This window comes from Malus domestica, chromosome 07, assembly GCF_042453785.1.
Source record: "Malus domestica chromosome 07, GDT2T_hap1".
Classification (NCBI taxonomy): domain Eukaryota; kingdom Viridiplantae; phylum Streptophyta; class Magnoliopsida; order Rosales; family Rosaceae; genus Malus; species Malus domestica.
The window spans coordinates 4,692,331-4,761,222 of NC_091667.1; the positions used below are offsets into that span (position 1 = coordinate 4,692,331).

The 68,892-nt window shown below is 37.1% G+C and overlaps 10 protein-coding genes and 1 long non-coding RNA gene across 13 annotated transcripts in view; 7 read left to right on the forward strand and 4 right to left on the reverse strand.

Annotated features, from left to right (window-relative positions):
- Positions 1-2,811: 2,811 nt before the first annotated feature.
- On the forward strand, positions 2,812-5,350 carry LOC103438640 (MATH domain and coiled-coil domain-containing protein At3g58270-like). Of its 2 annotated transcripts, XM_008377174.4 has the most exons (4): positions 2,812-3,003; positions 3,108-3,259; positions 3,380-3,537; positions 4,257-5,350. In XM_008377174.4, the coding sequence occupies exons 2-4, from the start codon at positions 3,132-3,134 to the stop codon at positions 5,156-5,158; spliced, it is 1,188 nt and encodes a 395-aa protein (XP_008375396.1). In that variant the 5' UTR covers positions 2,812-3,003; positions 3,108-3,131; the 3' UTR covers positions 5,159-5,350. The 2 variants fall into 2 exon arrangements, with proteins under 2 accessions (XP_008375396.1, XP_017188937.1); XM_017333448.3 differs by lacking the exon at positions 2,812-3,003 and having other exon boundaries at positions 3,010-3,259.
- Positions 5,351-8,444: 3,094 nt separating this feature from the next.
- LOC103438737 (receptor-like protein EIX2) lies at positions 8,445-11,635 on the reverse strand. The gene has a single exon (XM_008377281.4). It carries the CDS (start codon positions 11,523-11,525, stop codon positions 8,616-8,618), a length of 2,910 nt encoding a protein of 969 aa, XP_008375503.2. The 5' UTR covers positions 11,526-11,635; the 3' UTR covers positions 8,445-8,615.
- A 4,901-nt stretch (positions 11,636-16,536) lies between these two features.
- LOC103438738 (MATH domain and coiled-coil domain-containing protein At3g58250-like) lies at positions 16,537-19,082 on the forward strand. The gene is made up of 4 exons (XM_008377282.3): positions 16,537-16,559; positions 16,673-16,798; positions 16,893-17,050; positions 18,421-19,082. The coding sequence occupies exons 1-4, from the start codon at positions 16,537-16,539 to the stop codon at positions 19,080-19,082; spliced, it is 969 nt and encodes a 322-aa protein (XP_008375504.3).
- Positions 19,083-20,412: 1,330 nt separating this feature from the next.
- LOC103438641 (oligoribonuclease-like) lies at positions 20,413-25,461 on the reverse strand. 2 transcript variants are annotated; one of them, XM_008377176.4, is made up of 8 exons: positions 25,241-25,461; positions 24,456-24,587; positions 23,627-23,703; positions 22,566-22,647; positions 22,354-22,409; positions 21,754-21,840; positions 21,030-21,120; positions 20,413-20,665 (listed from the first exon to the last, which is right to left on the reverse strand). In XM_008377176.4, the coding sequence occupies exons 1-8, from the start codon at positions 25,407-25,409 to the stop codon at positions 20,550-20,552; spliced, it is 810 nt and encodes a 269-aa protein (XP_008375398.3). In that variant the 5' UTR covers positions 25,410-25,461; the 3' UTR covers positions 20,413-20,549. The 2 variants fall into 2 exon arrangements, with proteins under 2 accessions (XP_008375398.3, XP_008375397.3); XM_008377175.4 differs by having other exon boundaries at positions 20,413-20,902; positions 25,241-25,440.
- Positions 25,462-27,757: 2,296 nt separating this feature from the next.
- Positions 27,758-28,582, forward strand: LOC103438739 (uncharacterized). Its single transcript, XM_029104782.2, has one exon. The coding sequence runs from the start codon at positions 27,758-27,760 to the stop codon at positions 28,580-28,582; it is 825 nt and encodes a 274-aa protein (XP_028960615.2).
- A 147-nt stretch (positions 28,583-28,729) lies between these two features.
- LOC139197317 (uncharacterized) lies at positions 28,730-31,029 on the forward strand. Its single transcript, XR_011582600.1, has 4 exons — positions 28,730-28,934; positions 29,018-29,139; positions 29,903-29,961; positions 30,842-31,029. It is a non-coding gene; the product is annotated as an uncharacterized lncRNA (long non-coding RNA).
- Positions 31,030-36,114: 5,085 nt separating this feature from the next.
- Positions 36,115-39,714, forward strand: LOC103438741 (MATH domain and coiled-coil domain-containing protein At3g58210-like). Its single transcript, XM_008377284.4, has 4 exons — positions 36,115-36,300; positions 36,413-36,540; positions 37,444-37,631; positions 38,570-39,714. Exons 2-4 carry the CDS (start codon positions 36,413-36,415, stop codon positions 39,448-39,450), a joined length of 1,197 nt encoding a protein of 398 aa, XP_008375506.2. The 5' UTR covers positions 36,115-36,300; the 3' UTR covers positions 39,451-39,714.
- Positions 39,715-40,862: 1,148 nt separating this feature from the next.
- Positions 40,863-45,168, forward strand: LOC103438645 (MATH domain and coiled-coil domain-containing protein At2g01790-like). Its single transcript, XM_017333387.3, has 4 exons — positions 40,863-40,942; positions 41,131-41,258; positions 42,719-42,894; positions 43,883-45,168. The coding sequence occupies exons 2-4, from the start codon at positions 41,131-41,133 to the stop codon at positions 44,995-44,997; spliced, it is 1,419 nt and encodes a 472-aa protein (XP_017188876.2). The 5' UTR covers positions 40,863-40,942; the 3' UTR covers positions 44,998-45,168.
- Positions 45,169-46,961: 1,793 nt separating this feature from the next.
- On the forward strand, positions 46,962-50,038 carry LOC103438644 (histone-lysine N-methyltransferase, H3 lysine-9 specific SUVH1-like). The gene is made up of 3 exons (XM_029105221.2): positions 46,962-47,130; positions 47,334-49,621; positions 49,720-50,038. Exon 2 carries the CDS (start codon positions 47,508-47,510, stop codon positions 49,572-49,574), a length of 2,067 nt encoding a protein of 688 aa, XP_028961054.1. The 5' UTR covers positions 46,962-47,130; positions 47,334-47,507; the 3' UTR covers positions 49,575-49,621; positions 49,720-50,038.
- Positions 50,039-51,400: 1,362 nt separating this feature from the next.
- On the reverse strand, positions 51,401-59,827 carry LOC103438643 (AP-4 complex subunit epsilon). Its single transcript, XM_008377177.4, has 10 exons — positions 58,775-59,827; positions 58,425-58,640; positions 58,207-58,317; positions 57,923-58,120; positions 57,686-57,817; positions 56,753-56,809; positions 56,545-56,661; positions 54,960-55,037; positions 54,289-54,432; positions 51,401-52,963 (listed from the first exon to the last, which is right to left on the reverse strand). Exons 1-10 carry the CDS (start codon positions 59,561-59,563, stop codon positions 51,878-51,880), a joined length of 2,928 nt encoding a protein of 975 aa, XP_008375399.2. The 5' UTR covers positions 59,564-59,827; the 3' UTR covers positions 51,401-51,877.
- A 4,903-nt stretch (positions 59,828-64,730) lies between these two features.
- The window catches only part of LOC103428417 (protein ZINC INDUCED FACILITATOR 1-like), a 5,330-nt gene continuing 1,168 nt past the window's right edge, over positions 64,731-68,892 (reverse strand). Inside the window, exons 4-18 of the mRNA XM_008366522.4 lie at positions 68,866-68,892; positions 68,669-68,771; positions 68,458-68,560; positions 68,299-68,352; positions 68,150-68,212; positions 67,605-67,654; positions 67,421-67,496; positions 66,754-66,960; positions 66,544-66,631; positions 66,303-66,388; positions 66,048-66,155; positions 65,715-65,759; positions 65,535-65,623; positions 65,193-65,236; positions 64,731-65,106 (exon numbers count right to left, since the gene is read on the reverse strand). The exon at positions 68,866-68,892 is cut by the window's right edge and continues 34 nt beyond it. Of these exons, the coding sequence (XP_008364744.1) occupies positions 65,018-65,106; positions 65,193-65,236; positions 65,535-65,623; positions 65,715-65,759; positions 66,048-66,155; positions 66,303-66,388; positions 66,544-66,631; positions 66,754-66,960; positions 67,421-67,496; positions 67,605-67,654; positions 68,150-68,212; positions 68,299-68,352; positions 68,458-68,560; positions 68,669-68,771; positions 68,866-68,892 (1,232 nt within the window). The 3' untranslated portion in view covers positions 64,731-65,017. The remainder of the gene's footprint in view (positions 65,107-65,192; positions 65,237-65,534; positions 65,624-65,714; positions 65,760-66,047; positions 66,156-66,302; positions 66,389-66,543; positions 66,632-66,753; positions 66,961-67,420; positions 67,497-67,604; positions 67,655-68,149; positions 68,213-68,298; positions 68,353-68,457; positions 68,561-68,668; positions 68,772-68,865) is intronic.

Consider the following 68,892-nt stretch of genomic DNA (forward strand, 5'->3'; position numbering starts at 1 on the left):
AAAATAGGTTAACGGTCCAGTACTAGCCCTCACATTTCATCACATCAATCCAATCATACAATACAAACCATATTTCCAAAGCACAAGTCAAATCATACTTAATGAAAATAGATCGATGGCCAGAAATAAAAATAACGCTTCAATAGAATTCACATTCAATAAACATAGGTCTATGGTATGTCTATGTGTGTGTGTATATATATATATATAATTCACATTTCAATAAAATTTCATTTATAACGCATATCATATTCACAGATGATATTAATATAAGCAATTAAGGTAATAGCTATATCACATATATTCAAGTCACTCTCAAACCAATGTGGTCCCACTAGACTTCACTTAGTACCCCGTGGTACTAGATTTAGTATTTAGAACGTTTCGAGACATGTTGACCAAAAGTTAATTCTCGATCAACAGTACGATCCACAACGTTGCATGATTTGATCCAGTAGATCTGCACATCGGATTCTGGATCTGTAACTTCCTAAGGTCCACATTATGCTTAGAGAACAACATATTAAAATCTCATCGTGATCCAACGGTCGGATATCCGCCAATTACTAGAATTAGGTGGCGGTTAACAATTAATTTTACCAACTTAAAAATCCAATTCAGGAAGATCCGTACTTCGGATTCCCGATACATCAGTTCTAGCTATCCTCAAATATTACATTCTATAATGCATTAAAGTTTGGTGACAATCCAACGGTCATATCGTTAATTCAAATTTTGATCAAGTGATGTATCATAATGAACCTAAGTTCAAACAATCAAACCACTTCATACGGATATCAATTATGAATTTAGGGCATCTAATTAGACTTAGAAAGATATCGTCGGTCCACTGGCCAGGCCGTCGCTGCACGCGCCGCCGCGGGTAGCGGTCGGCCGTCCCGACTTGCCGAAAAATTCAACTATTTTTAAAAATTACCAAAAATTACAGAAATGAAGATCTCAAAGAGTAGAGCAAACTTTATACCTATGGCCAAGTCCAATTTGGCCAAGAAACACCCCTACAACTTATTGGGTCTTGTTCTTGGGTCGAAGGGGAGTTGATTAAGGGTGGTGGTGGGTGGTGAGACTTGCCGGAACGGTGGAATCGCCGTCAAAACTCCATGGGTAACCCACATGGTTTGACACGGTTTTTTGACCTAAAAACCCTCAATTTTGGGTGGGAATGGAAGATGGGAGATGGTAGAAGAAGTTGCAGGTGAGAGATCGTTGAACTTTGCCTGAAAAAATGGTAGAAGTGGCTGGAAACTACTCCGGGTTGGCGTGGGTAAAGGTCCACAGTTGGACCTTCCTTTTTTCCTTTTGTCTCGCCACCCCCTGGCTTTCTTTTTCCCCTTTTTTCTTTCAGCCACTCCCGTGGCTTTCATTCTTTTTTTTTTTATTATTATTTTTTTGTAACAATTTCAAATGTCTGTAACTATACCGTTATAATCCGGACTCGCAAACGGCTCTCGCCTATGCATTCGTGATCTCAATATCCATTCAACAATATAAATTGTGACCTCGAATGGTCTACGGATTTTAAATAATTAATTTCTCAAAAAAATAATAAAAAATATCTATAATACCAATACGTAGATTATAATAATGAAATCCAAGAACCAGATTTCACATCTCTATTGCTTTTTCAGTGGTGCTTGGAGAGAAGGGCCGACATGGCGGAGTTGTCGACGACGCAGACGGTGATGGTGGTGCGGTCATGATGTCGGTAGCAAGGTGGGTCAGGGTGAGGTAGTGGTTGAAGGTCGAGAACTGGGGATTTTGGGTTTTGGATCTGAGGATTTTGGGGGGTTTGGGGTTCGAGCATGAGGAGGAAGGTGCCGGCGGTGGTGGCTCGACGGAGCTGTATTGTGTGGGTTTTGGATCTGGGGATTTTGGGGTTCGAGAGAGAAAGTGAGGAGAGTGGAGGAGGGTGCGGGAATGGGATTATGGGTTTTAGTTTTTTATTTTATTATTATTATTGTTTTTAAATAAGGTAAATTATTATAATATTTTAAATGCATAAAAAATTATTTTTTTGCCACATGGCATAAATTTGGCAACCAAGTCAACTCTTAACGGAAAATGTAACGGATGTATTATATTGAAATAAAATAGTACATGAGATATGAAAGTGAAATTTTTTGAAGATGTTGTATGATGTTGCAATAGACCTCAAATCTGAGGTAGTAAAGTGTAATTTACCCTAAAATGTTTTAGGTTTTAATTTTATAGATGAAGAGTTCGATACTAATTTACTCATTCTAAACAACTTACATGATAACTGTATATCGTCACGTCGCGTCTTGGGCCAATTAAATAAAGATATTAGAATAAAATACTTACATATATTTTTTTATTGGTATGAGCACTATTCTAAAATTCCCACCTTAGCACTATCTAGGCCTGGCCTAGACGTTAGGCGCCTAGCTACTATCCCGATTAATTCGTAGGCGCTTGAAAGTTAAGAAATTGCGCCTAGACGCGTCTGCCTAGACCGCCTAGGCGCCCGCCTAGCCCGCTTATACATGCCCAAATCGCGACTTTCAAGTAGACAAAAAATATACAACTTTCATTTTTTACGGTTTATGTATTCCATTGAAATTATGTATTTTTTAATTATAAACAGACACTTATTTATATAATTTATAATAAATTTACTTAAATTCGTATAATCTATCTAAATTCCCATCGTATACATTAAGCGGCAACCCACATGCCAACTAGTGACTAGCGTCTTTATAACCTTGGATATAACACGTTAGTGTAACAATGTACTTATAAGATACAACGCCTACAAGTCCTTCTACTGTCCCTACCTTTTATTATAAATATACGTTAAAATTAATTTTGCCACCGCATCTTTGAAATCCTCCCTTCAAAATATCTGCCGTCCAAAAAGTTTCCAGATATAAAGTTACCGACATCAATTGCTTCTGCTTGGCACTTGACTTGCATATAAGTCCTCCTCTCTCCCTCTGCGAACTCTGAATCGTCGATTGGAAGGTATGCGTGAGTTCTTGATCCTGTAAATTAGTCTCTGTTGTGTGATACTCGTTGCTAAGGATATCGATGGTGATTTTTGTTTCCTGTTTATGGCTTTGAGTTAGAGAGCGTAGCTTGGATCATCAACGATGGAGGATAAGCAGCAACTGGCAGGCGAGCTTGTCACTAAGTCATTCACATGGACAATCAAGAACGTCTCTAAGGTGAAAACCCAGAAGCATTATTCTGAGGTTTTCTTCGTCGGTGATTGGAAATGGTAATTTAATTTTGTGCATCCCCTCCTGCTAATATTCCAATCCGTTCGAGGTTGTGTGTGTTTTGAGATGAATTGTTGTTGGTTTAGGGATTGATTGATTTTATTGTTTGGTTTGATCAGGCGGATCCTTGTATATTTGAAAGGGAACAACGTAGAGCAGTTGTCCATGTATTTGGAGGTTGTGGATGCTTCGGACTTGCCATATCTGTGGACTAGGTATGCCCAATTCAGCTTGACTGTGGTCAATCAGCTGAGCAGCAACATGTCGATAACAAAGGGTATTTTCTCTATCGTTCATTTGGGTTGATTTCGCATTTACGCTTGCCTTTTTTGTCTGTTTTCGTTTCGTTTTGTTCTCAATTCAGCTTGGATGTGGTTAATTTATGAAACGGAAACTGTGATTCTTGCATCCGGTAATGGAGCCTTTGGTTTGATTCAGTCTCACACTTCCTCCTTAGAGTGGTTGTTTTTTATGATCGCAAATTGGAACCTGATTGTCATTTTTTTGTTTTTTTTTTTGTTCCAAAACAAATGGTTACAATTTAACTTTGTTTGCCAAAAGTAGTAAGCTCGTTTTAGGATATGGGGCTTCGGGTGTAGTTAAAAGTTTTACACTTGTTTGGAATCACGGACTTGAGGGAGGGAAAAACTAAACTAGAGGAAGTATGCAATTTTGGTTCTTTTCGTTATCGGAAAAGCATTAGTTAGAGAGAAAAATTGTGACTTTAACGTTCCAAGGATCTATGGAAGGGAGGTTTCTTTTGTAGAAAATAATGCAACTTTGAGATCCTTGGATTCATCCAAGAGTTAAGATCCGAAGGAAATTCTATGTTTCCTCTTACGTGCTTGAATACCTCTACATGTATATATGGACTTGGGTTTGGTTGTGTTAAAATTAGGAATAAGCTTCCTTTGTTGTTTTTTTTATTAGTTCTCGGTTTGTTATAAATACTTTATTAATTGTGTTTCTGTGATCCTTCATGTTTTGAATTTACAGAGACTAAACACAAGTTCAATGCAAGTGAGAGTGACTGGGGTTTCACGTCATTCATGCCTCTAAGCGATTTTTTTGATGGAGAACAGTTTGTTTGCAATGATAAATGTATTATTGAAGCCAAGGTTGCAGTCCGTAAGGTGGACATAAAGAATTTTGGAGACCAAGGAACTGACAGTTCTGCACCCAGAGAGTCGGAACCTTCAAGTGTGGATTCTGTGCAATTTCCACTCTCATTACCAGTTACAACGCCTACATCTGAACAGGTGCAAGCAAATGTGAAATCGGAACAGGTGCTTGCTTTCCAGGATGCACCAAGTTCCGGAGAAGTTTGCATTAAGCCTACTGATGTCCTTGTTAACCCTTCCATAGTCAAGGGACACGAGGAAGTGCCCCCCACACCAGCTGGTAAGCTCATGGATTTTAGGGGTTTAGGGAAAATAGAGAAAGCTTTTGTTCCACTGCTAGAGGAAGTTTGTTTGTTGCATCCGTCGTTGATTGAGTGCCAAAAGAAGAGAAGCCGTACGTATATTGAATGGGCATTCACAGCTTTAGGTCGAGTTTTGCATTTTCTGAAGACTACGAAGGTGAGGGACATGACCCCAGACACCTCTGAACACGTTCAACTTCTGTGGGAGGAGCTTGAGACTTTCAAATTTGACTTGGGTTGGCTGGAACCTTATGTGCAAGCTGCTCTGGATGTGAAGAAGCTTGTGGAAAGGGCTGGGATAGTTAAAAAGCAGAGAGAGGATGTGGATGCATTGGAGATTGAAGTGAAGAGGCTAAGGGCGAGGCTAGCGGTTGCAGAGGTGGATCTAGAAGTAGCAAAAAGAGTCTTGGCAAAGGTAGAAGAAGGCTTCGGTGACACCGATATGAACAGGGAGTTAGGTTATGGGACGCATTGACCTCCTTACTTGAGAAACATCTCATTGATAATACAAGTGGTATGCAATATTTGCAACTCATTGCAAAATATAATGTATAATGTACTTGCATTTTAGTTGTGTTTATCGGTATTTTACGATATTTCAAGAGCTCAATATCGGGAGGTTCAACAAACCAAATAAAGTCCAACTCAACTCATTTACTAGCGCTAATTTTACCAATCTATGAGCTATACGACATCAGCTGAGAACTGATTCCTGGTGAGAACTAAGCTGAATCCTTATCTTGCGGCCAAAGCTTCAGGTAAAGTGCTAAATTCTTTTTGACTCCCGGTCTTGGTTTGTCCCGCTAACCAATTACGATGTGACCACGTACGGGAGTAGTAACATGGGAGAGCCTGCGCGAAAAAGCAACCACAAACCCAAAATATTTCGAATCACAGCGGAGGACCTCCCATCTCAACCGTTGCATTGGAGGCTCGGTCTCTATTCAATTTTAAACAACCAAAAGCCGGTTTAGACCAACTTGTCTAATTTATAACGACAAAATATAGAGTAAAGTGAATAGTACCAATATTAACTTTTTATTGTAAAAATATGGTTTTCGTTAAAGAGAATAGTATCGGGAGCTTTTCGTTAAAATTCCCTAAAATAAAAGCATTTTTTTAGTACAAAACCACATTTGCTCTCTGTTTCTTTTTCATTGTTGCTTATGGTTTGGTGCTCGTATCATTGGTAAACTCAAACGCGATCATAAGGTGAAGATTTTGATAGATAAAGCTAAAATAAGAAGATGTTAAAGTTGTATATATCCTCCCATTAAAGTAAAATATTTATGTCATATTTTTAAAGTATAATATCGTTGTATCAAAAAAAAAAAAAAATTAAAATAAGGAGACTTCATAGATATTATTACTATTTATTCAAAGGGAATTTATTACAAAATAAGTTATAATGGGATCCCTTCTCCCTGTCCCTGCCCATCCCTCAATACATAAGGCAATTATTATGTTTCACAACAACAAAACTGGTACAATGGCGGATAACATTTCCCTCCCTTAAAACCAACTCTCATGCAAAAGGCATTGCAATCAGGAAGATCTTCACATTTTCCCTGGCACTGTACATCGGCGCTTACTAAAAAACAATTGAAAAATCGAAATAATTAACAGGAATTTAATTTGGTGCTTAAGAGAAGGAAAGTGCAAGAAATTTAGAGGTCAAACACATATATTGACTACATACCAAGTGAACAGAAGATGGCAATAACTACTGCAACGATTAAGTTCTTGGTAATGAGGGAGAGATAACCACAGGACATTTCTATTTACTTTCGATTTCAAATTATTGTAATGCTACATATGGCTCTGAGATGGTGATGATATTTATAGGATCAGGAGCAGACCTTAATCAAGAAACATAAAATTAGGTTCATTCATGCACACACAATATTAGGTTTTTGTTTCCATCCACAATTTTGCTTTCCATTCATAGTTTTGAATATTTAATGAGATTTGATAAATAAGGTTTTGAATCATTTGACATTAAAATCTTAGTAGAAAAGAATATTACTATACTGTGGTACTAAGTGGCAATTCTACTAAGATTTTAAATACAAATGATTCAAAACTTTATTTGTCAAATCTCGTTAATTATTCGAAGCTTTGGATTGGAAGGGAAATTAATTTTTAACCTAATATTATGTGTGCATGACCCCTAATATTATGTTTCTTAATTAATATCTGCTCCTAATCCTATAAATACTGTTGGAGCAGTTATGTTTTTATTTAAATATTTAAATATATTTATGTTTTGTTTTATTACCAACATTATATACATAACAACCAATTTATTTTGGCCTTATCAATTAGATAAGGAGTTATCTCCTCTTAAATACAAAACGTGGGGTTCCTTTTCTATATAGAGAAGAAGATCAGATTATTAAACATATTCAAACCGTTTTGTCTTTTCCATTCTGAATTTGCTTTACGTTTTGACTATTATTTATGCTAATCAATATTCAAACATTTTTTACTAATATTTATTAACATAACCTGTAAAGATGCCCCTATACATAGAAAAGTACAAATCATCAGATGTACTTTATATATATTCAAACCGTTTTGCTTTTTTCTAAGCGATTACTTACGTTTTGCCTTGTCCTTTCAAGCCCTCATTAATCTCTCAAACCGTGAACGTCTCTTTCTTTTATGGTATATATAGCAATCGTTGGAATCAATGAAAGATGTGGAAAAAATATATATTTTTTATGATATATAGTTTGGGGTGTGCTATCCACACACCATTTTTTACTTCTCACACACCCTTGTTAATTTCTATCCGTTGATCTTCTTCAATTCATTTGATCCGACGGCCGAAAACCAAAAATGTGTGAGAGAAGTAAAAAGGGGTGTGTGGATATCACACCCCTATAGTTTTGGTAAGCAACATATTGAGAGGATGTGAGTTCGAAGGTTCTTCCACTGTGCAAGGAAGAATTTTATCAGAAGAAGAAGGTTCTGAGCTGTTTTATCCTGGGGACGACGTAGTGTTTGTGAACTGTTTGCACACTTTGGGCAGAGCCACGAAACGTCTTAAAGAGAGCGACTTAATCCGCGACTCATCCCAAGAATCATTCACCACTCAAGGCTTCTACATTTTTCGGGTAATTTCGTTCATTTCTATTTCAGTTTACAACAAATACTATCACCATCTCAGAGCTATGTAGTATTACAACTAGTTGAAATAGAAGTTCCACCTCATAGATTATTGCTGCAAAACATTAGTCAAATCGAAAATATATGAGGCATCTAATTGAGTTCAAATAAATTGACAACACTATTTAAAAAAAAATTTGAAATTTCATCATGACAATTAAAATGGAAAATAGTTTCGGACTGAATTGAATTTTTGCAAGGATGATCTAGGAATCGAGACGCACAAAATGGATAGTTCAGATCATTGAAGTCCGATGTGAAGCGGGTTCCACAACTAATTCCATTTTAAAAAAATAAAAATAAAAATCTCTTCCCTTAAAGGACCTGAACATATATATATATATATGTTAGTGTTGAAGCATCTGATAATGAATTATAATATTAAGGTTGTTATTTAAAACAATCCTAAATATTAAACCGTAAACCCACTTCAATTAATATGAAACAATTAAACATGACACCCTTACGGGGTGTAACTTTCTTTTCAAGACCCTCGCCGAATTTTTTTTTTTTAAAGAAAAAAAAATGAATATAGAACTCTTTTGGTTGTTGCATTAGGTCGAAATCCTTGCAAAACAAACACTAGGATATACTCCATTCAGAATTTACTGATAACTTATTGTATACAAGAAACTCGACGTAGTGTTAAAACTTAAAATGTACTGATAACTTATTACATACATATTCAAATACCTTGATTTCAAGAACTACTTCTATTTTCTATTTCAATCAAAAGTTCCTTTGAAAACGAGTCACTTCAACTACAATCGCAACATTGCCTTATCCTTGATGGCATCAAACCATTGAAAATAAGCATGCCTCCATGACTTCTTCAAAAATAATGTGCCACAAACGCTCCAAAAGCCTACGATAAAGCCAAGTGTCATGCTAACAAAGAACCACAACTCATCATGTCCATCTTCATTGTCATTGTCTTTTGGATCCTTGGTTGTCGGATTGCCACCTTCCAAGCATGCAATAGAAGGAGGAAACCCGCAGAGTAACGGGTTGCCCTCGTAAATGGATTCGGGCAGTGTTTGCAGCTGGTTACCCAAAGGAATTCTACCACTCAAGTTGTTATACGACAGATTCAAGTAAGACAAGAAGGTCAAGTGTGAAAGGCTCTGAGGAATCTGTCCCGAAAGTTGGTTGAGCGAGAGATCAAGATTTTCGAGCTGCACCAACTTTCCAATCTCCAAGGGAATGTCTCCACTTAATTGATTCATTGATAAGTTCAAGTTGTGCAGCAGGACAAGGCTGCTTATTTCTTCAGGGATTTCACCTTCAAGGTTGTTTGCAGAAAGATCAATGCTTTTTACAAACATCAGAGATGTGTTATACTGGAGTTCTCTTCCTTTCATCACTGTTGTTTGTTGATCGTACTCCAGATATATGTTATAAGCACTGTAATAAGCAACCTTCAGAGCAGTGACATTATTCAGGCACTTGGGAATAGTCCCTGAAAATCTGTTGAGAGCAAGGTCTAAGATGTGGAGGTTCTCGAGATTACACAACTCTTGTGGGATATGTCCACTTAGAAAATTCGACCTCAGTCTTAGGATTGACACAAACGGCGCATTCAATCCTATCCATGAAGGTATTTTCCCAGTAAATTTATTGTCCCCAAGATCAATGTTCCTCAAAGAAGTGCAGTTTTCCAAGGAAAGAGGAATTTCACCTTCGAGATTATTGTTGTTCATCTTCAACAAGAAAAGAGAACCCAAGGCACCCATTGAACTAGGAAGCTTGCCTGAGAGATTGTTGTATGCAGCATCTAGAATCAGTATGTCAGGCAACAAACTCCATTCTCGTGGGAATTCTCCAGATAACTGATTGCTTCTTAGAGAAAGGACTAACAAGTTTCTCATGTTGCAAATGGAGGGCGGAATGGTACCGTTCAAATGATTTTCTGCAAGATACAGTGATTCCAATTTGGGAAACTTTTGGTCCAAATTCCATGGGATTGGCCCGGAAAATGAATTCATTTCAAGCTTAAATCGAACCACATTGTCACCCGACCAAAGTGGTAATGGCCCATGAAATTGGTTATGACTCAAATCCAAAATCAGTGCATATGAGAATTTCAATTGGAGTGGAAGTTTTCCATGGATTTGGTTGTAAGATAAATCCAAGTACTGAGCTTGGGAAGATATCTTCAAGAACCAGTCCTCAGGTATGGAATCCGAGATTCCAGTAGCACGAAGTTTGACAAAAAGGAGTTTAGTTTGAGACTGCAGCCATACCCCAAAGGCAGGACCTACTTTACAGTAGCCAATGTTAATTTTGTGAAGCATGAAAGGAGGAACCCAATCATAAGACACTTTAAAAGTGAGGGGAATAGGTAGAATTGGGTTTGGATCTACTCTGCCTACTGCAAAGTATTTCAATCTTGTGAGATTTATGAAATGGGATTCAGTTAAAAAGCCTTCCCACGGATTGAACGATAGATCGAGATGAACTAGCTGAGAGAGTTGCCCTAAACTTTCAGGAATTGATCCATTCATATTATTATTGTAGAGGGTAAGAAACTTCAAATTGCGTAGCATCCCTAAAGAAGCAGGCAATTGGCTATTCAACATATTAGAAGACAAATCGAGTGACTCTAAAACACTATTGGGACAACTTGATAAACCACCCAAAAGCTCTTGAATCCCCCCATCAAACTGGTTCTGTGCAAGATTTAAGATCTTTAGATTGCAAAAACTCCCACGAAGTTTCGGAACTTGACCCTTGAGGCTATTGAAAGATAAGTCAAGGTGTTCAAGTGATTTGAGGCTTTCAAATTCAATTGGAAAGGGACCACTCAAAGAATTTCCCCTTAAATCAAGTTTTCTGAGGTTAGTCAGATTGAAAAACCATTCAGGAAACGGAAACTTCAAATCGTTGAATGACACATCAAGGATCAAAAGTGATGCAAGGCTAATATTCCCTGGTGGTGGAAGGCTTTGAATTTGGCATGATGACAAATGTAACTCTACTAGGAAAGGAAGCATGTTGACAACATTTAGCCAATTTACCCCGGTGTTGCTGAGGTCCAGTCCTTTGAGGTTGAGGTACTTTAGGGAAGAGAGACGAGAAAGCCAATTCAGGTTTTCGGAAGGGAGTTCAAGCAAGGAGTATTCAGATTCTTCGCCAAGGTCAAGATAGTTCAAGTTTGGCAAATTACCAAGATGAGGTGGAATCTCTCCTCCAAATGAAGCAGATGAGAGATTGAGATACCTCAAACTTTTAATCTGACCAAAGAACTCGGGAATGGAAATCCCTCGAAAATCATTCCTGCTTAGGTCTAGGTAATTCAAATGTTTCAAGCTAAGCAAAGAAGGATTTACCTTACCACCCAAAGAAGAGTACTCCATCTCGTCCCACTCTCCATCAAAAGCAGAAAGCGTATACATATACGCATTCTGGAGATTCATCATTTCAACACGACCCGTGATGTTGTTGCATGAAATTCCCTTCCACTGACAGCAGTCAAGTCCAACCCACGAAGAAAGCCTCCCGGAAGGATCAGTAACGTCTTCTTTGAAGGTGAGAAGCGCACGTCTTTCTTCGTCGATGCATGAGTTCACACTAGTGTGTAGATATGAAGAGGCCAAAAACCAGAGGAGCAAATAGTGAGCCATTTTGAGGTGATAAGAAGGGTTGAATAAGTAAGTTGCAAAGCTAACCATTATCGTACAAAGTTCTCTTTGCTTTGGTGGAGATAGTTTCTTAGCACAATACTTGAATTTATGATTGAGATGATGCCTCCCAACTTCCAAATTTTCAAAGTCTTCAACCCATTTTACAAAGTCTTCAACCGAAGTGTGTACTAGATAGACTAATAGGCAGAACAATAGGACTAAAATCCTATACGTTTTGGGCACCAAAAGTCTTTGATTGGGACGTGGGTTTTGAAAAAAAAAAAGGTAGCAAAGGCATTGACTTAGAATTCACATGTCTTTGTTCAATGGTAATCAATAATTGTCGAATTGTAAATGGTTAATTTGTTGATAATTAGTTAATGAGAGAGATTTTTCAATGTGACCGGCACACGAGGTGGTACATCACGTGTCATTATACAAATGGTGGAATATGTGTGTTAAAAAGTTAATAACTTAAAAAATAAAATTTACTACCACTTACATAAAAACACGTGATGTATCATCCATGTTCCCATCACAATAAAAAATTTCTCAACTAATGATGTGTGAGGAGTGGCCGGCAGTCTGTTGCTAAATTAATATTATTATTATTAATTTATAATTTGTTTTGATTTTTTTGTTAGACAATTTAGTCTTCTTCTCTAGGCATTCTTTGAAGTTGATCTGCAAGTGCATTTTCCACTCATCTTTCTGTTGAACTTTCAACTAAGTTTCAAACTTAATCACAATATTCTTTGAAATTTATCCTCTTTCTTATGTCGTTATCCTTTTATTTCAACATTTCTCCCCACTAAACGTTCATGGTTCAAAGGCATTCTTCTAATATTAAAATTATTTATTTTAATAAAATTGTGTTGGAAAATTTAATAATATTATTATTATATTAAATTTATTAATTGAATAGAAATTAGAAGTGGAGCCTTTTGGTAGAAAGATGTGTCAACTCAAATGAAGAGTTGCAACTTTTGACTCTTCATGAATAGTCACATGCTTTCCAGAGAGGTATCTCACATTCTATAAATAGGGAAGCCCCCTATAATCATTGAATGACTTTTCATTGTTTACATATACATACATATAGTGCATTAAATATTAGAGAGTCTATTAGAATCCATATGGGAGAGTTTTCAACACAATCGCGGTTCATGGAGCCTTGTGATTTGGAGTGCTACTATTGCAAGGACATGGTCGTTGTATCTTGGGAGACATGCGCCGATCAACCATGAGTACCGTAGTGGGGCGTAAACTTGTCTTAAGGACAAAGTGTCCAACACTTGCCTCGACCGTATTTTCTAGGTTTTTCTAATCCATTATATCATGTTCATTTAACATTGATTACTCATGTGTATGCATTACTTTGATATATAATTGCATGAATTATTTCTTGATTTTTCATGTGACTTAATATAGCAATTAGACCATATTTTTCCAACAAATTGGTCCAAGGAATTGCTCCAATTTCTCCACACTAAATGTTCATGTTCAAAGGCATTGTTCCAATTTCTCCACACTAAATGTTCATGTTCAAAGGCATTGTTCCAATTTCTCCACGCTAAATGTAGTAGATGTTAAGAAGGTCAATGATAGGATTATAGTAATTAATATTGTGATAGGACAAGAATTCATCAATGAGATTAATGCATATGCACCTCAAGTTGAGTTGGATAGGAATCTGAAGGAGAAATTTTGAGAAGATCTGGAAGAATTGGTCAAATGAATCTCTTGGACGTAGAAGATACTCACATAAGAATATTTAAATGGACATGTGAGCAAGGAGACAGACAACTATAGAGCTTTCCATGGTTTTGAAGAGAGAAAAAAGGAATGGGAAACCATTTTGAATTTCACAATGGCATACGATCTCTTTCTAGCCAATACCTTCTTTAACAAGAGAGAAGAGTGGTCATCAGAAACACAAATAAATTTCTTTTCATGAGAAGGAGGATTGTATAAGTTGTAAGGATTGCAAAGTTAGCCTAATTAACGAACATCGCTTGTTGTTGCTGGATGTATGCCCCACACCCCCACTTTTCATGTATTTTGTTTTTCTTGCATTATGAGGGGTATGATTTATGTTTTCCCTGACTAGGTGTAATTTTTTTTCATATCAATAAATTTCCCTTGTACCGTCGAGATTCTCCAAAAAAAAAAAAAAAAAACAACAACAACGTCTTGTCCCACTAAGTGGGGTCAGTTGTATGAATCCTAAAACGCTATTGTGCTCGGTTTTATGCCAAGTCTCCTGTTAGGTCCAAGTACTCTATATTCTTTCTTAAGGTCTTCGTCTAAGTCTTTCTAGACCTTCCTCTACCCTTTCTGCCCTAAACTTTTGTCTCATACTCACATTTCTTATAAGAGTATCTATAAGTCTTCGTTTCACATGTCCAGACCACATTAACCGTTTTCTCTCACCTTATCTTTAATTACAGCTACTCCTACTTTACCTCGAATATCCTCATTATTAATCATGTCTTTTCTTATGTGCCCACACATTCAACAAAGCATTCTCATCTCCATTATACTCTTGGTTTTGCATGTGTTGATACTTGATTTCCTAACATTCTATGCCATAAAGCATCGATGACCTTATTATCATCCTATAAAAAAATTCTTGAGTTTTAGTGTAATATGACTGTCACACAATACACTCGATGCACTTTTCCACTTCATCCATCCAACTTGTATTTTATGGTTGAGATTTCCATCCAATTCTCCGTTCTTTTGCAAGATAGATCTAAGATAATGAAAGTGTTCACTCTTTGGTATTTCATGATCTCCAATCTTCACCCTTATCTCATCGAACCTTCATTTACACTGACTTGCACTCCATAGACTCTATCTTTGACCTACTTAGGCGAAGACTTTCATATTCCAACACTTCCTCTAAAGGTTAAGTTTCACATTTACTTCTTCATGTGTCTCATCTATCAACACTATATTATCTGCTAAAGTATCACAAGGGATATCATCTAAAATATGTCTCGTTAACTCGTACACTACCCCATGAAAAATGGTAAGAAATTAAAGTTGATCCTTGATGTAACCCTATACTAAAGGGATATCATCTTAATAAGTTCATACTGCAGTCCTTGCTCCATCATACATATCCTTTATTGCTTCGATATATGTTACTCATACTCTTTTCTTCTTTTAGAATCCTCTAAAGAATTTCTCTAGGGACCCTATCATACGCTTTTTTAAATCTATAAATACCATGTGCAATTCCTTTTACATGTCTCTATATCGTTCCATCAATCTCCGTAAGAAATAAATTGCCTCCATAGTCGAGCGCTCTGGCATGAACCTGAAGTAATTGTTAGATACTCGTGTCTCTTTCCTTAGTTTATACTCAACTACTATCTCCCACAACTTCATTGTATGACTCATTAACTTAATACCCCTATAGTTCATGCAATTTTGTATGTTGCCTTATACTTTTAGTTAGGCACCAAAGTGCTTTTTCACCATTAAATTGGCATCTTTATTTTCAAATTCTTATGGAAAAGGTTTATGAGTCATGTTATACTTGTCTCTCTTAAGATTTTCTACACTTCGAATACCGTCAAGACCCACTGTTTTTCATTGCTTCATTTTTTTCAAAAGCTGCAACACTTCACCTAAAGAAGTACTCATTTCGTGTCTTTCATTGAAAAGATTATGAAAATAAGCTTTCCCTTTTTCTTTAACCATGTTCTTCATATCTAAAATATTTCCTTTCTCATCCTTGATGCACCTCACTTAGTTCAAGTCTCTTGTCTTCTTTTCCCCTTACTCTAGCCAGTTTATAGATATCCAATCACTTATACATATTGTCAAAATCCATTAGCTTCGCTTTTCTCGTGACTTTCTTCTCCTTCTTCTTTGCTATTTTATACCTCTCACGGTTTTCATTGGTTATATCCTTGTATAAGGCTTTACAATATTCCTTCTTAGCCTTAACATTTTATTGTACCTCTTCCTTCCACCACCAAGATTCCTTTTGATGCGGAGCAAAACCCTTAGACTCTCCTAATACACTTTTTGTAACTTTTTGGATACAGTAGCCATGGAATCCACATTTGGTTAGCGTTCCCCTTTGTATCCTAAGTGCATAGGCAAGTACTTTCTCTTTGAAAGTGACTTGTTTTTTCCCTTTTGATTCTACCATCTAGTTCTTGGACACTTCAAGGTCTTGTTCTCTCTTCTATCTCTTTTGATATGTATATCCACCACCAATAGAGATATTGGTTAGCCAAATTCTCTCCCAGTATAACTTTGCAATCCTTACAAGTTATATGATCCCCTTTCCCCTTAAAAAGAAATCTATTTGTGTTTTTGACGACCCACTCTTCTAGGTGGCCACATGTTCTTCTAGAAAGAGATTGTATGCCATTGTAAAATCCAAAATGGTTTTCCCTTCCTTGTTTCTTTCCAAATGCAGCATGCCTATGTAGTTGTCTGTCTCCTTGCCCACATGTCCATTTAAATCTCCTCCTATGATCACCTTCTCCGTCTACGAGATTCCTTGGACCAATTCTCCAAGATCTTCCTAAAAATTCTCTTGTAGACTCCTATCCAACCCAACTTGAGGTGGATTGGTACTAATCACATTGATGAGTTCTTGTCCTATCACGATCTTGACTTCTATAACTCTATTTCTGACCCTTAAAAAAAAACCAGCAAGGGATGAGGTTTGATCTAAACAATTCAATAAGTTAATAGCCTAGGTGTAAAGATAAATTTACGTATTGAATTGGGTTTGTGAGGGTAGTTTAAGTAATAAATTTGGGTTTAAAAAGATATTGATATTTCAATTAAAAATAATATGAATGCAGTGAGTAAACTAGATATAAAGATAGGTTATATGGGTTCAAATAAAATTTCCCAAATCAAAATTTTGAGCCCACTGTGGACAGCCTAGGGTTTTATCATGACTTACAACAAAGACTTAGCGAAGTATATTAGGTGTGTCAAATTCTAATTTTTGTTTTTTCACCGCTTTTATCAAGACAATCTCTCTCCCTCTCCCTGTGTTAATATATCTCGAGAGTCGAGACTCATGACAGATTCGTTAGTTGCAAGGTAAGTATGTAGTCTCCGTTAACTAAGTATCGGCTTTAGTCTCCTTGTTTGTATTTATACATTATATCTATTTATTTATTTACTTATTTATTGGATGAGCTTGGTCTATATAGAATGATCAAGAAGGTGGAAGAGGAGGACCTTGTGTCTGGGACATTCACCTGGAGAGTAGACAACTTTTCTCAGTTGAAAAAGTACCAGCATTACTCTGAAGTTTTCGTCATTGGTGGTTATAAATGGTGCACTTGAGTATCTTGAATTTACAAGCTTAATTTTTTATGGTATAATATATAATTTGTAGGTGGGTTTAGGGTTAACTGGTTTGATCTGCAGGCGGATGCTTATATATGCAAGGGGAAACAACGTCGATTGCTTGTCTGTGTATTTGGATGTTGCAGAGGCTTCAACATTACCATATGGGTGGAACAGATATACAAAGTTCAAGCTCACCCTCGTTGATCAATTTGATACCAACAAGTCAATAACAAAGGGTATCTGTACTGATCATATTAGTCGCAATTCGAATTTTTACCTAATGGGCTTGCCATTTACTCAAGGAGAAGTTTGGTATATAGAATTTAGCGATTCTTTGCCTTCCCCATACTCTTAGTTTCTTTTGTACTTCTTACTATATAGCCTTGCCATTGTTTGTGTTGGATATGTGCTACACTTGGGAAGGGAAACCGTAAATGAGACCTAGGGTCACAACAAGAAAAAGGGACAACACCATTTTTTTTCACACATTTTTACACTCATTTTGTGGGGCTCACTTCATAATGTATTTCAATAATGCCCGTCTATATTCAATTCATCATTCATTGATCATCCTTGAAAAAAATTAGAGTAATCCAAACTTATTAAGGCATTCTTTTGTAGTTAATAAAATGGAAGGACATTGTTTTGCAAAGAAAAACTAGAATGACCAACATTAATCCAATGGTTATATGGTTTAGGATTTGAATGATTTTTGGTAGCCATGATTTTTGAACGGAGACCTAAAAGATTGACCGTTCGGAAAGTTGATATAAATTACGAAGTGGGCCCTACTAAACAAGTGCCAAAATATGTGAAAAAATGTGTTTCCCCTTATCTTAATGATATATATTATACATATGTATGTGTATGTACATGTAGTTGGGAAATTGTTTGCCAGTATAGGATTGTTTGTATTCACTCATTGCTGATCATCCGTATTGTCGTAGTGAAGTAGGCACACGAGCATCTCCAAGAGTTATTAAATTCATGTTTTGAACTACATATGTAGAGCCACATAGGATTTTCTTGCTCCAAGAGTATAGCTAAATTCATTCTTCAAATAAGAGTTTCTAACCAAGCCTTCAAACATTCATTTTAATATGGTAATGTGTTCTTTTCTCACCATCTCCATTAATTAATCCCATAACAACAAAATGTGGAACCAACTTGTTTCATATTAGATAGTACATAATATAATATTAAAATTTATAAGAGCCTGTTGGAGAACAAAATTGTAAAGTAGCAAAATTTACTCTTTCAAATTGCCGCATAAATTAACAAACTGGTATTTGAACGAACAGTTACATTTGTGTGGAGACTGTTGATGTTAAACATACCTTAAGTCTATGCCCCAGCTGAAGGTAGGTAGTTAGTGTTGGACAGTATGCTACGTACGGTCGATAGCTCAATTGACTTAAAGTTGGTTAATTGAACATTTGTTTCGTATCTGTTTGAACTGTGCTTTTCTTACCTATTCAGTCGATCCATTAGAACATACAATCCAAATGGCCTCTTCTATCTTTTATATGGATACATTAGTTATTCATATGCTTTGATTCTTGATTAATGTTTTTGATCGTTGATATATATACTTCTGATTTCACAGACTTGGAACATACGTTTACGGCAAGTACAGCTGACTGGGGCCTTACATCATTCATTCCTCTAAGTGAGCTTCATCGCCACGATAAAGGGTACCTGGTGAATGACGTATGTGTTGTTGAAGTTGAAGTTTCAGTTCGTAACGGTATTAAAATTTTAGAAGACCAAGAAACTGGTGAGCTTATGGATTTCAGGGGTTTAGTGCGAATAGGGAAAAATTTTGTTCCAATGTTGGAGGAAGTGTGTTCGTTGTATCCTTCTTTGATTGAGTGCCAGATGAAGAGGAGTCGTACGTTTGTTCAATGTGCATTCACAGCTCTGGGCCGAGTCTTGCATTTCCTGAAGACTACAAAAGCCAAGGATATGAACGCTGATGCTTGTCAACGTCTTCAACTGTTATGGGAGGAGCTTGAGGCCTTCAAATTTGACTTGGCTTGGCTGGAGCCACATGTTCAATCTGTTTTTGGCATGACGAAAAAGGTAGGAATAGTGAATAGACTGAAAGAAGATGTCGATGTTTTGGATAACGAATTAAAGACGCGACGGGCTATCTTAGCGGACGCAGAAGCCGAGCTTGAGGTAGCAAAAAGAAATTTGGCAGAGGCAGAAGAAGAGTACTTCAGCAACATAGATATGGATAGTGAGCTAGGTTATCCGTTAGCTTAATTTACGGTAGAATTTTCTCTCAGATATATAATAATGATCCCTCAGACAAATTTATGCAGTGCATGCAAATATGTAGTAGAACTTGGAGTGGTATGAAGTTTAAAACAAATCTAGCTCTGAATTTAAATTGTACCATATTTTCGTTTGTTTGTCTGGGGACTGTTTCATGTCATGTTCTTTTCAAACGTGAAATACTCGCAAAAAGATGATGAAAGGAAATGGTTGTTCGGGTTGTTCGCATAAAAGATCGATGGTGGTGTTTTAGAATAAAGAATAACCAGCAAGGGATGACAAACCAGTGTTCACAGTGATTGTTGAAGAAAGTTGAGGTTTCACCGTAAAATCAATTGGTAACATGGGAAGTAGTCCAACTTCTCATAAGCACTTGCATGGTTTGGTCCCTTGCCGATGTGGGACTTTGTCCTCACTTTCTCACGTGTGACGAATTTCCAAGCCTAGCTTATGAACAACACAAACAGGGTGACGTGCATCCATTGGGCTTCATGTGTGGGCCAACCTGCTCTGACCATGACGAAGGTTGGATTCCAGCATAAGATCAATTGGTTGTATGATGAGTAGATGAGTAGCCTTGCATGGTTTGGTCCCTCAACGATATGAGACATTGTCCTCACATTCTCACAATTGTACTGATTTATATTGGACGAGATGGTTAATTGTACATTTACAAAGAATTTGAATCCTCTACCAGGTTTTTTGGCTACCGGTTATACTAGAATTTAACTAAAAACCATTTAAGCACGTTTACTTATCGGTTGCTAGTTGCAGATATAGCTAAAGTCTCATGACCTCATGATATTCTAATGTAATCTTCCTTTTCTTTCAAGCTTATGCCCCGTTGTCAACAAAAATAAGTAAAAAGAAAGAAAAGAAATGAGTTCAATTCACGACTTCTCTCTCACAGTTACTTACACGTAATGTGAATCCCATTTCATTCTTTATTTTTATTTCTATGTTATTGAACTAACAAAGTCGAACAATTACAAAAGCAAACAGCATTGCAATTTAAGGCCCAAAACGCCCAGATGAAACCGAACCATTTGACCAAAAAATAAAGAAGTAATTTGGTTTGATTCCTTTTCCTCAGTGATTTGTGTTGTACCCAAACCGAACCAATGCATTCAGTTGTAATTGATTCTGCTGCAAATTGGAGGCAAAACCAATCCATTCCGAACCATAACCTGATACCCCTGCAAGATAGTTCTCAGAATCTGGAAAACTTGGAAGTCAGTTTCAGCAAGTAATTTTTGAAAAAATGTACAAGAATAAAACCAAGGTCTATTGAAATTTAAGATTAAAAACAACCAGCATCTAAGTTGGATATAAATATATAACTTGACGGGTTTGCATAACAACGATGGAATCCCAATACAAATCACTCTATTGTTTAATTATAATGCATAATTAGAATAGTAATACACAAACTGCTGGTAATGTAGCCTCCTTGAATCACTTTCTGAATCCTTTGAATATATTCTCCTTGTAGTATTTGAGTTCTTTGATGCTTTCTCTGATATCATCCAAGGCTCTGTGTTTATTTTCTTTACAAGGGGCTTTCTTATTATCTGCGCTAAACAACCACATTAGTCAATACTTGTCCCAAGTAAATTCACTCAGGAATACCTCCTATTTGAATGCTCACGATTAAACCACGTCAACAACTTGTGTTTCCGAGAGAGAGAGAGAGAGAGAGAGGAGACTGGAGGGGAGGGGAATGAAAGGGGAGAGAATCCTACTCCAATAAGAAACCACATAACCACCAAGACCTAACCACCATGCCGGGCCAATGGGAAGGGAAGTCACTGGCGTGGCCAACAACATAGACTAAGGTCACCGAGGGATGGATGTTTTAATTCATAATAAATAAATAGTGTGCCCTTAAGTGGTAGAGAAAAATTAGAGTATACCAGGTTATGTAAGTATTTTTACCTTGAGGATACCAGCGAATGCATAGAGCTTTAATACTGCTAACATCCACTAGTACATGGGAGAAAAGGCTAGCCAGATCTGGCATGTACTTCTGCCAGAAAAAAAGCCAGTTAAAAGAACTCCAACCAAGCTGATTATATTTATATCTAAGTACGGTAACAAAATGAGAAAAACAGAGGCGTGACATCTTTCTAAATAGACACAATTACACCCTTTCGTTTTTTTCCATTTCCTCCAAAAGCCCCATAAACCTTAATGCTCCAAACAAAAATCAACAAAACCACAATCCACATGGTCATCGAACTTTTTTAAATCAACTTCATAGAATCCTCCCTTCTTTTAGTTGTTTTAATCTCACCTCCTCCGCAACCTCGTTTGCAATTAAAACTATATCTACTGCCTGGTACCTATTTACTTTACTCCAAGCTCCGCTACACATGTTTTCCCTTAATAGAAGAATAGTTCACAATAACCATACAATAAGCTTATCTGCTTCCAACATAACAGAAAAACAACCAAATAAGTGAAAAACGGGCATTAATGCAAAAACAAAATTGATGTGTGGCACGGTGACAGTGGGGTCCACATGCTCATCAGCTTATGAAATAAATTGCAATGCATTACTAATAACCAAATACTAACAATTAAGTCAATCCCATATTAGAAATTTTTGCAATTGAAGTAAAATATAAACAAAAATCCAGAAAAAAATGATTCAAATTACCTTCAAAAACACAAAATCTACATAAACCGAATTTCCTGCTATGAGAGGTTGATATGTTCCAATGTTTCTCTTTACAAATTCTATGACCTGCAGTATTCAAGCACGTATTTACTTACCAAGAAATATAAAGAAAGCAGTATGTGACTATAATATATCATTAGGATTAAATTTGTTCAAACAGAACTAGAACATATAAAAAGGTCAGAATTGAAGGGAAAAGAGGATGATTACTTAATAAGTACTGTATATGTAACAATTAAATTATGTGGTTCATCAAAACTAGGTTGTGGAGTTATCTTATCCAAAACAAATAAGGAAAAGTACAATGAGTATCAAATTGGTCTTCTTTACATGAGGAACTGACTAAAGATTCCAGGTTGTTTGTTATTTTGACATCGAGAAACTCAGAGGTGGAATTCTTTAACAATAATTCAACTGAAAGAGTTTAATTCTTTTTATTCAATCCTATGATTAAACACGAGTTATTAAAATCACAACGAATATTGATTAAAAGAATCCCAGACATCCAATGACAGAATAATAATTAATTATACCAACCAAAATTAATATAGCTCATGTGTAACAAGAGTTCTTTCGCACCTGCTGTTCAGCTTCTCTTTCACTAATTGAACTTTCGAGCACTTTTGTTGCCAACCCTAATATTATTAAAGTTTGTCAGTCGTAAAATCTTGCACCATACGCTAAAATGATAATAGATTCTTGTGTATGATATGATGCTTGGCGATAAAGAGAACAGATGTTTAACCATATGTTACCAAGAAGTACGATGTCGGATTACCCTGCTTACTTACCACTAGCTGCATGATGTGTTTGACACCATTCTCCCATTCTATCTAAACACTCCTTGGTTTGGTGGATAACTAAATCAGGGCCCTGAAATATAAAAGGGGAAACAAGGAGAGAGAAAAAAAAAAAAAAAAAAAGATTAGGAATTGAGCCCAAATGATAAAAGAACAGACAGGCATCATAATAAGTATCAAGGAAAAGGATAACATCTAAGGGTGCAAACAAACATCCTTGACTCAATCAGGTTTTTGTTTCTTTAACTTCTTCAGAATTATATGATAATAATTTTTTTTTTAAATTAAAAAAAAATAAACTAATGATGAAGACAACCTATTTCCAGTCTTTAAGGAAGACAGAGGGAGAATGAAAAAGCCTTTGAAGGTTTCCGTCATAATTAAACTACTAGTGCACATCACTCCTACAGCTTCTTTAGGATTGAAAAAAACTAAAACCTGCCCTTTGAAACCTACTTAATCAAACATATATGAGATGTTTTGATCTCATTTTCACTTTCAAACATTTTGATTCTGTGTATTTTTGTTTTTTGGTCTTTGGAGCTATTTTCACGTAGCTATACAGTCAGTAGTAACCCACAAAGACGATATCATGACTCTCAAACAACCACCAAAATCATACATAATAAATTCCCAACTGTTGACAGATATTCTAAAGTTACCCTAAATAGCAAACCAAAATCCAATTAATTGAAAGGAGAGAATTGATCAACTAACTGACTGACTGACTCTTGAGCACTCACATAACATCTAAAATGGTAATTTTTTCAGGAGGCACTATTTTTTATCATTATTTATTTTTTCGGTGCAGAAAAAGGTACAACAAACTAAAAAAAATTGGAGTAGATGAATACTGATGCAGCACAAATTTTTTATTGGACATAAATGCAGGGGATACATGCGGCATAAAGTAATTATGTATGAATACTATCATACAATCTTTTAAATTGCAACCAGGGATAACACACAAAGTAGTTAACTACACCTACAAAATCTAAAAATAGAAATACACAGAGGCATATCCACACATTAATGCACAATGCTGAAAATACCTCCACCGATTTGGTTAATCTTCCATCAGTAACTATACAAGCAATCTCCAGTATTCGATCAACTTCAACATTTAAACCTGCACGTCCACGGAAGTAAAAGTGAATATTTTCATGTCATCGCATATTAGGACAATTAACCATAGAAATCATTAATTGAAGTGAAAGCAGACAGCACAATAATAGGTCAGTTAGATTTAATGTACGTTGCCCAGCATTCCTACATATTTTATGTGCATCTTTGTTTTCTTTTCAAGGAAGGAAACAGAATGAGTATATTAATAATCAAAAAGACTAAGTTGTACAATTAAGGTGGACCAGTAGTCTATCTATAAATAGCCCTAAACCTGCATGAAACAGAACATTCTTAGCAGGAAATACAGACACCTATCCAATAAAAGGGAAGAAGCCGGCAACTACTAACAGAAAGCCTAAAAACCTGAAACATCCAATCCAAGTTTGGAAGAAGAAGGGGCAGCGAAAGAATTGCCAAGCCAAAAGTCTAGCATTTTCCCATAAGAAATACACAGATTCACCTATCCTTCCCCTCAGAATCACAGATTAGGTTACTCCCAAATATCATCCCAGAAACAAAACCTCCCCCTTTCCAACTGTGAAACGAAGATTAGAAGAGAACATGGAAAGGACCTGAGCTATGTCTTTCCACGGGCATCGCCACGACCCTTTAAACTCAAATAAGTCACATCATGCAACATGTATATACTCCATACAACAAAGTTCCACACAGAAATAGTTCCCAAGAGTAGCGAAGAAATTATCAATGTTATTTAGTTAGGCATTTTTGTATTATACCAAGCAATATTACCCTCACCAGTCATTTCCAAGTCAATCCATACCAGTGGCATTTTGCACTCTTCTGGAGGTACCTCTGTATTTTTCTTACTCTGCTTCTCATTTACCAGCAACTTGTTGTCAGAGTCGTTGACTTTCTTCTTGCTATTGCCTACCTCAAAAGATGCATCATCAAAATGAATATACTCATATTTTTCAATCCACATAGCGGGATTATCAACAAATATTCACCTAAGCAAATCATTATTATGGCAATTACTTATTATATATGCCCAATGCCTAGTCTATCATGAATGTGGGTTACATTTAGAAAAAATAAAGATTTTTTTTGTCTGTAAACAAAAAATTTATACTTCATCAAAACTGCAGGATCCATTCAAAAAAATAAGAACTTTTTTGAGAGAAATATTAAGAAAAAGAGCCTAAAAATGGGTGTTCATAGATTCAGTTGAGTTGTAAATGAAAGTATACAGCATCCAAATATACTGGAAGGATGAAAGTAAATAGTAATCACGAAAACTTCCTAGTAGGACTTAGCCCCGGAAATTGTCGAAACCAGCTCAATGTACAGGATCAATCAGTAGCCCAAGAACGAAAGCAAACAAGGGGTTTACAGCCTAAATCCGCACCAAACTTCACCACTAACCAAGTTTGCAGTAAGCTTAATTTATAAGCAATCGATCCGGAGAAGTAAACAAGCAATAAGCTTCAAAGACGCCTTTCCCTCCAGTTGTGTCACATTTTTGGGCTAAATAATAAACCCTAAACCCAAAACCCTAACACATGGAATGAAAGTGAATGAACCTGAAGATTTTCTAGTGCCATCGGAAGAAGAAGAAGCGAATCGCATTGGATCGTCGTTTTCGGCGTCAAGTTCCAGCGCAGAGAATGCATTTGCGAGGAACTCCATTGTTTCTCTGTCTCTTTTGGTTACGATTGCTTGGTTTGGTTCTGAAACTTTACTCTCTAGCATGAATTTACTTTAGAGTAAATTAATTTTAACTAAATTGAAACAATGGTTCCTCAATTAAAATTATATTATTATTGCTCCATCAACTTATCAAAACGTATAGTTATGGTTTTTTAATTAGAACTTTATTACTATTAGTCCCTCAACTTTAATTCAACCGGAGAAATGATCCTCAATTTTAATTTAATTAGAGCAATAGTCTCTTAACTTTAACTCAATTGTAGCAATAGTTATCCAACATAACTCATTTTGACAAAATTATAACAAAGTGAACAAAAAGGATCGTAACTACCCATTTAGATGAGTTAAGAGACCCTGATTATAACAATGGTTCTTCCAACATAACTCATTTTAAAAAATTCTAACAAAGTTGACAAAACTGATCATAACTACACATTTTAATGTGTTAAAAGACTAATTGTAATAAAAAATTTATTGAAAAATCATTGCTTTAATTTAATTAAAGTTGAATAACTCCATTGTTTCCTGTCTCTATTTTAACTTGTTGCAACAACTCGGGCGGGCTGCCGAATTTCAATTTGGTCTATTTAGACCAAAAACGACCATTGGGCCCAAAGTATGCTGGCCCAGATATAATTTCATTGGAAAACACTAATTGGGCTTTATTTACAAATTTCTTTAGCCACCTCTAACAAAATTTAAATTTCTTTGGACACCTAAAATATATTTAAGAATATACCAAAATTATCGTTTAAAACAAAATTTCTATTTGTTTATTTGAAAATATAAAAAAATTACAACGTTCAAAAGGAAAAGGAGAGTTTGAGACGGCCAAGCCGCTATCAGAGGGGTGAGACTCAAGAAACGAACACCTTGTATGCACAAGGTTGAAACGTCATTTCCTTTTTAATTTTGGATATTTGCCCATTGTTTTGGTCTCCACCACTCTCTGACCCCACCCCCTTTGTTTCTTTCTTCTTCTTTTTTTTTTATGAAAACACCCCTCTGTTCTTTATTCCTTCCTTCCCCATCTTGCCTGGGATTTTTGCTTTCCAGCTCCATCCTTCTTTCTCCTTGGCAAGGTCCTCCTCTTCTTTCCTTATTTTCTTTTCCTTTTCACTTTTGCTTACCCTTTATTTCCTTGCACTGTTTCCTTTATTTTCTAGCTTCCTTGAGCCTTGTCTCAACCTCTCTGAGCTTGTCTCAGATCTAGATTTTATGCCCCCTTTTACCTCCGATGTTTCTTCCCATCGTCAATCCTTCACCGCCGACCTCCACTACTCGGTCCATCGCATGTCTCCTTTCGGCGGCGCATTTTGGTGTTGGGTGCTTGTTAAAGTGTGTTTGGCACTATTTGGTAGGATTATGGGAGTGCTTTTTGTACGGATGGCTCGCTCACTCCCATTTTTCGTTCATCCAGTTTGTTCGTGGATTCTTTCTCTTGGTGGTGACAGATTGACGATGGCGGCGCAACTAGTGTGGTGAAGTTTGCACTCTTCCAGATTTAGGGTTTTTGTTGTTGTCAGCTTGCTCTTTATAGGCTTTTGTGTTGTATTTACTTTTGGCTTATGATTGTATTTGGATTGCCTTTGGGCCTTCCATTTCTTGTATTAGTTTTTATTAATGAAAGTTATCTGTTAGACAAAAAACAAAAAACAAAAGAATTAGATAATGAGAAATTTTATTTAAATTCAAGTAGTCTCTTTCTATGCACAACTTAAATTTTAAATGTTAATTATATATTTTACCTTATTGCATAATTACTATTAAATACAAAATGAAATTAATAATAAAACTCAAATTTATCAATAAAATCACGCACTATAATTAAACCCTAGCACTACCATTTGTTTATCCTATGTTCATTCCGGCTAAAACCCTAATAGCTCTGATAGAGAAAACAAGCTTTTTCTATTGATGGATGGTGATTTTGAAGTTTTGAATCGTCCAACTAAGGTATGACTCAATATATGGATATTTTGCATTTGCTTCTTCTTTGGATTAAATTTCATACTTTTTATATTTTATTGCATTTGTTTTTCTCTGCCGGTGTCTCTCGGCGGCCCAAACCACCATTGCAAGGACTTTTGATTAGTACTGCAAAGACATATTGACTTGATTCTTGGTGCAAATAAATATTACCCCAACCTCATCAACCTTAACCATTAACTAGCGGGCGGCATTCTCTGGCAAATTCAAGTCTATGGAAGGATCTCTTGGATCCCAAGTCGATGGATGGGTTTGGTAGCAGAAAGAAAAAAAGAAGACATGGAAATGCTAGTCCTATATGGCATGTGCAAAATAACTTTATATTTGAATTGGGTTTGAGATGGTTGTAAACATGAAATTTTCCTGAAACGAAAGAAAGTAAGTTTGGCTTCAAATCATTCATGCCTCTTCGGGAACTCTATAACTCTGGTGCAGGTTTTCTAGTAAATGATATTTGCATTGTTCAAGCCAAGATCAATGTCCCGGTTAAAATTGGTGGCCAAGAAACTAATATTTCTGCAACTATGGAGTCATCAAAGAAAGGACTTAAGGGGCAGGAATCACAGAGGAATTCTGAACTCCAAAACACACCAGGTTTTCAAGCTTGCACTGAGGCTACTGATGATAGCCCTTCTGACCCTTCCTTAGCCAAGGTACTCAGGGAAGTCCCCACCACCCCAACGGGCGACCTTATGGATTTTAGGGGTTTAGGACGAATAGAGACGGCTTTTATTCCTTGGCTAGAAGAAGTCTGCTCATCGAATCCGTCCTTGATTGACTGTATGCTCAAAAGAACTCCGATGTTTGTTGAATGCGCATTCACAGCTTTGGGCCGTGTGCTGCATTTTCTAAAGACAACAAAGGCTAAAGATATGACCAGGGATGCTTCTGACCGCCTTCAACTATTCTGGGAAGAGCTCGAGGCCTTTAGATTTGATTTAGCATGGCTGGAGCCGCACGTTCAAACAGCATTTGGTATGAACAAGTTTATACAAAGAGCAGGGAGACTGAAAAGGCTGAGAGAAGACGTAGACGTTTTGGAGGATGAACTTAAAAGGCGGAGGGCAGCAGTAGCTGTTACAAAGGTTGATCTTGCGGTAGCCAAAAAAAACTTGGGTAAGGCGAAACAAGAATTCAATGGGATAGACATGGATACTAAGCTAGGTTGTCACAGCCCGTTCCAAAATATTACATTCGTGGCTGTGAATGGACGAAATTGCCCTTAAGAAATACTAAGTATGTGAAGCTCAAGTTGATAATTATCTAGGTTCCTAAGTTTTGAAAATAAAATGGAATTTAATAAGGATGGAACTTAGATTTTTAGGTTAAAATTTTGTGGTTTGGAGTTGGAGATTGGAAAAGGACCACGTGGGATCCCCATTCCTTATTTCCCTCCCTAAAACCCGTAACTCCTTCTCTCTCTTTTTCTTCTTTCATCTCAGAAAACTCTCTCACTCTCTCTCTTACTCTCGAACATACGGACTCACACACAACCTCAATCAAACCTCCACGAACGTCCAATTTAAGACTACCATCGTGATCCTGAGGACTTCACGAACACGGGGATACCAAATTCAGGTGAGTTTCATTTCGAAAAACCCTAGTTTTTAAAGCCCCGTGAAATGGCACTGTTCATGATCTTCTAAATGACTACGTTTTAGGCTAAAAAAAGCTCACAGTGAGCTTAAGGAGGTCACGAGGAGGCTCGGAGTGCCTCGTTTGAACAAAATGGACGTCGGGATCACGTTGTTCATCTTTGGCCGGTTTTCTTGGAATTTTTCCGGTGAGATTTCCTGGTTTTTAGAGCTTTAAAGTAGTATATTGTGATTCTACATGTTTGGGGCTTCAATTTGATATATTATACGAAGAAAATGGTTGAGAAACGAAGGAGAACGAAGCATTTGAAAATTCCCCAGTTTTCCGGTCACCGGAAAAACCAGTCCGGCGACCCAAGGAAGAAGAAGGTGCGCGTGGGGGCGCGTGGACCCGTGCCTTCCTTGGCGCGTGGGGGCGCGTGCTACAGTAAAAAATTATTTTAAAAATATTTCGACGTCTGTGACGTCGAGTAGATCACTGTGGTATATTCATATACCCAAATTGAGCACCGTATGAGAAAGTTATTAAGGATTGTTGGTTAGGTGTTCAAATAACGTTTTATAGTTTTTGCATTTAGGTGAAAATATGAATTGACGATCCGACCGTTGGATCATCACCAAAATTTGATACGTTGCAATACGTAATGTTTGAGGATTATTGGAACTTACGGATTGGGAATCCGAGTTACGGATCTTCCGGAATTGGAGTTGTAAGTTCATAAAATAAAATGTTAACCGTCACTTAGTTTTGTTAATTGACGGAGATCCGACCGTTGGATGGTGATGAAATTTTAGGATGTTATCCTAGATATATATTGTGGACCTCTGGAAGTTATGGATTTAAAATCTGAGTGGTGGATCTTCCGGATCGAACTACGTAGTGACGTATTTTATATAAGTTATATATTCTATCGATATGAATTCTGAGGTTGGAATTGATTATTGTTTTAGGCGCCGATCGTCATGACGCCTTGGCGTATTGTGCTAGGGAGTTGTAGGGCGAACTCCAGGTGAGTGGGCAGTTTTGTTTTCCGTATACATATATACTTACCGTTTTCCCAGAAATTGAAAATGCATGAAATTATGCTTTAAATGCAATGCATAAAATTATATGAAAAGTATATTGAGATGTGAATTGAGATGCCATGCATAAAATTATATGCAAAGTATATAGAAATGTGAATCGAATTGCCATGCATGAAATGATATGAAAAGTATGAATTGAGATATGATGCATATGAATGAATGGTGCGGCGGACGCACAGGTGAGTATCAGGTGAGTATTTAATTACTGTTATGATGATGTTGATGTATATTGAGCTCAAATCCTGCACCATAGTTTAGTGCTTATAGTATTCACCGCATCGCACGCTCGCCTTGGATCCAAGTAGATGCTGGTCGCACAGTCCACGCGGAGTGGGTGCGACGGGCCAGTCGAAGAGTGTTAGTGAGATTTCGACTGGTGGGTGACCTTAGATTATGTGCACAGATGATTGATGAGAAAGCACTAGAGCGTAACTTATGTGCAGAAGGCCGTACAGGTCACAGAGGTGACTCCGGCAGAGTGATAGTGATAGATTTTGAGCTCTAGATTCAACCGTACAGGGCTATTAGAGGGCCTCCGGTTGATTACTTTCTTGCACCTGATATGATTATTGTTGATGCATCCATACTTAACTGTTGAATTAGACATGGCATGGCATGATTGATAAAGAAAATGTTGAGATAGTAAAAATGAAGTTTTGAGAATATATATGTATATTTATATTTTACATTTCTGGGAAAGTATACAGGTTTTACGGAGAGGGGTTACAACGTTTTGAGAAATGTTTGGATTTGGAGAAGAATTGTTTTACTGACCCACTCAATTTTGGTTTTGCGCCCCTCCAGGTTCAGGAATCACAAAGGTGTGGTGACTACGAGGAATTCGACGGTGTTCTGACAGAATGGACAAAATTAGGACTCACCTTCGGGTGTATCAACTTATAAATTGTATCTTAAAGCTTCCGTACTGTGCAAATGGTTACGTCACTCTCACGTGACGGCCAGCATGCCCTCCTTTGGGACGGGGTGTGTCATAGGTTATGGGACTGGTTAGCCTTTTGCATAATTATCTCTAACTGTGGGTTTAGATCTTACCTTACTTGCATGACTCGGAATCTGGAAATTTAAGTAAAATAATGCTTTAGCTTTGTAAGTTGTGGGAATTGATTTTCGCACAACCTTTTTTTTTTCTCTCACACACACCTCTTTCGGTTGAACAAATTGAAAGAAAATCAAGTTCTATAATGGAGAGGTGTGTAGAAGGTGAAAAATGGTATGCAGAAATAACTCCGCGAAGTTGTTTGTTTTAATTTAAGAATATCATTATAATTTATAATAGGGGTGTGCTATCCACACACCCCATTTTACTTCTCACACACTCTTTGATAATTTTTGTCCGTTGATCTTCTTCAATTCATCCGATTTGACGGCCGAAAATTAAAAAGGTGTGTGAGAAGTAAAATGGGGTGTGTGGATATCACACCCCTTTATAATATTGCAGTTCCTTCTAAAGAGCGGTGTTTTGCAGTCAGGCTCTAGTTTCTCTTTGGCCTAAACTTTAATGCATGACATACATTGTTTAATTTAACGATTAGGAGCTGTGTTGAAGTATTTCAAGAGATTTAGGGATCGTTTGGTATCTTCTTGAATCCAATTTTTTTGTTTTTAAAACTCATGAGTATTAAGTAATTTAGATTCATTCATCATTTATAAATTTAAAAAAAAAAATGATGCAAGTAAAATACCAAATATGCCCTTAGAGAGTGAATTTACAAAAGAATTAGGGTGTTCCAGAATATGGGATACTTTGGGGTGTTTAAACCATTACAATGTGGTCGGATGAGGAAAGTAAATTTGAAATTTTGACAAAAATCATAATTATAAATTGATATGCACAAATTCTTTTGTTTGAATTTATAAACACAGAAACTCGCATGAATAAAAACTTGGAATTTGAAATTTCAATTTCCAAGTTTAAATTCCATGTAAATAGATATCATTTCCAAATTTCTATGAGTGTGTTTAAAAATAACAAATTCCGTATTTATATTTCATTGTTCTTTTAGTTAACCAAACAAGAAAATTCATAAATTCTAGAAAATAAAATTATGTCATTTCAAATTCCGTCATTTTAAAATTCCTTAACAATCTTAAACTTCCTCATCCAAATGGAGTGTTAAATTTTGGCTTTTGTATTTGGGAATTGTTATTAACATTCCAAAAATCTCATTTGGCACTCCAAACTTTCTATAATTAAAAAGAAAAATACACTTGTGAGAAGTGTAAAATAAAATTTTTAGAGTACTATTAACAGTTCCTTGTATTTAAACAAAAATTTAACAATTAGAAACTTAGAAGACACAAAATATCTCATACTACAAAATACCGTAGAAAATCCCGTAAATCTGAATACATTGACTGATTTATAATAGTAGGACTCCATCCGACATTGTCGTTGAGCTGGGGCATTAAGTGTACTGATGCTGCATCGGGACGGTGCAAGCAAGGGTTTCACTAAAATGGTTAGTGACAGTCTGTCCTCTATGGGGGTGGGTCTGCACTCTGCAGCGGATATATGGAATTAGAAATCTTTAGAGTCAGAGGTGCCTGGGCTGGGGAAGACCGCACACTACACGCCTTGCAGAAGTAGAGTGGAGGAAGCGTGACTGAACAGGTTTTTAATGGCTATGCCTTAAATATATCGAAGCCACTGTTCATATATGTAGCATTCTTATCTTCAATACCAAAAGTGAATATATATATATATATAGGTTTTTTATGCACAGGAATCTTCATTTTTTGAAAAAAAAATGAGGATTAGGTGTGAGGTTCATTCCATATCGAACTTCAACGATCCGAATTATTTATTTTGTAATCTCGATTCATAGATCATCTTTGCAAAAATTCAATTCAATTCGAAATCATTTGCCTATTTAATTATCAAGATAAAATTTCATTGTTTCTTATATAACAAAGTATTCGTTAATTTCTTTGAACCCAATTAGATGTTTTAAACATTTATATTTGTCTAATATTTTGCAAGAATGATCTATGAGATATAACTTGAAAAATAGACGTTTCGGATCGTTAAAGTTCGATGTAGTGTGGACCCCACAACTAATTATAAAAATAGGGATCCCTTACCTTAAAGATTTCCAATATATATATAGTTGTTAGTGAAAGTGGTAGGGTATGTTTGGGTGAGGAATTTGGAAGTTCCACACCTACTTAAACATTAAATTTGATTTTTAATTTTAACTCAATCATTAGCAGGAGTGATTTTCAGACACATTGAATCGAAAATAAATTTTAATTTTCATTCCAAAAGTTTTAGATTTGATAAAAAAAAAATTTATACTTCGAATTTTTGGATTGGTTTGAAATTGTGTATCAGAGTAATCTCGGAATGTTTGAAACATAATTAGAATATTCATATATTTTATAAGTTTTTGGATATTTTCGAACATTTTTGTATAAGCAATCTATTTTTCTTTCTTGATATTTTGTATGCCGGCAAATATATCTAATTAATTGTAATATACTATTATTTTATTATTTTTGATATATAAGTTTATAATTAATATAAAATTTATAAATGAAATGTATCTAAAGCTAACAATAAGATACAAAGTGAAAGGTCTTAGATTCAAATTTAGGATATGTTGAGTTCGCAACTAATTTATTCTCTAATTACTTAGTGTAAATATATCGTTTTGTAAAAAGTAAGGTTCTAAAAAACGCTAGACGCTAATCGGGCGGTAAGGTTTTAAAAACCGTTAGAAGCTAATAAGGCAAGGTTCTAAAAAGCGTTAGACGCTACCTAGCACCTAGGGATCTAGGCGAGTTTTTTCTAATTTTAATTAACTTGTTATATAACAATAAAAACATATAAATAAGTTACTACAATTAATTGAATACATAAATTATTTTCAAACCTTTAACCTAGAAAATAAAAATAAAAAGCTAAACTACCTCGGCAGCCACCTAATTCCTCCTAAAGGCTTCCCCCCCCCCCCCCCACCCCCACCCCCCGGGCGGCTTTTTAGAACGATGATAAATGAAAATACATAACTTTTAGTGAACAACTATTTAAAATTTTAATATTGTAGACAAATTTTATGAGAATAAGTTTGGAACATTTTAGAATTTGTGAATGCATTCCCATTTTCATTTCCATCCAATCTATTTAGAAGTATTTGGAACAGAAATTTAAATGCGGAATCAAAAATCCCACTTTCAACTGCTCAACACATGCACAATATGTTGGTAATTACTAGTAAACCATGAAACAATTATGCTTGTTACACAAACAAAAGTAGTGGTTGGCGCAACTCAAATTAATTTAGGAATTGTTTGGTATTCAGTTTTTGTTTAATTTTTTAACTAAAAAATAATTTTTGAGTCCTGAGTTAATAATTCTTGTTTGTAGGATTATTTTTGAACCAAATTTATAAACCAAATGATTTGGTTGTTGATGATTGGATTATTACTTAAACGTTGATTAACGTTCTTATTTTCGACATATCATTTTATTTACAAATTTAGTTTAAAATTTTGGTCTCCCTAGCATTAGCCTTATGAAAAACTCAAAAAGTTTGTTCTTTAATTTTTTAGCAATAATGAATTATTTATTTTTTAGTAAGATACTAAACGGGCTTTAGAACACAACATATCACAACGTCAACTATGTTAACAAGTAAACTTTTGGGCACGATATCAAATTGTTATGCTCGTCAGTTGAGATCAAAATGGTAGAAGAGGGGAGTAAGAATCTGTGTTGGAAAACAATTATGAATCAATCAAACATAGACAAATGTTAGAATAAAAATACAGAAAATAACGTATTCTTCTTTACTTACAAGTGAGATGTATTTGATTCGAGTCATATTATTGCTAGTCCATAGTGAGGCTTAACCAACTTCTCCATTCTTTAATGTAGATAATATCGTTTGTTAAAAAAATTAAAAAATTAAAAAAAAAGAAGACAATAATGCATTCGAAATCCAATTATAAACGAGTGGTGGAGGCTTGTAAATTTTGTTATCCCATACCCGCTCATGATTGTAGTTCAATAGCGGCCCTGTGTCCGAGGAGGGAAAACTAAAGTCGGCCTATACTTGAAAATTGAAATGATTCCTTGACTTGTGGAAAAATAGAGGGGAGAGTGAAGGCAGTTGTTTGTTTGTTTGTTTTTTTTTTTGCATGAAATAAAAAATATTTATTGCTTTGTTTTTATGACAATTAGTGTATTTTCAACATACTTTGTGCATGAAAAAAAACACATACTTTGTACATGAATAAGAAAAGGCATGAGAAATCATTTTCACAATTTCGAAAGGCAGTCAAAGAGAAGGGAATTGAGTCATGCCACACAATACATGAGTCAAAATTAAGTATCAAATTGAAGACAAATATTAAACATCCTCGTTAACCATATGGATACCTGTAAAAAGTATATTAGATTGTACAATTTTTTTTTAACAATATTAGATTGTTAGTTGGTAAGAAAATCAGTATTTAAAATAAGAGTAAATTGTAGTAATGATCTCTCAACTTTAATCTCTCTCAAAAAAAAAAAAAAAAATTAAATCTCTCTCTCTCTCTCTCTCAAAAAAAAAAAAAAAACCAATTGGAGTAATGGTCTCTCAAGCAAAAATCTATTACCAATAGTCCTTCAACTCATCAAAACGTGCATCAATTGTCTTTTTCGCCAACTTCGTTAGAACTTCCGTCAAAATGAGTTACGTGTCATGCACATGAGGCTGAATTAAGAGGCAAATATAGAAAATCAAATAAGAAAATTTGTATTAATTGTCCCTCAACTTTAATCCAATTGGAGAAATGGTCCCTCATCTTTAACCAAATTAGAGCAATGATCAATCAACTTTAAATCAATCCAATTGTGGCAATGGTCTTTCCAATGTAACTCATTTAGACAGAATTCTGACGGAGTTGACGAAAATTACCATAGATACACGTTTTGATGAGTTGATAGACCAATGATAATTTTCAGTTGAGAGAATATTGTTTAATTTGATTAAAGTTGAACGACTATTGTTACAATTTACGCTTAAAATAAATAAGTAAAGGACACATTTGACACTCAATTAAATAATAGTAGAAGAAATGGACGCTTCCTTTGCCTTTGATCCGGGCAGGTGAAAAAGAAATGGAGCTTTTAGATGTCTGCACTGCCCCAAATGCTGGACTAGCCTAGTGCTTCCCCGGCTCGGATTTTCCTCTCTCTCTCTCTCTCTCTCTCTCTCTCTCTTCAGAGACACTTGCATTAGAAATTAGGAAGGAAGGTATGTTTCTCGGTCTCACACCGTCACACAATTGTTAACATTTATGGGTTTATTTAAATTCGTTTTCTTTTTCGGGGTCTGGTTATTTTAATCTGTAATTATTGTTTTGTAGATGACGAGCAACAACAGGGAAGAAGAAGAGGTTGTGTCTGGGACATTCACATGGGTGATCGAAAACTTCTCTAAGCTCAACAACGACAACCTTTTCTCTGACGTTTTCACCATCGCTGGTTTCAAATGGTATTATTTTATTTTATTTTATTTTTTTGTTCTTTTGGAGCTTCTTCTATTTACATTTCCTCCATTTTTTATATAATAACCACACACCATATTATATATATATATATATATATATATATATATATATTATTATTTTTTTTGTATCGTTGTTATATTTTGGAAGAGACCTTAAGAAAAGACTTAGAGTACTTGGATCTAACGGAGGACATGACACAAAACCGAGCGCAATGGCGTTCTAGGATTCATATAGCCGACCCCACTTAGTGGGAAAAGACTTTGTTGTTGTTGTTGTTGTTGTTATCGTTGTTATATTTGATTTATTCAATTCGATTATTTAGTAAAAGAGAAAAAAGTGTGCGGTTATCATTTTTCTTTTTACGCGTCTAAGGATTTGTTCAAACAAACTGCAAGTTATTATTTATTTTAACCTAAAAAAAGCTACTGATTATTTCTCAATACAGCCATTTAATATTAATGTCTAGTAATATTCTTCTTCATAAATAAGAGAGGTGTTAGATTTAACTCATGATAACGGCAAGTTAATACTAATTTATTTTGTTTGACCTATTGTATGGCTTAATCAAAATTCATCATTCCTTATCATAAATATATCGTTAATCGTTCAATAAATAAAAAAAATAAAAATAAAAACTACAGGCCGAACTAAAAGAAAAAAAACGAAAAGGGAAACATGAACCAGGTAAACCTAGCACGGCCCATAAGGCCGAACTTGGTCCAAGATTATTACATTGTGCCGTATCATGCATATGTTTGTAGTTCTTTTCCCTCTAATTATAAGCAAATATTGTGAGGGGGGGATTCGAACTCGAAACTCAGGTGCAAGGGTGAATGATGTTTTCAGTATTTTACTAGCTTTGGTTTGGTTTGGTTTGGTTTGAACAGGAGGATCCTTGTTGTACGTCCAAAGTGGTTATCCGACCAAGATCCTAATGGCCTAGTCCAGTTGGCCATATATTTGGGCATTGCCGATGCTTCAAGCTTGGCACCTGGATGGAGTAGATATTCCAGCTTTAGCTTGACCCTGGTCAATCGACTTGACACCAACAAGTCAATCACAAAGCCTGCAACCGGTATTGTTCTACCCTCGAGTCCATCTCTTTTCATTCGCATTCATGCTTGTATAACATTTTCAGAACAAATGTATTCTCTTGATTTGGATGAGTTGTTTCTAACTAGTAACTACATTCTTCTATTGTGGTAGTAACAAATTAGGATACCGTTGGATAGAAAGATTAAAACGAGGGATTTGGATTGATTTTCTAACTTTCATCACTCATGGAGAGGTGAACCATATACGCATTTTTTTTTTACTCATCCCTTCCCTTTTTGGAGAGACATTCATGTGATATCCGCCTGATTTGCTTTTTGACGACATATTTCTTCATATCGTTAGGGCGTGTAATGCCATGCAGTTTGTAGAAATATAATGTTGATGTAGCAGGAATTAATAATTTTTAGTTGATGTTTTTTGGCTCAAAGTTTATGACAAATTAATCCCCTACAAATTCAAGAGGGGATTATTTAGAGTATTGAAGGTTTTGAAACCATACTCAAGGCTCTAGAAGACATGTTCAAAACAAAACAGGGGTGATAGTATGTCATGCTAATCATGCCAAGCACAACATGTTTTTCCTTTCCTGCTGGCTCAGACATGGCATCATACGGATACAAAGAGCGACCTGAGCTGGGCATGATTATCATTTATACTCCTTCTTGGGAACCGTTGGACAATAAATCGAAAGTTTTGAGATTTGGGGTCAGTTATAATATTTGGTTTACTAGTTAATATGTTTGAATATGTGATTTGGTTTTTCAACGAAGAGTTTCTGTGTTTGTGTGTGTGAATATGTATGTGGCTATTATTGCTGGTAGCCTTAATCATTGATTGAATTCCTCTATGTCGGTAATAGACTTCTATTGTAATCTCGGAATGTACTTCATCTTTAATTAATTACTTGGTGATGAGCTTTGCATTCTTGATTATTTGCTTTCGTTTCCTCGATAACAGGATCTGTAAAAGAGTTCACAGAAAACCACAAGGAGTGGGGCTTCAAATCCTTCATCCCTCTCATCAAGCTTTATGACAGCGCTGCGGGTTATCTTGTGAATGATACATGTATTGTTGAAGCCCGGCTTAATGTCTCAATTAGGATTGGAGACCAAGGAAGTAATGTTTCTGCAAGTACGGATCACTCAGAGAAAGAGCATAAAGCGCAGGAACCTTTGGTTCTGAATTCTAAAGCTGAAAACTCTTCACCGGCGCCTAAAACACCATGTTCTGAATTCCAGCATACACCAGATTCTGAAAAAGTTTGCACTGAACCTGCTGATGGTGGCCCTACTGAGCCTTCTCTGGTCAAGGAACTCGGGGAATTACCCACGAACCTAACGGGTGAGCTTATGGAATTTAGGGGTTTAGGACAAATCGAGAAAGCTTTTATTCCGCTGCTAGAGGAAGTTTGTTCGTTGCATCCTTCATTGATTGAGAGCATGCAGAAGAGAAATCGTATGGTTGTTGAATGTGCATTCACAACTTTAGGGGGACTCTTGCATTTTCTGAAGACTACGAAGGTGAAGGATATGACTGAGGATGCCTGTTCATGCCTTCAAAGCTTATGGGAGGATGTCCATATGTTCAAATTTGACTTGGCGTGGCTGGAGACTCATGTTCAATCAGCTTTGGACATGAAGAAGCTACTGGAAAGGTCAAGGAGAGTGAAAAGACTGAGAGAAGATGTGGAGATATTGGATAATGAGATGAAGAGGCGGAGTGCTGCGCTAGCTGTGACAGAGGTGGATCTTGAGATAGCGAAAAGAGACTTGGAAAAGGAGGAAAAGGGCATCGCCGCGATAGATATGGATAGCGAGCTAGGTTATGGGATGCGTTAGCCTTATTGAAGTTTCTCATCCTGTAGGACAGTTAGTGTAAGTTGCAGGACAGATATGTCGAATACATACATATTATATTTTTGAAGGTTGCAGGGACTATAATTTGGTGACCTTCATCAACTCCCGGCATGATCGATTAGGCGGGATACCATGGTTGATAGGTATTATGCATTTGTTGAAGCTGTACTTGAATTTTCTTGTGTTGAAAATGCATAGTGCTCGGACATGTTTCTATGAAATTGAAAGCCTTTCTGTTTCTTAAAATTGCGCTTCATATTTCTTGATTTTATTGATATTAAGAATATCTTGAGGATCTTAGATTGCTTGTCACGTATGACTCAAACAGTCCCCGCACTCACGAGTCGGTTGTGCCGATATTAGGCCACTTTAGCCACTCAAAAGAAACGAGTATGAAGTTTTATCAAAAGATCTCAACAATATGTGTGTGTTGTACTATGATTTATAAAGCACTAAATAATTCTACCTCTGGCCGAGGTGGGACTCAAATGCGGCTCTAATCTAAGCCACCAAACTCCAACACCACACGAGCCTTGAAATCGTTAAAAATTAAAATATCGGGAGTGATTGAGCTGGTCGATCTTGATTTGCTAGTGTTTGGACTGCTGCTGGGTTTTACTCTGCTTGTTATCTTGATTTGGGGTGGCTTGGGTTTCACTCCAAGTCATCCCCCAACTATGTAGTTTATCTTCTGGGCTTATGATTTAAGTCAATTATTTGAAACGTCACGTGTGTTTTTTCAATGAAAGACTAACATAAATTTTGATGTATATCGTTATTGTTAATAATGTGTTCAATTTAACAATATTTTTTTTACAATAAGGGCAGTGTTTGAAAATTTTTCGATAAAAAAAATTACAAAAAGATATGAAAAATGGATCAAAGTCAAAACTTCACCCTACATGGAAAAATTCATAAATTTCAAATAAAATCGACATATTTTTTTGATATTTCCAACCAATATTGTTATCGATATCAATATTTCTGAAAATTTGCATATCGATATTCCCACCGATATTGATATTTTAAATAATGAACAAGGATCACATTAAAAATGAAGTAGTATTACCACATGGACTGCGGAAAAAAAAATAGCCAAAAAAAAAAAGAATAATGTCAGGAAGATTACATTTTCTGGCCACATTCATGTACCACGTGTTACGACAAATTGACATATATACGACATCGAATGAGATAAAATCATTAATTGAGCTAACAAATATACATCATTTTCCACACATGCGGTACATGAATGTGATAAAAAAAAAATTGTATCTCTTACATTTTCCGGCCAAAATAAAGATTAAACTCGTGTTTATTTTTATTTAATATTTTATGGGTCTCGGTAGACAGCGAAGATAAGGGTAGGATCACTTTGGACATTGTTTGAGAGACTGGGGCCAGTATAAATGGGAGGTTTTTTTTGGTGTTGTCCGCACGGTCCCCCGTGCTGCAGTGTGAGCTCTGCAAGGGAGTGAATACTTTCATCTCTCTCTAGAACCGTGGGGTGGGGGTTGAAGGTTCCTCTCTCTCTCTATCTCTCTCTCTCTCTCTCTCTCACCGTCGATCATGGTTAGTTTGGTGTGATGGACCGGGGGGAGCATTTACATGAAACATTTTTTTGTGGGTATTATTTAATAATTTGAATATTTTGTTTTGTAGATGACGAGCAACAACAGGGAAGATGAAGAGGTTGTGTCTGAGACATTCACATGGGTGATCGAAAACTTCTCTAAGCTCCAGAACGACAAGCATTACTCCGACGTTTTCACCATCGCTGGTTTCAAATGGTATTATTTTTATTATTTTCTCAAAATTTGTTTAATTAATTTTAATTTTGGTTCTTTTTAGATCCTTCAAGATCGCTTTTTTATGAGTCCATCGACCCAAGAGCAGCTTTAGATTCACTTGTCATGGTTTATTTTTCTTAATTTTATTAATTTATTTATTTATTTTTTTACAATTTGTCATGGTACAACCTACTATTTAGAAACTCCATTCCAATATAAAAAATGAAAGAAAGAGAGAAAATTTCCAGATTAAAAAACAAAGAAATAAAAAATGAAAATAGGAATCATCTAGAAGGTTCCACCAGTGACATTTTTCACTTGGACCATCTTCAACTCTTCGGTTGAAAATTTTAAACTCAGAAAATTTGGGTTTTAACTCGGGAACAATTTTTTTGCTTCAATGGTTATGAATTAAAATTTTAACCCAAGATTGTTAAAGAATAAATTTAGGTTTTTGCGGTAACTTTTTTCAAAATAAAATTAATGTAGATTATCATTATTTATTTTTATGAACATTTTAATCTAAAAATATTAAATATTTTTTTATTGTTTTAGCCATTCGATTTAATTTGGGCTGTTATGTTTGATCATATACGATCACAGACGTCGAATGAAGTGGAAGAGTGCATCCGACGTGTTGTGTGACCGCCGTATGCCACTTAAGCTCAAGGAAAATTTTTATAGGATGACAATAAGACCGGCGATGCTGTATGGCACATAATGTTGGACGGTGAAGCATCAACACGTACATAAAATGGGTGTAGCAGAGATGAGGATGCTTCGTTGGATGTGTGGGCACACGAGAAATGATAAGATTAGGAATGAGGATATCCGAGGTAAAGTAGGAGTCGCCGAAATTGAAGGAAAGATGAGAGAAAATCAGTTACGGTGGTTTGGACATGTGCAAAGAAGGCCTACTAACGCTCCGGTTAGAAGATACAACTACAGGACAAAGGTCTAGGCCGAAGGGGTAGAGGAAGACTTAGGAAAACTTTGGAAGAGACTTTAAGAAAAGACTTAGAGTACTTGGATCTAATGGAGGACATAACACAGAACCGAGCGCAATGGCGTTCTAGAATTCATATAGCCGACCCCACTTAGTGGGAAAAGGCTTTGTTGTTGTTGTTACGCAAATTTTAGGTTTTAACCCAAAACTTATTTTAAACCCAACTATTGGAGAATGATTAACTTAGTTTAAAATCTAAATTTTGATGAGCCAACCATTAACACTGGCCTAAATTTTGGGTTAAATTTGCCCAAAATTAAGGTTTTAACCCAAAACATATTTTAGGCCCAATCATTGGATAATGATTGGGTTAATTTTAAACCTAAATTTTAGTTTTCAACCCAAAAGTTGGAGACGGTCTAATAGAAGCCCAATAGATGCCATAAGACTTTAGGGTCATGACCTGCAATTTTAACATTGTGCTCTTTTGGTTTGATAATTTTGATTTGGTCAGGAGGATCCTTGTATGGCCGAAGGGCAACAAAGTAAATTCGAAAATGCAGTTCTCCATGTATTTGAGTATCCCAAGTGCTTCAACTTTGGAATCTGGCTGGACTAGATTTGCCCACTTCAGCTTGAGTGTGCTCAATCAACTCGACAGCAACAAGACAATCACAAAGTTTACCAAGGGTATTTCTTTTACTCTTCATGAATCATGTTTCTGTTCTTTCTATGTGATCTTTTCGTTGTGGCAATCGAAACTCATTAAATGGATTCGCTTGCGCTTTCCATCCTGATTCTGTTTAAGGGAATCAGAGTGCGTTTCTAGTATAACACTTTACATTGTTTAACTGATCGTTATCATTTGCACAACACGTCATTGTATCAAGTGAAGGTGCTTTTGGAAAGAAAGAGTTAAGACAAGGGATTTGGAGTTCCTAGTATAAATTGTTTAACTGATAGCAATCACTTATGCGACACACGTTGTTGGTTGTAATAAGTTATGGTGCATTTGGATTGATTTATGCAACAAGCGTCGTGCATTTGGATAGAAATAAAACAAGGGATTTGGAGTGTGTTTCTAGTATAAATTGTTTACCTGATCATTATCATTCATGCGACACGTGTCATTAGTTGTAAAAAGTTATGGTGCATTTGGACAGAAAGATTTCAAACAAGGGATTTGGAGTGACCTTCGAGTAAAATTGTGCAACTGATCGTTATCAATGAAACTGTAATTTTGATTTTCTCTGTTAGTTTGAATGTGTCGTCAAGAAAAAGTCTAGAATTTCTCTTCCTTTAAGCTTTGGTGCTGATAATATTTAGTGGATCCCAGACTCTGATCAGTTTTACATATACATATATATATATATATATTGTTGCCGATATTATATGAGATTTGCTATCGCATTGGGACACTGGTGGCAGCTTAGCTTTTATTTTTTCTTAGAACTTTCTGTTTTGAAAGCTAACAGAGTTATGCCTGGCTTAAGTACGTTTACACATGGAAGGAAGTCCATCTGCAAATATCTTATCAGCATTAGTTCTTGATCATTTCTTAGAACTTTCTGTAGTAAACTCTGAAATGGACTTCCTTTATTGTTGTTTCCGCATTACCTGGTGATGTGCTTTGCATTCTTGATTAAGGTTTTGTATTCCTTGATTTTTTTGTTCACAGGCTCTTATAAAGAGTTCAAAGAACACACGAGTGAGTGGGGCTTCAGATCATTCATGCTGCTTAGTGAACTTTATGACGAGACTGCAGGTTATCTTGTGAATGATACGTGCATTGTTGAAGTGAAGGTCCATATTCCAATAGACCAGCGAGCTAATAGTTCTGCAGAATCTGCACTTATGCAGTCTATAAAGAAAGAGCATGTTGGGCAGGAACGTTCACATGTGCATTCTGTGCAAACTGTAGAGTCTTCTCCAGCACCTATTATGCCAAGTTCAGAACCGCTGACTCCTTTCCAAGAAACATCAGGCCCTGAACAAGTTTGCGCTAAGGCTATTATTAAAAGCCTTCCTGACCCTTCTCTGGTCAAGGAGTTTGGGGAAGTTCCCACCAAACCAACAGGGGGAGTCAAGGAACTAGGGGAAGTTCCCACCAAACCAACGGGGGAAGTCAAGGTCAAGGAGCTTGGGGAAGTTCCCACCAAACCAATGGGGGAAGTCAAGGTCAAGGAGCTTGGCGAAGTTCCCACCAAACCAACGGGGGAAGTCAAGGAGCTTGAGGATGTTCCCACCAAACCAGCGGGGGAAGTCAAGGAGCTTGCGGAAGTTCCCACCGAACCAACAGGTGAGCTTATGGATTTTCGTGGGTTGGGACTAATAGAGAAAGCTTTCGTCCCACTGCTGGAGGAAGCTTGTACAGTGCATCCTTCGTTGATTGAGTGCGTACGTAAGAAGAATCGCAAAGTTATTGAATGTGCTTTGACAACTCTTGGAGGGCTCTTGCATTTTCTTAAAACAAAAAAGGTGAAGGATATGAATGAGGATGCCTTTGCTCAGCTTCGAAGTTTATGGGAGGATGTCGAGATGTTCAGATTTGACTTGGGGTGGCTGGAACCACTTGTTCAATCTGCTTTGGGTAAGAAGAAGTTTCTGGAAAGGGCAAGGAGAGTGAAAAGGCTGAGGGATGATGTTGAAGTTTTGGATAATGAGAAGAAAAGGCGGAGTGCTGCACTTGTGGTTACAGAGGTAGAGCTTGAGGAAGCAAAGAGAGAGCTGGCAAAGGAGGAAGAGGGCTTCAACGAGAAAGATATGGATTCTGAGCTAGCTGTGGTGAGTTAGCCTTATTGTAGAAGTTTCTCTTTGACATATGAGAGAGATAGACATGGGTAGTGAGTGAGTCATGGGAACCGTTAGCCTTATTCTAGAAGCTATCTTAGATATGAGTAATAGGACGGATGTGCGGGGATATATATTTCATGATTTAGTACTAATTTGGTGCACCTCCATCAACCCCCTGGTACTAATTTGCTAGAAGAAGAGATCTCAAGTTCGAATCTAACAGTCTAAGAAGAAAAATATTTTGCATGATCGGACATTTTCATTTTATAGATTAAACAATTAAAAGCTCAAGCTACTTTTCTCAAGTAAAAATGGACCATCTCAAACTCAAATCTTATATTTGAGTCCAAACCTCTCTGCAAGGCAACATTATGGCCAAGGTACTCTACAAGGCAAAATCAGGCGGTGCTGCCGGCTAGCCCTCCTTGCTAAAGCATTATTGACGTTTGATGCACGATCAGGATGAATGCTCGGCTATCAGACAGATCCATATTGGTGACCCAAGAAGGAATGATAGGCTGATTTGGCCAGTTGACAAACGATGACAAAGTTGAGTCCGACGGCCTTACTCCTCCATAGTCATCTACACAAAAATTTGGGAGCGGATTTAGAAAGTGGAGGTTCCACCAAAAATTCAAAACTTTACGTGGAGAGTTATTGGACAAGCAGTAGTGACAAAGGTGGGGCTTTTTCGAAGATCTCCTCCTTTGTCCATGGATGGATTCGGTTTGGTTTGGTTTGGTTTGGTTTGGGGGCAATTAAATTACAAAGTTGATAGACACTCAGTTACTACATTCGATGCTTGGCTTTTGGTTTGGTTTGGTAGAGTTCTTGCCAAATGTCAACTAAAAGAACTAAGATTTGAGTTTTGACTCCGATCGTCGTCAATGCACATATCTTTATTTGTCAATTTGAGTTTTGAGTCTTATGACAACAATGTTGGAGGAGGGAGCGGGGGGTGATAGTTGGAGGAGGAAGCATGGTGGAGTTGACAGTTGGAGCCTGGAGGAGGGATTGAAAGTATGGTCAATGGAGGTCAGAAGTTGGAGGAGATTAGAGTGAAAATGAAATCAAACGACTAATACAAAAAAATAAACATCTGAGCTGAAAAATAGAAAATCTAACAGTTGTGGAAATCGAACCTAACGACTAATACACCCACAACACTCAAATGACCTTTTCTCGAAGAAAAAAAAAGTTTTGAGACTTGATTTTGACTTGGGTAATATTTCAAGGACCAAATCAACAATTTATTCAATAAGTTAATTTGAAACTAAAATTTCAATTTATCTTAAATGTACGTGTAACACTAAGTGATATGAAAAATAAATTATTGAGTTGAACATCTCATAGTTGTGGAACTCAAATCTAACGACTAATGCTCCCATAGCACTCAAATGAACTTTTTCTCGAAAAAAAGTAGTTTAGAGACTTGATTTTTACTTGGGTAATATTTCAGGTACCAAGTCAGCAATTTACTCCAAAAGTTAATTTTGAAACTAAATTTTCAATTTCTCTTAAATTGTACGTGCAACACTGAGTGATATGAAAAATAAATTGTTGAGTTAAAAAAATGAACATCTAACGGTTGTGGAAATCAAATCTAACGACTAATGTGCCCATAGCACTCAAAATGACTTATTCTCCAAAAGTTAATTTCAATACTAAATTTACAATTTTTTTTAGTGGCACGTAACATTAAGTGATATGAAAAATAAGTGACCAAGATTAAAAATGAAAATTCAAAAATTATGAAAATCAAATCTAATGATCGAAACACCGAGGATTTATACATAGTATTGAAGCCACACTCCTAAATTTGACTAATTTCATAAATTTTATTGGATATTTTCAAGAAAGTCAAAATTTAAAATCCAAGTGAAAATGAGGGTCCAAAAAAATAAGTGAAAAATGAGGAACTTTTAATTTTTAAAAGTATAAATTGGGCTAGATGGACAACATTTGGCAAAACATAGTAACATGCGAGTCGACGGTTTAAAGTTAGACCCAGTAAAAAAAGGTAGTATCCGGAACTGAAGTGGTGCGCTCTCTGTCTCCTCTCTCTCTCTCTCTGTCTCTGTCTGAAAGTCGCCAACGGAGAAATAAGCAGCTATCAACCGAAAATGCAAAGAGGTCAGAACGTCCTTATACTTGTTGTTTTCCCCTTCAAGCTTTCGTGCATGGAAATCTGCTTTTCTAAATCTTAGACAAATACCCATATCAGTATCATGTTCTAGATCTCATTTTCTGTAGATTTCAGCTCGAGTTTTGCTGTCCTGTTTAAATTATGAAACTTTTAAGTAATGTGTGGCGTCGTTTGTGATATTGTCTTGCAGATGTACATGTTTAAAGTGAAAACTTTTGTTTCTCTGAAAAAAAATGAGAAATGAAATTAGGGTTTAGACAACCATCGCAGTCACCCAGAAGTTGAAGAGAAATTAGGGCTTTTGGGGTTTGTCGGAAAAGCGAAAAACTTTAGTTTAGGGTTGATTTGTGGACAAGGGTTTGTGATGGAAGGAGGGTCAAGCCACAACTTCGTTCCTCCTTCAGCTGGGATTGATAAGTCAAGGGTTTTGGATGTTAGACCTCTGCGTAGTTTGATGCCGGTGTTCCCAGCTACGTCTCAAGCCCCATCCTTTCCGGGCATGCCTCCCTTTGGCCATACCCCTAATGGGTTTCCTCCGTTTTACCCGTTTAACGTACCACTATCTCAGGCCTCACCTGATCTAAATAGTGAGATGAGGACACCAACCGGTCCCATGCCCGCTCCTATCCGGTCATATAGAGCTCCAGCCCCATCTGGCTCCGATGACTTTCCAGAGGATTCCAATGGAGAAGGGTTCTTTGATCCTCATGTAGGTTCTAGTGCATCTCGAAAGAAGACCTCAAAAGCTAGTTCATCTCGAAAGAAGACCAAGAAAAATGGAGATGGCGGTTCAGTAACAAACAATGGGTCAGGCGTGACCTTTGTTCCTGTTATGAGTTCATTTCAAATTGAAGATGGTAACAGGGAGTTGGTTAATTATGTACTCATGAATTTTGATGCACTCCGGAGAAGGATCTGTCAAATTGAAGAAAACAAGGAAACGAAAACTGGGCTTATTAAGCGTGCAGATTTGAAAGCTGGTAACATTTTGATGAGCAAAAAGGTTAGGACAAACATGAGGAGGAGAATTGGGGTTGTCCCTGGAGTTGAGATTGGCGACATTTTCTTTTTCCGAATGGAAATGTGTGCGGTTGGATTACATGCTCCATCGATGGCTGGAATTGACTACATGACTGGCAAGGGTGATGGTGAAAAAGATCCGGTGGCTTTAAGCATTGTTTCTTCAGGAGGCTATGATGATGAGGCAGAGGACAGCGATGTCTTGATATACAGTGGTCAGGGTGGAAATAGCAACAACAAAGACAAAGATAGGGAGGTGGCTGATCAGAAGCTTGAAAGGGGTAATCTTGCTCTTCAGAGAAATTTGCATCATGGCAATGAAGTACGAGTGATTCGGGGCATGAAAGAAGATGTTAATTCAATGACAAAGATCTATGTCTATGATGGCCTATATAAAGTTCATGAGTCATGGACAGAGAGGGGGAAAGCTGGTTGTAATATATTCAAGTACAAGCTGTTAAGGGTGCCTGGACAGCCACCAGCTTTTGCAGTTTGGCAAACTCTTCGTAAGTGGAAGGATGGTTTTTCCTCAAGGGCTGGACTTGTTCTTCAAGACCTCACTTCAGGGACTGAACCTGTACCTGTTTCCCTTGTAAATGAGGTTGATAATGAAAAGGGGCTGGCTTCTTTCACTTATTTCCCTACACTCAAATATACTAAATCATTCAGTCTCATGCCACCTTCTTTTGGCTGCAATTGCCGCAGTGCATGCCAGCCAGGTGATATGAATTGCTCTTGCATTCAGAAAAATGGAGGTGATTTTCCTTATACTAGCAATGGGATTCTAGTCAGCCGTAAACAATTGTTACATGAATGTAGTCCTACGTGTCCATGCACTCCCAACTGCAAAAACCGGGTATCCCAAACTGGTGTAAAATTGCGGCTGGAAGTGTTTAAGACAAGGGATAGGGGTTGGGGCCTCCGGTCATGGGATTCTATTCGTGCTGGTGCTTTTATTTGTGAGTATGCTGGTGAAGTTATAGATGAAGCGAAGTTAAAACAGAAAGAGGGTGGAGGTGAAAATGATGAATATATTTTTGACACAGGCCGTGATTATGAATCGTTCAAGTGGAGTTATGAACCTGGATTACTAGAGGAGAGTCCTCATGATGTTAATGAGGATTATAACATTCCATATCGCCTGATCATAAGTGCGAAGAATGTTGGGAATGTAGGTCGGTTCATTAATCACAGTTGCTCACCAAATGTTTTTTGGCAACCAGTTGTATATGAACACAACAATCAGTCTTTTGTCCATATTGCTTTTTATGCCATCAGACACATTCCCCCTCTGACAGAGTTGACATATGATTATGGGACAAGTTCTACTGAAGCTGGCAGTAACAGTGGACCGAACAGGAAAAATAAATGCTTATGTGGATTGTCAAAATGCCGGGGTTATTTTGGTTGATCATGTAGGTTCTAAAACATACTGCTGCAGTTCCAAACGTGATCCTGGTGAGAATGACTGGAACTTTGTCTTGTTTAAATGTTTTTGAACGTAGCATAGCTGTAGTATTGTTGTTTTATCTTTCAATCTATGGTCGATGGTTTAGGTTCCACCAACAGACCATCATGGTGCCGACAAACGTGATCCTGGTTAAGAAGTCTGGAATCTCCATCATGTTTATATGCTTCTGAACTTAGCATGACTCTGAGTTTGTTTATCTTTCAATCTCTAGGGGAGACATGCTTGCGTACTCTAAGTTCCCGTCTTTTATATGTATTTCTTATATAAAAGCTCTCTGCATGGCAGTTCATAAATGCAATCTTGGATATATGTGTAAGAAGGCTTATGCTACGGATTCAAGAAACTTTGTATTTGGAGTCTGCTTGAATTTCTAATAAATAATATTGCGAGATTATGTTATAGAACTGGGCAAGTTATGTACTTGTGTTAGGAAGGAAACAGATGGATGGAATTATAGTTTAGTTATTGCTTGACTGTTCAGTTTTCACGTTTGCTCTGATCGTACTCAAGTTTGGAGGTTCATTTACATTCTTGTCTGCAAGTTATCCTTATTTATATCAACCTCGTACAACCAAACCGAAAACTTCTTTTCATGACATATTCAGCCTACCTAAACTAAACTAAACCCATTTCTCTGCTGCTGATTTCTGGCGATGGAGAGGCGCCGGGCGGGTCAACTTGTCCAATCATAGGGCACCACGTGGATTAATCTTATGGGTTGTCGATTCCTAGTTCATTGGCGTTGTCATACATGCTTACAATTCGGTGGAGGATGTGCTTCACAGTCTAGCTTCCTTGTTAATAGGGTTGGTAGATTTCCTAGCATAGCTTCCTTATGCGGTATAGCCCTTCGAAGAGGCAGGCTTGTTAATGCATGCAGGATTTTTGGAAGGAAGGATGCTCCACATTTTAGTCTCTCTCTTCGTTTTTTTTCTCTCCAAAATTTATTTCCGGTGGTATTGGGAATTTTGGTTCCGGAGATTTGAAGGTTTTCATTCAATACTTTTGAGTTTTTTTTTAGGGTGGTGGCATGGTGCTATTCACAAACCCATTTTTATCTCTTACACACCACTCTCAATTTATGACTATTGGATTGAATGAATTAAAGAAGCTCAATGGACAAAAATTAACAAGGGTGTGTGAATAGCACTATTCTTTGTTTATCGGTAATAAAATAAAATGAATGAAGGATAAATAATCTACTTGGGTTAGGTTGGTCTTCTTAATGTAGTGTTTTGAGGGATAAAAAGTTTCCAACAAAAAAAAAAGGATAAACAAATGAGTCGTGTATGGTTTGATGTGATCGTCAGGTATTTCTTTGAAAAATTATACTCTTACCACATATTTTAATATGACACGTGCTGATAGTGTAACATTAATCTATATATCCCAAGCAGTAGCAACCTCAGCGCTTTCAGCATCATTACATCTAAAAAAGAAAGGAAAATTAATGAAAAAAATTTGAAAACTTTGAGTTTTAATCAAAATGACAAAAAAAGGTTTTGTAAGCAAATAGTATCAGATTTTTTAGAGTAAAAATGTCATTTTTGTTAAAAATAAACAGTACCGGTAGAGTTTCATTAAAACTCCCGAAAAAGAAATGATCATCAAACAGGCCCTAACAGTTGAATTAAGATCTAATGATGGTTGTCCATTTTATGTGATAGAGCTTGGATAAGAGATGGAAAAAGAAGGGAGGAAAGCTTCTCCATTCTCCCAAGGAGCATTATTACTTACTGTGATTGCATGTGAGTGGGTGCTATAGATGTTTGAATGTTCAATTCCATCCACCAAAAAACAATACAAAAGGGGCTCAACAATGTCAAAAGGACAACAACTAGAGCCTACAACTTACAATTTGAACCGACGCCACGTAAAACTTACCAAAAGGAGGAACCAATGTCCCTAAAACAACAACACAAACTCACTTCATACAACATTATAACAAGCCAGAGCAGTGTACATGTACACAAACATGCACTACAGATCCGTATTTCCTACGAGCCGCAAAGAAAACGCTCCACGTTGAATACGAGCCTATACCTGATTTTTTCCCCCACCGCTCCTGGAGATTAAAGCACTCCATATGGGTGTCTCCACAACTCTGCATGTGGCCTTGATACTCATGAACGAGCGTTTCCTATCATACAGCAAGCCACTCCGAAAGGCCACAAAGAAATATTCACCAGCAATCAAGAAATATTCACCAGCAATCATGACCCAAGTTCCGCTATTTGAACAGTTTAGCCAAGCAAATCTCGAAACAAGTTGGGATTCGGACTTGTTGGCGTCACGCCCATCTGCCTTACAAGTGAATCCTTTTCCAAGGCATCTTTAGGGTTAGGACCCTTATTAAACTGTGTTACCCCGCCTTGAGCAGTCCTTGTGGCATTTGATAACTCAGATGTAAGATTAAACTCATCTCTGTTGGTCGGCAAAAGATCCCCAACACTGCTACCGAGCCCACTGACAGGTGTATCTGCATATAATCCCATAAAATCAGGTGCCTTAGCAGCACCTGCTGTACCATGGTTCACATTCGAAGCGACATCAGTTTGATCAAGAAGCCCTTCTAACTGCTTGAAAGGATCTATGGCCGGAGCAGAACTACTACTAGTTGAGTCACCCAAGTCGAGCAAGTCTGGAGCAGGTTCACGATTAACTTCAGCTTGTACAGCTGCTGCCTTTGGCGCTTGGGACTTCTCTGAAGTATGGGTACTCGCCTTAGACGCCTTATGGTTGGCAGAAGATGGCCTCTTCTCGGTTTTTGATGGACCTCCAAACAGTGAAGAGGCAAGCTTCTGCTTTTCTGGAGAAATTTCAACCTGTGGCCGCCTCGAATCATAAGTATCACGGGCTTTTAAATTCGAATTGCCCACGCTATCTACTTGAGTGACCCCATTCGTTGTTTTGTGGGAAGTAGAACTTGAAGAATTCGTGCTCGGCGATGCAGAAGAAGAATATGTTGGCCTGCCCCATTTTTTTTGAACACCGTCGAGTCGTAGCTTAAGTTCTGATGATCCTGCATCTGACACAGATGGCAATGATGCAGGCTGGCGGGTCTCCCTTGCATAAGATGGTTCAGGCACTGGAACAAGCTCAGTTGAGGAAGCAACTGCAGCTGGAGGAACTCTTGATGGCATTACTGGCTTTGGAAGCTCATATGCCTCAAACTTAAGACTATGGGTTAAAGCTTCATGGTGATCTTGGTTTCCAAAGTTGCTGATATCTAACACTCCAGAGCGCTCATTCTCAGGAATATAGGGCTGAGCACCTTTTTCTAGTGCTTCTTGGACATAGCCATTGAGGAATGAAAGGTTTTTATCAATCTGCAAAAGAAGATGAAGATATTAGTTTGTGTGTGTGTATATATATATAATTATAAATTTAATTCTCATTTAAGATAAATCACCTCTACAAGAGATGGTGTACATGCAAGGCATAATCCAAAATCTAGGTTTTCCGGAATACTAGAGAAATATGCAAAACCTTTCAAAAGAGCACCCACAGGGCCACAACTAAGGGAAGAAATAAGATGCAAAGACCAAGGAGCACCGAAGTCAAGAAACTAACTACAGCATGTCGTACAATACCAAGTTGAATCACTCGATCAGTATCCATATGGTACCAAGGTTCACCCATGTTAGTCAAGTAAGAAATTTAAGTCATAAACTGATCGTGAATTTTTCATCTAAACCAAGATCTTTTCCAAAAAAATTTTCAATGTACAATTTAATAAAGGTTGAGCTGACTGTTTGGTGTTTAAAAGATATAGTTAATGGCATTACAATTGTCACACTTCTTAACACATGGTGGCTACATTTTCTCAAACTTTATATCATTAGTAAGACATATAGGGTATATTTGAATAGTAAGCAAAGCTAGCAGTCTCGTGTAGGATACATGTTCATTTTTCATATTTGTATCTTGAGTAACATTCTTCTGGATTTATATATCACGTTGCATTATTGTCGAAAATGAATAATGTTGCATCATGTTTTTTGATAATGCATCCATGAAACACATACCACATGTATCATCATGATGTCAAAAAGTGAACTACATTTCATCAAGATAATTATAAACACGAGAAAGATATTGTGACTTGGAACAGTGAATTATGTCGCATTACAATAAGCTCTGAGAAATACATTTTTATGAGACAAATACATAGTTCACTTTTGATGGACCCCACGTAAAATTAATTAAGGGTTATATCTAATAGATCTCAAAAAATGTTTACCAAGCATAATAATTCAGTAAAACAAACCTGAAAATAATGAAAGTGATACAATGTTTTTGAGTTGTCAGAGGATATCAAGATCGGACTCTAAAAATGTTTGTTTAAAGGAAGTGGGAAAAGGCTTTGTTGTTGTTGTTGTTGTGGTTCCATGTGAATAAATCACTTGAACAATCCAGTGACCCAACATGTAAATATATCAGAAAACAGAGTCGATAACAAATGGAAAAAATCATTTGGCATATACAGTAAAAGGCTCACCAATCTTAATGCAATCACAAGGCTAAATAACCATTAGACCTGACTATTAGAAAACAGGATGTTCAGACGCTAATCCAATTGCCAAATAAGAGGAAAAGGAGAAATGCAGGTCTACTGTAATAGTTAATATTTGATAATGCAAACAAATATGACCTCAATGTCTTCACAACTTGCGTCTGGTGGCATTATACTCTCAACAGCAGGAGCATCTAAGCTAATGACAGCTTGCAATTCATATGCACGCTGCTGCAGATCTGTTGAGTGAGAAGCTGATAGTTCTTCCACCAAAGATTGACACTGCAAGGGAATAAAAATTTGTTTTCAATCGAAAGTACCTCCATGACGAGGCAAAACAAAATGAACATGACAATATAGCTATTAGCTAACCATTGATTAGGTAAATGTTATCTTGTAAGTTCTGTCCAAAGAACTCAATGTACAAATATTCATATATCACTACAACTCTAAAACTTCTCTTTCAGATTTATCTTCGAACTTATCCAAGTCAAACCATCAAATTATAATTTCTTCAAAACAGAGAGAGTATAACATACTTAAAATTAAGGCAAACAAATAAATAAATTTAGAAAAAAACATTGATTAGAAAAGAAAATTACACTGAATCGGTTTCTTGTCAGATAGCCATTCAATTGTTAAAAGGATAGGAAAGGTATGACTACATGCAGCCTTACATACAATTTCACTTCATGCTACAAAATCAAGATCAATATGAGATGATGTTCAAACCTAAGCAGACACTAGAAGCATGGTCATTTATATTCTTATAAAAGTGAACTTAGGATTAAAGAGTTCATTAAATGCACCTCAGGTAGGAAATCAACATTTCTCCCAGCTGATATTTCAAACGCATATATTTTCATGATTGCTGTAACGGCATAAGCCTGTAAAAGAAGAACATAATCACTTTAGTTTCAACAAATAAGAAACAAGCATAAACATAAAATAAACACACCACGAATGGTGAGTTTTCTATGAATAGATAACCAAACATCAAAATGAGAGAAGAAAAGTTCAACCAGGTAACATAGCATACAGAATAGAATTCTTTGCATAAATTTTTCTTCAAACATCAACAAAAAGGAAAAGAGAAGAAACGCCCTTCAGCATGAAAATCTAAATAGAGGATTAAAATTACATTTACTTCTTAATCAAATGGAAAATAAAAGGTTTGTTCATCTATATATTTTCCAAAAGCTCTCATGCTTCTACAGCTACTACACATGAGAACCTACTTATTTAAAATACCTTTTAATTTCTATAAAAAATATATATTTGTTTTAATTGTGATCAAACATATTCTTTTGATTTCAATTCTTATTACCACTGAGCTAACAGGCCCCGTTGTGGGCCTCCCTTTGAAGATCCATAGGCATACAGGTCACAACTGGACCGTTCCAAACCATGCCAGAGCACAATTTTCTTTCAGCACTTGAGGAATTTTTTGCAAAAGCTTTATGCGCACTTTTGGCAGATCGGAGACTTTTTTTCTAACCCAAAATTCTACTTTTGATGGGTTTTTTTTAAATAAAATATTAGTTCGAGAGACACCGAAGAAAAAAGAATCACTTTAAGTGCATCTTACTGAGCATTTTGCTTCCCCAGTCAAGTGAAAAACTATAAAATCATCATCCAGTTACCAGAACAAATCCAACACTCAAAATATGCAGTTTAGGAGTAGGATGGTATTATTTTGCTTCCCCAGTCAAGTGAAAAACTATAGAATCATCATCCAGTTTAGGAGTAGGATAGTATTACCAAAAGGTAGCAGAAAAATAAAATCCAAACCCATAAACAGAAGAAGGCTGACAGACCCTTCATAGAAAATTAATTAAAAAGGTCGTACCCAGTGCACAAGGCTCCCGCTTTACGCAGGGTCTGGGAGAGGTGAATGAGGGTTAGCCTTACCCCCATTTTATGGAGAGGCTGCTCCCAAGTCTCGAACCCGAGACCTACCGCTCATGGGCGAAGGCACTTGCCATCGCACCAAGTGCGACCTCTTCTTCATTGAAAATTAATTAAAACTCCAAAAAAAAAATAAATAAATAACGAGCACAGTGCATAAATGTTCACATGGGAAGCATAGTTATTAAAACTACGAAAATGACAATCCAATCATTCAGTTTCGTAGATGTTAACAGCTTGCCACCATGTATAACTTATTCTGAACAAGAAGCACCTCAATTTAAAAATATATTATTGAGAAAAGGAAATGAAACAGAGCCTTATATTCATCTTAAATATTTACAAACCAAATTGTATCAATTTTTATACAATTCTACCATGAACTAATATCCAATTTAAGATGCATGGAAATACCTTCGACTCAAACTAAAATACAAATTCAGATAATGCAAATTCTAGTTACAGAAATCTGAGTTCGAGGAGTACCTTGACGGATTCATCATTTGAATATGCCTCTGCAACATCACATAACTTCCCAGTGATATAGGAAGCAGAATATTTTCCATCAGCAGTTCCATATTCTCCCAAAACCCAACAAATGACCTGAGATCACAACCAAAAAGTAAGATATCGACAGGAAAGTTCGTTAAAAAAATTAACATAAAAGAACAAAAGTACAGAGGACATAATGTACCTGAAGAAATACAGATGGAAGCTTTGGCTCACCAATTATACGCAAATATGACTCCACCTGCACATGAAGAAGATTTTTCTTTACCATACGCAACAAGAGAAAAAGAAAGGAGCTGGTTTATGACAGAGTGCAGAAGCAAGCAATGTACAAGTGTTGTAAACATGCTACTATCATATAATCTCAAAGAACATAGCAGCAACAAGTAATGCTTCTTTCTCAATGAGGTAAACTACATCTCAAAGAAAATCTAACTCTGAAGTTTTCAAAGAACAGGAGATATGCAAAGACGGGTGAAAAGAACAGAACAAAAAAAAAACATAGATCCAGTGGTTGTTTTGCAAAACCAACCCATTATCCCTCTATCCCTCTACATAATAACTACAACTTGGTTCAAATAACAAACTCCTTGGTGATGGAAATCAGCTAGCCCACTGTTGGCTACAATATACATTATATGGGATAGTTTGCTAATGCCCCTGAAATCTAGTCCGTCGCCCTAAACATAATTTGGTGTTGGTACACACTAAATTGCTCATTGTTCCCCCCATCAGTTCAACGGTAGACAAGGAGGTGGTGGTAGTGTGGTGGGACAGATCAAAGATTAAGAAATAATGGAGAAATATGAGAACAAACAACAAAGAGACACAAGCTTGAAGGTAATTACATAATTTCATACAAATTAGAACACATGGCCCTGTAGGTTTAAAAATCAAATTTTTTAAAGTAACGACGGATTCGTCCAAAATGATGTCTCCATGCTTTTCCCATCAATTGTAGATGGTCTTTATGGAACCATGAGGAATCTAACAATTTAAGGGACAAATTTCTTTTAGAGTTTAACAGAAACCTTTGAAGTCAAATTTAGGAGGGCATATTTTTATTGATATTGAGTAAACCAGTTATGAGCATAAGAGCAAAATCAAAGTCACATACTGCAGATGATCTCAACTGACTATCTGCATCATCATCATCCTCTCCAAATCCCTCGGCGATCAACTTCATCAAGTTATGTGCCACCTTAACATTCACTAGATCCCCCGCATGTTCAAAGACTTTATTCATGGTCTGCAGTGAAAACACAACAGTCAATGACATTGGATGTTCAATAAGCATTGACAAAATTGTCCTTGATAGAACTAGAATCTAAAAAGCAAAATGCATTACTCTTACCAGGATAAACCATTGATTACTTGGGGCAAATTGCTCTGCAAGCTCCACACATCGCGAAGCTATGTAAGTTTTGTAATGGTTGTCATTAATGCTAATCATGTAATCAATCATACGATCCACAATCACTTCCACATTGGAGGACTTGGTCATCTTGTACAATAGTTCAAACGTTTTTCGTTTCAAAGTATCATCTGGGTCCTGCATGCACCAAACTTCTACTAACTTAAAAAGTTACAAGCAAAACTCTAAAAGAGAATACCTTAAACTAAATGGGAATCTCGCACCTCTAAGCAATCAATGACGGCTAGTTGGTGTTGCTCGGCTATCTCTGGACTAATCTTTATCAGTCGACCAAGGGCATCAATGCCCATATATTTCAAATTATGACTGTCACTCTGTCCACAAAATAGTTAACAAGGAATTGGTGTTTAACCCTCTAAACGATCTACATGCAAACCATAATTTGTACAAAATCACAGTGAAAAGTACAGATATGTCAAACCTTCAAAAATCTTGAGATGACTTGAGCAGCCTGTTCTAACAACTTAGGATTGGGATATATGGAAGAAACGCAACAAATGCACTCATAAAGAACAGCATTTCCAATATTACTTGAGGAATCACACTTCCGAAATATATCGCCAACTACTGTATACATCTGCTCACTCGATTGCTTATCACCACTCCCCAACAATGCTAGAATTTTCAACAACCTAATCTGCATTGTCAAATTCAATCACTAAATTACATCGCTTTACAATGAAGAGAACTCATTATGTCAATTACTTAATCACACCAAAAAAGCTAAATTCACACACTGAGTAGCTCAGCTTCAATCAGAGTAAGTAAAACCTGGATAAAGGGCGCCGGAAGCTGATGGTAATCGTAGGCCTTGGGCAACCTGCGCTCGGCGACCTGCTTGAGAATGCTGACAAAGCTGACCACCAAATCCTTAAAAGAATTCGCATCGATGGTAATTAGATCGAACAGCGAGCAGAGCGTGGCACCCATGACGCCCGGATCGTTATCGCAAAGCCGCTTCCGAAAATTTGACACCAGATGCGAAACAGAGGAGGGCGATTTCTGATAAAATCGGTGAAGCGCCATGATTGCCTTCTTCCTGACAGCCTCCTTGGGATGGGCGAGGAGGTCGACGACCTGGGGCAAAACGGCAGGCACAGTCTCGTCGTTGATGAGCTTGCAAACGGCATTGAGGGCGGCGCAAACGACGAGGTAATTGTCAGACCTGAGATCCTTCTGGATGGTGTTGACGATCAAGATGATCAAATCGTGATCGTCGCTGAGGAAGAGGGAAACGGCGAGGTAACCGGTGCGCTTGAGGAGGAGGTTGTCGTCGTGAGTCATCTTAACGGCGTGAATGTAGGCGAAGGAGCCGTCGTGGCCGAGCATTTCGACGTAGACGAGGCGGATGATGTACTCCTTCATCTTGCGCTTGGGGATATCGGGCTCGGAGAGACGTCGTTTAAGGGTTTCGATCTCGAGGAGGACGATGCGCTCCTCCTCCGCCTTGGATCGAGCTTCGCCGATGGACTTGACGAGGTCGAGGAACTCCTTGGATTGGCCGAAGCCGCCCTGGGAGCCCATCGCGAGCTCCCGGCCGATGGTCTTGAGCTGCTCCATTGATGATTGAGGGTTTGAATGTTAGGGTTTTGGATGGAGAATTGGGGGTATGAATTTGGGGGAATTAATCAGTGAATTTCCATTGCACGAAGAAACAGAGGGAGAGGTTTTGGGTGTGGTGGCGGTGTTGGGTGTTCTGGTGCCTCCTCCTGTGGGTAGATCTGATTCTGGAGAGACAGAGAGGGTGTCGAGACTCGTGTGTGTACGGGTGGCATTTTAGACCCAACCCCGCTAACCCGATCCAATTCACTCGCTAAAATCAACATTTGGATAAATACTTAAATGGGTTGGTTTTTTTTTTTTTTTTTTTTTTTTTAATTTTAAAGACGATATTATTTACACTAAAATAGGTTACCCTCGCAATATGTTAGCAAAGCAATAATGTGGGTCAAATTCACCTTTGGCAAGAACCAAATTTGAGGTCTCTCACTTACAAGTGATATTCCTCTTCATATGTAGATGAGAGGTATTAGATTCGATTCTCGCCAAAAACGAATTTGAACTTTATTATTATGGCTAACTCATTATGTGGCTTAACTCATCTCTTCATCCCTTAGTGTAAATACTATCGTTTGTTTAAGAAAAAAAAAACTTTCAAATGAGTTTCAAATATCACTAAGGGTGTGTTTGTTGCACCGGATTATCTCGGGCTGGACTAGCTTCAGGGACTAAGCTGGATTGATTTAGTGAAACGTTTGATGCTGTGTCGGACTAAAAAGTAAGACTCATATATTATATTATTAAATTTATATTTACAATATTTTATCATTAATTTAATCTATATATACTAATATTTTATTATTAAATTATCATTTTCCTTTCTAGAATCATCTTCTTCTCTCATTTTTTTTGTCCGCCCACTGCATCCTTCCTCGCTTCTCTTTCTTTGCCATTTCATCTTCCTTTCTAGAATCATCTTCCTCTCTCATTTTTTTTTGGTTCGCCCATTGCATCCTTCCCCTCTTCTCTTTCTCTGCCATTTCATCTTCCTCTTTCATTTTCTTGTCCACCCACTCCATCCTTCCCCTCTCCTCTTTCTCTGCCATTTTATATGTGCCACTGTCTCTTTCCCTTTTCCCTTTTCTGGGTTTTTTCAATTTTTATGGGTTTTCTGGTTGTGGGAAGCAGGGAAGAAGGAGATGTGAGGGGCAAAGTGAGACGCCCCGATCCCGATATTCCATGAACATCAGGATAGGCACGTGTTGGCCGACACCCGATGGTGACGAAAGCCATTTATAGAATGCAAATGCTGAGAATAAGGAGTAAATAAGACTTATAAATATAAAAGACTAATGAATATGCATTTAAGGAACGTGTTCAGAGCATACAACTAACTAGAATACTAAAAGAAATAATAAAAATTTAAATGAATAAAAGAATGGATCCTACACCAAGAGGACTCGAAGATGCAGATGCAGAAGTGCCTTGATACCAGGATTGTATGCCTCAATTCTAAATCCTGAAAGGGGCGCAAAACAAACATGAGTGGACCAATTTGATATATATAGTAAAAACAGTTATCAACGTACTAACCCCCAGGTTTTATGAAAACACATATATATCATGATAAACATAGGTTTTTCGAAACCTAGCATGTCGTGCAATGTCTCAAATCATAACTTATAATAATCACTAGTGAATGTCCAATAACCCTTATACCTCATGCCGGCTCCCCGTCTCTGAGCAAATAGTTAGAGGAAAATACACTTCAGGCCCCATGCCGGCTCCCCGTCCCTGTGCTAAATAGCCAGAGGAAACACACTCCAGGCCCTATGCCAACACCAAACCGTCGCCCGAGATGGACCTGAATCTATCCCTCCGTCCCGTAGCGGAAATGACCACTAGGTAGTACAAAACCATTGAACATATATATATATTGAAAAGCAACTTCATAGTATAAAGTCATCCATCATCTATACTATAAAGAAGTGTTCTAAACATGTTCTAAATATCATATCGTCATCCATTAGATATTCTATAAGAACACGGGTTATAGGAAAAATAGTAGTAATTCAAACTAGCCTCAGTAAGCATGTTATCTCAAAACGTTTCATAGAACATAATCATTAAATCATGCTTTTCATGTATGCATTTCTACTATAAAACATGCATTTTTAGAAAGGGTCCACTCACTGTACTTAGCCGCCGAAGAGCCACGCAACTAGCGAAGACAGAAACGCCACTATAATTGCCCCTAAGCACATAAATGGTCCAATTAATAAAACTATATAATAGCAAATGAATTTGGGAAAACGGACGTCAAAAACAGATTCAGGACGTCGAAATTAGCCTAGGAAAGGTTCCGAGTTAAGGGTTTTGGACTTGGGTTAGGGTTTAGGGTTTTGAAAAGTTAAAAGGTTTAGACTTAGACTTTTAGGTGGGTTGGGTTTAGGGCTTTAGGGAATTGGGTTTAGGATTTGGGCTTAGGAGTTTTAAGGGAATGGGGTTTAGGGACCTAGCCCTAAGGCCAAGGGCCTAAGGTGGAACGACCCGAAGGCCTTAAGCCTTTAAAGGCTTGAGTTTTTAAAAGGAATGGCCCAAAGGGCCTTTTGGATTTTAGAAACTAAAATAAGAAAAATATACTAAATAAAAGTGTTGGGTTGGGCTGCCCAAGGTTTTGGGCTTGGCAGGAACGGCCCGAAGGGCCTAGGTTTGGTGGGTCGCCGGACCCAAGGAAGAAGAAGGCCGGAATTTGGAAGTTCCTTAGCTTTAAACGTTCATAACTTCTACGTTACTCATCCAAATCAAGTGATCCAAACATGAAAGTTGTAGTACTCGACGAGATGAAGAGATTGATACCCTGCACGCTGGCCAACTCACCTTGGTTTGGCCGGAATATGCCTCGAAAGAGGCAGTGCTTGTTGGGGAAAACTAGGTTTTGGCCGAAAGTTTAAGGAATTTTCAAAGCTTCATAACTTCTTCGTTACTTAACCAAATTGAGTGATTCAAAAGCTAAAATTTAGCTAGAAATGAAGAAGAGAATCATACTAAGTGGAGACCGAATGGTGGCCGGAGTTGGCCTAAAAATGGCCTAAACGATGGCCAAACGACCACGGTTTATCGTCGAAAAAACTGCAGAGGTCCTCCCGAGGTGTTTCTATGTCTTACAGCTATCAAAACTACTCAATTTCATCCCATAATTCCATGTAAACACTAACCAAGGGATTCTAGGGCTTACCAATGTCGGAGGGACGAGGAAATCTCGTCGGAGGAATGTTTGCACAATGGTAGTAATCACGTGGAGATTGAGGTGATCTTCCCTCAATCCTAGCTTCTGGAACACGCAGAGAAAGGAAGGATAGAGGTGATGATTGTTGTATGAGTGTATGTTTGGGTTCGACTGTGAGGAGATAGCACAGAGAGAGGGAGCATGGGGAAAGAAAAAGATAAGAGAGAAAAGTGAGGGGGAGAATCAGGAAGGAAGTAAAGAGAAGAGAAAGCGTGGGGAAGAAGTGCCACATGGCAGCAAAAGAATAGAGGAACCGAGGGACAAAGTCAAAGGGTGGGCCCCTTGGGCACACCAATTAAGACCCAAAAATAATTTTAAAAGCAAAATAATCTCAAACTTAGTAAAAATACAATTTAAATTAGGGGTGGGTGTAACACAAAGTGGAGCAGAGGTAGCAGTGGAAGAGGTTAAGGAGGACAGAGCTCGAAGTCCTTACCATAAAAAATTGAGGTCTAGGAGGAAGGAGCCCAATCAGAGGGCGCGACCGATGAGCTTGGTCTGAGCGGAGGTGAATCGGACGACGGAGCTCGTGAGTTCTCCGATTGAAGTTCAAATCAAGGTCTTTGTTCATGATTCAGGGTTGCGGGCGAGGAGAGAGGGAGAGAACGCGAGCAAAGAGCAATCGAAGGGATTAGCTAGTCCCATGGTTCGCGACGTCTCTCGCTAAGACCATCTAGCACGGTCCTTAGTCGAGGCGAGTCCGGCTTACTCCCACTAAAGCTAGTCTCGTGAAGTAACAAACATGGGACTGGACTAACTATTAGTCTAGTCCAGTCCAGCGAAGGCTAGTGAAGGGAAACAAACACACCCTAAAAGTGCTTCCGGCCATAATTCTCCACCCCCTTAGAACTTGTTCAAAAGGGATTTTAAAAGTTAAAAGTGTTTATTATTCAAAAAACCCTCAAATACTTTTTCATAAGTACTGGCATTTTTATTAAAAAAAATTGTAGTACTCCTAATAGATGTTCTGTTATCGAAAACATTTTTTAGCAAAATTCATGTTGGAATTTATAAATAACAAATTCTATATAAGAACAGTAGGAGTTTATATATTTCCATGACGCAAAAGCAAAAGCCCATGTAGCTTTTCTTTTATTAATTCATCAATCATATAAATGAACAAAAAAATTGGTCTTCTTTACCAATAGCGTTCGGGGAGATTACTGTGAAGGAAGTGTTTACTTAAAGGATAATGCTAAGAAAATTAAAATTTTAAATTAAATTTACACATTAAATGATGTATTTTTAATATAAAAAAATAAGTGCGTTAATCAACACACAATCCTCTACAAAAGTCATCTAACCCTAAAAGTGGTGGCCATGCACTGTACTTGTTAGATCACAAATCTTTGTAGTTTCAGTCCAACACTGAAAAGGGATTAAGAGATTATCACCAAAAGTCTTGGATTTATTGGGAAGTGCATTTAAAATAACTGAAAATCCATTAGTGAAAATATTTTCACCGAAAGCCCTTTCAATCACTTTAAAAGCATTTCCAAACAAGTCCATGATTCTAGTTTTCATGATTTTATCCTATTTTCATGTTTTCCAACGTTTCCACTGCTTCTCTCTTCCCTCAAACCTCGCTCTTCTGATTCACACCCATCAAAATCCCACTGTCACAATCGTGCATCCATTACTCTTTCATTTTCTTCTTCAGGTTTGGTGCTGCATACATCATACACAATATTGCCAGGACATTTCAGACCCCGAAACAAGTCCATGCTTGTATCCTACTCTCAACTCGGTTCAACGTCGACGAGGTCCTTTCGGTTTCTTTCAGTTTCTTTCAGTACAAGAAAGAACCAAATACAATGTTGGGGGATTTAGTCATAAACTCCCACGTCGATTCGGGTCTTCTTGATTGCTTTCTGTTTTACATGTGCTGGAATAGTTCCTTGTGTGGCAATTCAACTCTTTTTGCATACCATAAGAATGTTGATCATTTGAATCTTCAACCTCAATAGAGAGCCAAAATATACAGTAGTTAGAAATTGATAAGACTCTGAGCATACCGAATACACTCAAAATCGCTCGATTGCAACCCTAATATTCTTCCTAAAAGGGTTATGATACATGTAACTCCAATGCCAATAATGTTTTCCCTTTGAAAAATGAGGATCGTGTCTAATATTCCCACTAAGCTATATCCTTGCTACAAGATCAGTGTGGCCAGGGATTTTCCTTAGACATCGACATGAACTTCCGTTTACATTGATCTCGATCTACTCATGTAGAGTAAGAAATGGCTTGAATGTCATCAGAACTGCGATTGCTTCGATCACATTCAAGATGAAGAATATCATCTGGCTTCCTGCAATCGAAATTTGAAACGATTATGTTTCTAAACCATGCGGGCTGTCAGTAAATCCAGGATGAAACGTTGGTCAAGAATGATACCAGGTAGGATAGCAGCATCCCGACGTTTTTGTGCCCAAGAAAACCTGTTGAAACGAAATCATATTGTTGGTAAATTGTGCAAGGCAATATGTACACCGAAAAAAGTACGCTGTTGTAAGGCTTGTAAACTCGGCTTCTCCGATTTACAGTACGCAATACTACTAGTAATCTTCAAACTACATGCAGAACAAAACGTACAAGGTATACGCAAACTTATGTAATGGAACAGTACCAACAAAGAACATCGTATAACAAAATCACTTCAACTCCCAGTTGGCGTACTTACTAGTACGAAAATATTGATTCAAGCATCGCCTATAAGTAAAAGAGAGCTAAACTTACAATGCACCGCCACCAGCTGGACCAATTGCCTTGAACATTGACATTGCTGTCATAGCAAGTCCGTTTGCCGCACCTCTTTGCTTTTGGTCCTGTTGTGTAATCATGGTTAAGTTACGACACAGTTTATATTCGAAGCCAATGATCACATGAATTAAATAGTTAATCCGAGAATAAAATTACCACGGCTTTGTTTTGAAGGATGGACAGGCCAGTCACAATCGTGACCTAATTGTACAGAAAAAATTTAAAAGTTAGAGCACAATACGTATTACGGTATTAGAGAAGAAAATGGTAAACAGATAGTATTCCTTTGGAAGAAAAGGAAATAAAAATTGATAAACTATCAATTTCTGTGGATAGATAAAAGTAGAGTTTCGCTTTCGTAACATGTTATGATTATTGTAGATAAAATTTTGTTTCTTGTAAAACAATTTATATCAGTTTCTCGTAGATAATATATAATGGTGCATACAGTGTTAAGTAAATGAGCTCTAAAGTCATGGATCCACATACGGATAAGACATTCTTCAGCACAGATGCACAGTTTAACAGCACGGAAAGGGAGAGCCCGGACAACATTGCTATAAACGGGTAACTTGACAACAGAGGTATGGATATAATCTGCACACGAATCATGTGCAAAACAAAACACGAAGGAAAAAAAATAATATCGGTCACCAGGAGTCAGGTCAAAGGACAATTATTTGCAAAAAGAATTAAACTGCAGAAGGTAGTATAATGCACAGGGAGAAGGAGCCGAAAACTTACCCCTCCAATGCGAGCAATCATAACAGGACCAAGAAGCCTTTCAACGTATGGATATAGAGTAATTTGGAAGAAAAAAAGACCAAAACCTACAAGTTGATTAAGTTATCAGCCATTATTCTGCATATGTAGTTAGGTACAAATCGAAACAAACAGAGACTGCATATTAAGCAAATATCCCAGATATGTTATGCGGATCATAATGTGTTTAACATAGGAACATGTGTGAATATCAGAGTATTACCAGAAATTGAAAGAACTTCACCAACGTCCTCAGTTGAAAAGCTCAAACCCCCAAACTTCCGAGGACTTACAGCCCATAATGAGAATATCTGTTTAACGAATCATAAGAAACACATAGTACATCACTTTGAGTGAAAGAGAGCAAAAGGAAAAGGAAAGATGCTGCAAATTATGCTATACTGTGTTAACATGAAAAACGCACGGAAGTTACCTCTGTATAAGCCATGTCATAAAGTGCGAAAATGGAATAAACAATGATTGAAGACATTAAGGGCCAATTCTTGAAGAGGTTTTCTTTAGGTGTTTGTTCTTCAGTATTTTGCTTTTCATTTGCATCAGACCCACCGGATGCAGTTTCCAATGCTTCATAAGGACCATCGTGTAATCTAGCTTTTCCGTCATGCTTGTGTAAAGTTTCCTGCAACCATCAAGGTATGGACATTTTCTGTTAATACGTACAGTGTCAAAGTGTAAATGTAAACATCTGCTGAAGATGAACCAGGCATTACTAGTTTCTCTTTTCTGGAGGATCCTCAAGAAGTGAAATTCAAATCAAGAGTTAAAGAGTACAAAATGTAAGGGACAAGATGTCTGAAATCTTCTCAATCATGTAAAAATAAGTTAAGGCATGCTAGGAAGAATGAGTGTAGAACGGACAGGGTATATAATTGGACATTATAAGAATGGAACTTGGTATTAACAGGTACTTATTATCCAGGAACGGCGTCTAGATGTACTGCAGGGCAGTAAGCGAGTCCTCTACGTGATGAGAAATTTGAGCAAGTTATGTTATAAGCTAAAGAAATATAAGAGGCCAAAACAATGAGAAATAAAAATAAAAGAAACTCATCATAAAGGAATATATACTAAATGTGTACCGGAAGCCAGAAACAAGCAACGGCTACTCCAAATGCAAATACCGATATACATAGGCAAGGCAAGAAATACGGAAACCTGCATGAGAATTTCACAAACATCATAGTGCAACAAACAAATAATAAGAAAACGGCTGAAACTTGACAATCCCACTGCAGTACACTTAAATAAGTAGCCCAACTTTACCTCCCAAATATAGAGTTTTGGGAAAATATACTTGGAAATTTGTCTGCTGGCTGCATAAAATTGTTAGGAGCGTCCCATTAATAATCTAGAAAACAAAACGATAAGAGAGAGAGCGAGAGAGAGAGAGAGAAAGAGAGAGAGAGAGAGAGAGAGAGTTCAACCAGAAAAAAATAACAAAGAAATAGAATAATTTCTTCTTTAGTGTCCAATAGCTCTGAAGAGTCATCATATTAAACAGACATGGTGGAATTAGATCATTTTGGTATCCCACAACCTTAAACTCGCAGGAAACAGCCTTCAAATACTAAAATCATCTGCTACACCATGATTTTCACTAAGCGTACTCTCGACAATGAACCATTAATTGCTCTATTTAGCCTATTCCTTCGAAAACCAACCTTCTCGTACTCTAGGACGGATTCAAAACGACTGTTACACCTCATACTTGCTTTAAGCCTTCAAATTAATTCCCAAGTGTTATTGTACCGTGTGCTAGCGTAAAATGATCTACTCCCCATGATTTTCACTGCAGCAAGTAGAATTACCTGGGCCAAGAAACCTCCCAAAGCTGGGCCAATGATCAATCCGATACCCCAGGCCACACTAACCTGAAAAAAGAGGATAACTCTCAATGTTGATGATGTACAACATCTATTATAAGAAGTTGCAGAATCCAGAGGCCAATGTGGCTTACTGTTGACATGCCTAAAGCTTGGTGTTCTTCTCGGAAGGCTTCACTAGCGTATGCCTGGTCATGCAGTTAAATCGTATATTCTAAGTAACCGGGACATTACATACGTGGTTGTACACTTGCAATGACAATTATCAAATCATATATGACACAGTACAGTACCTTAATCGGCCCAAGTAAACCATTCAAACTTCCAAGAAGAAATCGTGTAGAAATGGCCATCCAAAAGTTTACACTGAGTCCGAATAGAGTGTTGAAAATAACCCTGTGCCAATAAATAGTAAAAATAATTTGTAAATACGCTGTGAAGAGCGTTGAGGAAAACAGCCAAGTTATCAAATTGAAACTCAATTGCAGAGCAGAAGTTACTAACACTGCAACAGTCCCTATAATTATGACAGGTTTCCGACCATAGCGATCAGCCACCATTCCCCAAAAAATTGATGTCAGACCTCTGCCAATCATATATGAAGCCCCTTCACAATGTACAAAAGTTTTTAAAGACACTCGTTAAGGAACAAAATGGTGAAGAATAAGAAAGGTAATAAGTACTGACAATCATCAACTCACCTACATACCCAGCATAGTAGCCAATGT

Bases quoted from the DNA above. Each gene is read 5' to 3' on its own strand.
- LOC103438640 (XM_008377174.4), top strand. From the start codon at position 3,132: ATGGAGGATAAGCAGCAACTGGCAGGCGAGCTTGTCACTAAGTCATTC. The intron at 3,260-3,379 runs GTAATTTAATTT...TGGTTTGATCAG, and splicing joins TTCGTCGGTGATTGGAAATG to GCGGATCCTTGTATATTTGA. The intron at 3,538-4,256 runs GTATTTTCTCTA...TTGAATTTACAG, and splicing joins CAACATGTCGATAACAAAGG to AGACTAAACACAAGTTCAAT.
- LOC103438737 (XM_008377281.4), bottom strand. From the start codon at position 11,525: ATGGTTAGCTTTGCAACTTACTTATTCAACCCTTCTTATCACCTCAAA.
- LOC103438738 (XM_008377282.3), top strand. From the start codon at position 16,537: ATGACAGATTCGTTAGTTGCAAG. The intron at 16,560-16,672 runs GTAAGTATGTAG...TGGTCTATATAG, and splicing joins ACAGATTCGTTAGTTGCAAG to AATGATCAAGAAGGTGGAAG. The intron at 17,051-18,420 runs GTATCTGTACTG...CTGATTTCACAG, and splicing joins CAACAAGTCAATAACAAAGG to ACTTGGAACATACGTTTACG.
- LOC103438641 (XM_008377175.4), bottom strand. From the start codon at position 25,409: ATGCTAGAGAGTAAAGTTTCAGAACCAAACCAAGCAATCGTAACCAAA. The intron at 22,648-23,626 runs GTATTTTCAGCA...TTTATATTTCAG, and splicing joins GATTAACCAAATCGGTGGAG to GGCCCTGATTTAGTTATCCA. The intron at 20,903-21,029 runs GTAAAAATACTT...TGGCCACGCCAG, and splicing joins CATTCGCTGGTATCCTCAAG to TGACTTCCCTTCCCATTGGC.
- LOC103438739 (XM_029104782.2), top strand. From the start codon at position 27,758: ATGCCTCTTCGGGAACTCTATAACTCTGGTGCAGGTTTTCTAGTAAAT.
- LOC103438741 (XM_008377284.4), top strand. From the start codon at position 36,413: ATGACGAGCAACAACAGGGAAGAAGAAGAGGTTGTGTCTGGGACATTC. The intron at 36,541-37,443 runs GTATTATTTTAT...TGGTTTGAACAG, and splicing joins ACCATCGCTGGTTTCAAATG to GAGGATCCTTGTTGTACGTC. The intron at 37,632-38,569 runs GTATTGTTCTAC...CCTCGATAACAG, and splicing joins AATCACAAAGCCTGCAACCG to GATCTGTAAAAGAGTTCACA.
- LOC103438645 (XM_017333387.3), top strand. From the start codon at position 41,131: ATGACGAGCAACAACAGGGAAGATGAAGAGGTTGTGTCTGAGACATTC. The intron at 41,259-42,718 runs GTATTATTTTTA...TGATTTGGTCAG, and splicing joins ACCATCGCTGGTTTCAAATG to GAGGATCCTTGTATGGCCGA. The intron at 42,895-43,882 runs GTATTTCTTTTA...TTTTGTTCACAG, and splicing joins AATCACAAAGTTTACCAAGG to GCTCTTATAAAGAGTTCAAA.
- LOC103438644 (XM_029105221.2), top strand. From the start codon at position 47,508: ATGGAAGGAGGGTCAAGCCACAACTTCGTTCCTCCTTCAGCTGGGATT.
- LOC103438643 (XM_008377177.4), bottom strand. From the start codon at position 59,563: ATGGAGCAGCTCAAGACCATCGGCCGGGAGCTCGCGATGGGCTCCCAG. The intron at 57,818-57,922 runs GTAAGAGTAATG...TTTTCACTGCAG, and splicing joins GTAATCAATGGTTTATCCTG to ACCATGAATAAAGTCTTTGA. The intron at 52,964-54,288 runs GTCATATTTGTT...CTTCTTTTGCAG, and splicing joins CAAGTTGTGAAGACATTGAG to ATTGATAAAAACCTTTCATT.